General features: G+C 35.0%; 3 protein-coding genes across 3 annotated transcripts; 2 read left to right on the forward strand and 1 right to left on the reverse strand.

The window, feature by feature from the left end:
• The first annotated feature begins 21444 nt into the window (after positions 1 to 21444).
• LOC110709912 (E3 ubiquitin-protein ligase RFWD3-like) lies at positions 21445 to 48722 on the forward strand. The gene is made up of 14 exons (XM_021888173.1): positions 21445 to 22384; positions 23932 to 24007; positions 24129 to 24218; positions 24307 to 24351; positions 34855 to 34956; positions 35305 to 35401; positions 35548 to 35603; positions 36930 to 37040; positions 37123 to 37253; positions 37481 to 37520; positions 38889 to 38951; positions 39772 to 39965; positions 47065 to 47550; positions 47944 to 48722. Exons 1-13 carry the CDS (start codon positions 21972 to 21974, stop codon positions 47534 to 47536), a joined length of 1890 nt encoding a protein of 629 aa, XP_021743865.1. The 5' UTR covers positions 21445 to 21971; the 3' UTR covers positions 47537 to 47550; positions 47944 to 48722.
• A 1821-nt stretch (positions 48723 to 50543) lies between these two features.
• Positions 50544 to 54667, reverse strand: LOC110709892. Its single transcript, XM_021888152.1, has 5 exons — positions 54076 to 54667; positions 53391 to 53974; positions 53018 to 53157; positions 51184 to 51318; positions 50544 to 50730 (listed from the first exon to the last, which is right to left on the reverse strand). Exons 1-5 carry the CDS (start codon positions 54665 to 54667, stop codon positions 50544 to 50546), a joined length of 1638 nt encoding a protein of 545 aa, XP_021743844.1.
• A 1265-nt stretch (positions 54668 to 55932) lies between these two features.
• LOC110709893 (protein FAR1-RELATED SEQUENCE 5-like) lies at positions 55933 to 58321 on the forward strand. The gene is made up of 4 exons (XM_021888153.1): positions 55933 to 56056; positions 56704 to 57811; positions 57938 to 58110; positions 58287 to 58321. Exons 1-4 carry the CDS (start codon positions 55933 to 55935, stop codon positions 58319 to 58321), a joined length of 1440 nt encoding a protein of 479 aa, XP_021743845.1.
• The last annotated feature ends 13768 nt before the right edge of the window (positions 58322 to 72089 follow it).

Below are 72089 nucleotides of genomic sequence, written 5' to 3' on the forward strand. Positions count from 1 at the left end.
CTCCCGAGGCCTCCACCTACATAGAAACAACAAAAACACTCTTCACATCACAAGAAAAATTAAAAAAAAAATAAATAAATAAACTACGAAAAGAAATGGGGAAGAGTTTTCGATCGGGTTGCCTCCCGATTAGCGCCTTTGTTTTACGTCGTTGGCTCGACGCGGCTCATCCCACTTCGCTACTCCATTGATGGCTCGTAGAGATCGATGCTCTCCACGTTCTCGGTTTTGAAACCCTCGAAGTAGGGTTTGAGCCTTTGTCCATTGACTTTGAAAACCTTATCGGTCTCGAAGCTTTGAATTTCAACTGCTCCATGCGGATATACGTTCACCACTTGAAAAGGGCCCTCCCAACGGGACCGAAGTTTTCCCGGAAATAATCTAAGTCGGGATTGATATAGGAGTACTTTGTCACCGACTTTGAACTCCTTCCGCGTGATCATTCGATCATGCCATAGCTTGGTCTTTGCTTTATAAGTATCGGCATTCTCATAGGACTCAAGCCGGATCTCCTCTAGTTCTTGGAGTTGCAATTTCCGATGTTCACCCGCTTCATCCAATTGCATGTTAAATGAATTAACCGCCCAATATGCTTTATGCTCAAGCTCAACCGGAAGATGGCACGGTTTTCCGAAGACAAGGCGGTAAGGGGACATCCCGATAGGTGTTTTGTATGCGGTGCGGTACGCCCATAGAGCATCCTCCAACCTCAAACTCCAATCCTTCCTATCCGGATTCACCGTTTTCTGCAGAATTGACTTCACCTCTCTATTGGACACCTCGGCTTGCCCATTGGTTTGTGGGTGATAAGCCGTGGAGATTTTGTGGTGAACGGAGTACTTCCTCAACATAGCACCCACTGTACGGTTGCAAAAGTGCGTTCCTTGGTCACTTATCAACGCCCTCGGGATTCCAAACCTAGAAAATATGTAAGATTTGATAAAACCTGAAACCACTTTAGAATCGTCAGTCCTAGTGGGTATTGCTTCCACCCACTTCGACACATAATCACAAGAAAGAAGTATATAAGTAAAACCGTGAGAAATAGGGAATGGTCCCATGAAATCTATACCCCAAACATAAAATATTTCACAATATAGTAAAGAGGATTGGGGCATTTCACTTTTCTGGGAAATGTTACCTACTCTCTGGCAATTATCACAAGATTTACAAAATCCATAGGAATCTCGAAACAAACTTGGCCAGTAAAAACCACAGTCGAGAACCTTCCTTGTTGTGCGTTTGGCTCCAAAGTGTCCGCCACAAGCATGAGAATGACAGAAGGTGAGAATAGGGATCACCTCATTTTCGGGAATGCATCTGCGAATGATTTGATCGGAGCAGAACTTCCACAAGTATGGATCATCCCATGCATAGTACTTCGCATCATTTCGAAGCTTGTCCTTTTGAGACTTTGTGAAACCTGGAGGAAACTGTTGAGAAACCAGAAAATTCACAATGTTAGAAAACCAAGGCCGCAAATCCTTAAGAGCAAATAAAGATTCATCCAGAAATTCTCCTAGGAATTGGTATGGAAATGATGGTTGATCAACAATATGGGACAAACGACTCAAAATGATCAGCAACTAGATTTTCCGCGCCTATCTTGTCCTTGATTTCCAACTCAAACTCACATAAGAGCAGAATCCATCTTATTAGTCTTGGTTTGGCTTCTTTCTTCGTCATCAAAGTGGCGAAGAGCTGCATGATCAGTGAAAACAATTACTTTAGTACCAAACAAATAAGATCGAAACTTTTCTAGAGCAAATACTACAGCTAACTTCTGTGGTAGTGTAGTTTCGTTGGGCTGAATTAAGGGTCATTGAGGCATAATAGATCACATGAGATGCCCTCCCTACTTTCTGGCCTAACACAGCTCCAACTGCATAATCACTCGCATCACACATTATCTCAAATGGTAGAGACCAATCTGGGGCTTGAATGATAGGGGCAGAAATGAGCTTAGCCTTCAATTCGTCGAAAGCCTTCTTGCAATCATCATCAAAGTGGAATTTCACATCTTTCTGCAGCAATTTGCACATAGTATTCGCAAGCTTTGAGAATCCCTCAATGAACCTACGATAGAAACCTGCATGGCCAAGAAAAGAACGCACTTTACGCACATTAGTAGGATAAGGAAGAGACTGAATAGTATCAATCTTAGCCTTATCAACCTCAATACCTCTAGAAGAGACTACATGACCTAACACAATGCCCTGTTGGACCATAAAATGACATTTCTCAGAATTTAGGACGAGGTTAGAGTCAATACATCTTTTAAGGACCATAGATAAGTGATGCAAGCATTTATCAAAAGAATCACCATAAACAGTGAAATCATCCATAAATACTTCCATAAAATGCTCAACGAACTCAGAAAAGATGTTCATCATGCATCGCTGAAAGGTTACAGGTGCATTACATAGTCCAAAAGGCATACGTCGATACGCAAATGTGCCAAAAGGACATGTAAAAGTTGTCTTCTCTTGATCTTCAGGTGCAATGGGCACTTGAAAGTACCCAGAATACCCATCAAGGAAACAGTAATAAGATTTCCGTGCAAGTCTTTCGATCATTTGGTCAATAAAAGGTAAAGGGAAATGGTCTTTCCTAGTTACTGCATTCAACCTACGATAATCAATGCAAACTCGCCAACCATTTTGAACTCTAGTAGGAACCATTTCACCCTGTTGATTTTCTACCACAGTCACACCACTTTTCTTGGGAACCACCTGCGTAGGACTGACCCATTTACTATCAGATATAGGAAATATCATTCCTACTTGCAATAATTTTATGATCTCCTTCTTTACCACTTCCATCATGGGAGAATTCAGGCGACGCTGAGGTTGCCTCACAGGTTTGGCATCATGTTCTAGCAGAATACGATGTATGCAAGTGGATGGACTTATTCCCTTAATGTCTGCAATGGTCCATCCAATAGCTAACTTGTGCTCTTTCAGCACTGTCACCAACTTGTCCTCTTGCTCCTTGTTCAATTTGCTTGAAATTATAACAGGTAAAGTATCGTTCTGACCAAGGAACACATATTTCAAATGATCAGGAAGTGGTTTTAGCTCCACCTGGGGTGCCTGCAAAACAGAAGGTAAGAGTTTATCAGTAGGCACTGTCAATGGGGTAGGTGTCGAACCTGGTGGTCTAAGTGGGACCTTGGAATGGCTATTCAACTCTGCTACCATCATCTGCACACTATTAGGCAAAGGGATATCCAAACAATCAGCAGATAAATCATTAAAAATGGAAGTGAGGAGCGCATCCTCGCCCTCAACATCGAAGACATCCTGCACTATAGGATCAATGATATCAATGGAACACAAAGAATGAGTGTCAACAGGATATTTCATGGAATTATAGATGTTATACACAATTTCTTGCCCATCAAACTCCATAGTTAAAGAACCAGTAAAAACATCAATTTTAGTCCTAGCAGTTTTCAAGAAGGGTCTTCCTAACAAGATGGGAACTGCTTGTCTATCATGTTCCATATCAAGCACATAAAAATCAGCAGGAAAAATTAGTTCATCAACTTTCACAAGCACATCTTCCACCACTCCCTTAGGGTAAACATTTGACCTATTAGCTAATTGAATCACTACCCCGGTTTCATGTAAAGGTCCAAGTTCCAAAGATTTGAACAGGGAATATGGAATAACATTAATTGATGCACCCAAATCCAACATAGCTCTATGAAAAGTGGTGTCCCCTATTGTAAATGGAACAGTAAACATACCAGGATCACTGCATTTTTCAGGAAGTTTCTTTTGGAAAACTGCAGAAACATGAGCACTCACTTTCACTTTTTCCTTCCCTCCTAACCTGTGCTTCCTCTTTATAGTACACCGTTCTTTCAAAAATTTAGCAAATCGAGGAACACTTTTTATTAAATTCAAAAGGGGAATGTTTACCTCACACTTGCTGAATGTTTCATAGATGTCTTTGTCTTTCTCATACCTCTTTGTTTCTTTCAAAGCTTCAGGAAAAGGTGGTGTGGGTTCATAAGATGGAAAAGTGGGAGGATTTGCTACAGCTTCATGTTCCACTTCCTTCTCTTCAGCTCCAATCAACTCTTCAGCCCTCTTGGTTGCAATTTCAGTCTCTTTCAGCTCCTTGCCACTCCTCAATGTAATAGCGTTGGCTTGTTGCTTAGGATTCAACTCCGTTTGAGATGGAAGTTTTCCTGAATCTTTAGCTTCAAGTCTGCTCACTGCACTTGAAATTTGGCTCACTTGACTTTCCAAATTCTGAATACTGGATTTGGTTTTCTTGCTGGAATTGCACCATGTTTTGCTGCATAGTAGAAACATTAGAAGTTAGTGATCTAATCATTTCTTCAGTTGACATATTACTCGAATTTGAGCTTTGGCCTTGAGGTTTGGCTAATGGTGCCCTATATTGCTGATATTGCTGCTGGCCTTGAGCATTTTGCTGTTGTTGTTGGTTCCCCTGGGAATTCCCATATCTCAAATTTGGATGATCCCTCCATCCTGGATTGTATGTATTTGAATATGGATCATATCTTCTCTGAGGACCTTGCCCTTGGAAACCCATTGCATTGGCCTGCTCACTCTGCTCCTCTTGTAATTGAGGACATGCATCAGTGGGATGTCCCATGGAGGTGCATAAACCACAAGCATTCAGTTGCTGTGGATTCCTTGAGTTCACCATGAACTCACGCATCATAGAAGTCAAATCAGCTACTTGACTCTCTAACTCAGTTGTATTCGAATTTGCTAAATTCACCCGGCGCGTGGGAGTTCTCTGACTGAATTGCCTAGAATTTTCTGCTAGCTCTGCAATCAACCTAGTTGCATCTCCTGGAGTCTTATTCACTAGCCCTCCACCACTTGCTGCATTCACCATCCTCAAGTCATCATCAGTTAGACCTCCATAGAAGTATAGGATGAGGTCTTGATCGGAATACCCATGGTAAGGACAACTAGCACACAATCTCTTAAATCTCTCCCAATACTCATACAAGGATTCATCTTCCTTCTGATCCACATTGCTGATAGCTTTCTTAAGGCTTGTAGAAATAGTGGCTGGGTAGTACTTCTCAAGGAAACACTTCTTTAAATCTGCCCAAGTTGTTATGCTACCTGGGGGAAGATAGTAAAACCAATCCTTTGCTGCATCTTTGAGAGAAAAAGGAAATGCTCTCAACTGAATTTGTTCATCAGTCATCCCAATCGGTTTCATGCTAGTGCAAACCACATGAAATTCTGCCAGATGTTTATTCGGATCTTCGCCTTTCATGCCATGGAATGCCGACAATAGATGAATTAGACCGGATTTGATCTCAACATTAGTACCTTCCTCCAACTGCTGATATGCAATGCACAACGGTTGTTGGTTCAAGTTGGGAGCTGTGAGTTCCCTTAGAGTTCGATTGTCAGCCATCTCCTCTTCTTCTTGAATATTGAAGGAGTACGTTGATTCACTGGGGGTTGTTCTTGCCTCTTTTCGCAACCTGGAAATATTCCTTTCAATTTCTGGATCAAACTGCAAAACTTCTTTGTTAGCAGAACGGGTACTTATCATACCCTAGCGAACAAACAAAGAAAGATAGCTAAGAATAGTCCTAAAATAAATTCTACTAAGATAAACAATTAAAAAGTAACGCCTTAATTCCCCGGCAACGGCGCCAAAATTTGGTGTGCCTCAGTCGTATGCAACCAAAAATATCACAACTAAGCTAACTGCAAATAAAAGTAGTTAGGGGAGTCGAGTTCGAATCCACAGGGAAAAAGGGACTAATAACTGCAAACCTAAGTGGAATTACTCTAGGAACGTAGTAATCTAAGTAACAAGGGGGTTTTGACAAGCAATGGTGACAATTAAACTAAATCAGAACAATGAACGTAAATAGTATGCAATCAATGAGAATAACGGTCTTGGTTATGCGAAATCCACAATTGAACATACAAATTGATCATAGAAGCCTCTTCAATCAAACACTATTGAACACCTTGTTGTAGAATTCTAAATTCTAAATTCTCATAAGCTAATTAGAAATAGCAAAGCGCTACTTTCTAACCCTTTCTAATGTATAATTTAAGACAAGCGCTCTAAATCATCCACAAGAAGAACATAAACGGAGAAATCAACAAGGATTGAATAAATTAACACAAGCGGTCTAATTTCTTCAATAATATTATTCCCTCTTTAAGTTATCAATCAAAAGCATGCATTCATAACCCAAAGTTGCTACTTTGGAAAGATTAATTAGATGCAAGCGAATCTAACAATTCTAACCTAGCAATTTATTAAAGCAAATCATGAAATAATTCAAAGGAATAATAAACATTCAATAGATAATAAAGAGAAGAGAAGTCTCACAATTCGTAGCCAAAAGCTTCAATCTTTAACCAAGAATCCGGAAGATTAAGCTTCCATGGATTCTAATTCAAAAACAAAGATTTCTGAAATTTGCCAAGAACCCTAGAAAACTTTTACTTCTCTCTAACTTAATTCTCACTAATTTTCTTCTTCTAACTCTTCATAAAAATAGACTATATATATGTTTCCATACTTAAGATAACATAAAACAATAATAAAAATAATAAATAAATACAAAACACGAGCCAAGACAAAGCAAACTACTGAAAAATAACCAAAACAGGCCCCGAAATCTGGAAGACCCGCTGCCAGCTGCTCGGGACCCGCTGGCAGCGGCTAAAGCAGCAAAACACTTCGTCCTCTCTGGCTGACCCGCTGCCAGCGGCTCTGGCCAGCTGCCAGCTGCCAGCGGCCCTGGCAGCGGTTTTGCTGTCTTCTGCTGTCTTCTTTGCTCTTTCTTCTAGCTTTGCTTCACCTTTACTCAAGATTTCTCCCTTGCTCTTCCAAGCTCCATCACGCTTCTCAAATCACGGGCTAAGGTCCATACTCTATAATCCTCCTCATTAGTTCCCGAACTCACTCACTAACACCTATAAATCCCGGCTTTTGCACACAAGTGAGATCACCGCCCGAAACTCACAAAAGCTATTAAAAACTCATGCACAACATCAAAACACACCCTAAAACTCTTCTCTCAACCCTTGATAAGACGGCTTATCAGCTATGATAGAATCAATTTGAGCATCTCTACTCTCCATGTGCTTTTGCATACTAGCTAGCATCGCTCTAATTTCTGTCAAAGCGGGGTCAGAAGATGAGGAGGGTTGTTGTGGTTGGTTCATCTGGCCAGCGTTGGGATGCTAATATTTCTGTTGTGGTTGTTGTGGTTCCTGTGATTGTTGTGGAGGTGGCGGGTTTTGAACATTGGTGCTCCGGTATGAAAGATGTGGATGGTTCCGGAACCCAGGATTGTAGGTGTTGGAGTATGGGTAATTCTTCCTATAAGCTTGAAAGGCATTAACTTGCTCCACGGAACTCCTACAATCTTGTTCCCAATGACCTACAATTCCACAATTTTCACAGAAAGCCTCATTAGAATTATTATTAATTGCAGAAACATTAGCTATATTTGCAGTGCTAAGATTATCTAATTTCTGACAAATAGAGGTTAATTAAGCTTGCAAAAAGGATACAGAGTCAACACTATGTTTCCCCTTGTTAGCAAAGCCTCTAGGATTCCCATATTGGGAATTTTGGATTGCCATATCTTCGATAACTTGACCTGCATCATCAACATTAAGATTCATAAACCTCCTACTAGCTGCAGAATCTAATATTGTTCTAGATGAATTTCCAATCCCATTATAAAAGGCTTGGATCAACTGCCACTGTGCTAAATTATGGTGGGGACACTCTCTCTGCAGATCCTTGAATCTTTCCCAAGCCTCATATAAAGTTTCATCTGGCTCTTGGGAAAGTTCTGAATTGCGCTCCTTAGCAAAGTTGTCCTCTTTGCAGGGTAATATTTATTATAGAAATTCAAAACAAGAGTCTCCCAATTAGTTATACCAAGTGCAGTTCTATTCAATCCATTATACCATAATTTAGTTTTTCCACATAAAGAAAAAGGAAAAAGAATCTCCCTGATTTAGTCCTGCGTGACCTTGACTTGCCTGATGGTATTACAATATTGACAATAATCTATAACATGACGATTTGGGTCTTCACCCTCAGCTCCACTGAATTGCTTCCTTTCTATCATCGTGATAAATTGGGGTTTAATCTCGAATTTCACTCCATCAAGAGCCGGAGTGGGAGTGAATGTGGAAAATTGGTCTACGACGGTTGCAAATAATCGTTGAGCTTCTTAGGTGTTGTCATCTCTGATTCTGAATCTGAAGGGACTTTAATTCTGAATCACTATAATCAATTAGGGGTCTCTGTGATTATCGTTATCCTCATAACCCGTCAGGATTTTCTTGTAAAGATTCTTTTGTCTATGGAAAGAGCGCTCGATCTCAGGATCGAATGGAATATAACCTGATCTGGACCACCTGGGCATAAACAAAGAGCTAAAAGACAAATATGAGACTTACCTCAAAGAACTAACGTTCTCTGAGACAAGAGGAAATAATCTAGACTACATAAAACAATCAAAAATAAAAATAACACCGTTTCCCCGATAACGGCGCCAAATTTTGACAGGCTAAAGTCGTATCACCCAATCAAAAGTAATTCCTAAATCCTCTAACTAATGCTGATAGGGGAGTAGGGTCGAATCCACAGGGAAACGAGTATTTTTATTCCTAATTAATGTAAACAATCTAAATTATTAAGTAACAAAATAATATAATCAAAGGGAAACTAAACTACTAAGACTAAGGGTAGAGAAAATCAAGGAATAGAGGCCTAGGGCATAGGTTCACCAATAAATAACATTCCAGGTCAAAACATAATAATCAATCATTAATGCATCAACTAATCAGATCATAAAGGGCTTTCGCTACGTATTATAATCACAGAATTAATCTACCGGTATTAAATCTCATCTCTCGAATCTCGACTTAACTATTTATAAATTAACCTGCCTATTGAAACTAAGCCTAAATATCAATTTTCATCTCTTGAATCTCGAATCAATATTTCTAACTCATACATAAAAGATCTGCGCAAATCTAGTTGCATAGCATTAAATCAATCAATAGGAAATTAATTAAGCATTGACTATCAATAACAATAAATTATCCCTTCATCTTATTTATGGATCCCCATAAACCCTAGAAAGAAAACTACTCACGCATAATTAAATCTAAACTAATCAAAGCAATTAAATAAGTCATGATGAAATAAAGAAATAAAATTACTAAAATTAATAGAGAATAAATCGTTACCAAAATTAACGGAAATAATGAGTTGAATCAAGAACAAGGTATAAAGTTGTAGAGAGAGAAAATAAAACTAAGTAGAGAGAGAAAATCTAAAAGAAGAGTTAAAAAGAGATAAAAGAGATGCTCAACTTTCTTAATGAAAACGCATTTATATTAAGCAAGAAAATCCTAAACTTAAACAAACTAAACGATGCCTAAACCCTCTTCAGAGACAGGCGCCCGGTCGGGCCCACACCGCCCGATCGGGCCCGCCTTTTTTCCTCATTGATCTTCTCTCGTGCCCGGCCAGGCGCGCCTTCGGGTGGGACCATACTTGGCCGGGAAAGGCCACTTAGGCTATCTTGGACTTTGATTGGGCTAGTAACTTGGCCCAATCTTGATTTCCTCTTCGGGTCTTGAATACTCGGTCTAAATGCCTTGGTGTAGACACCCAGTTGTGTCTCCCAAATACCAAACCCAGTGATGAGTACCTTTCACGTCAAATCATAATCGAATGAAGTGAAAGTGTGGAAAGTTTAGTGTTGCGGATAGTTTTAATTTCTTTTCTCTTCTCTCTGTTTTTGAAAACTTATTTTAAGAAAACAGCCAATCCAGTTCGGTTGGTCCATGATATGGGTCCAATAGTAGTGCAGTTGGATGGGGCTTGACAAGAGCTTTCCAACGATATATTATAAGCCCCAATTCCGATGAATATCGAGGAAGTTATGGCCAATTTACTAAATTGGGCCCGGTTTGAGCCTTATGTGTGGCCCAATGATCTAGGGGAGGGCCTAATATGATTTATCATTCCTAAGTCTTCTAGATTTTTCTAGAAGGTTCTTTTCATTCCTAATTCAATTAGCATTGATAAATTGACTTTTGTTGACTTTTCAGAGTTTTAATTAAAATCAAAGAGCATTTTGAGGAAAAATACGATTTTATCCTCCTGTACGGCAATTTTTATCTGATTTTAAGAAAACGCGTAATTTTCCATATGAGCGCCAAACGCCAGCTGTAACGCCTGGCGCTAACGTTGGCGCATGGCGCTAACGTTGGCGCCTGGCGCCAACAGCCATCATTGGCGCTGGATCTGTTATCTGTGCGCCGAACTCTGTTTTAGTAATTTTATCTTTTTGGCTGATTTTCTCTATAAATAACATCGTAAAAACTCTGTTTTCGATAACCTGCTTTCACCTACAACCAGTTTTCAATTCTCTTTCATTCTCTTCAATCATTCACCAATTTTCATCAAGTTTCTCTTGATTACTCTCTCTTTCTTTTTCTAAACTCGCTTTTTACATACAAAATTCCGCATTCATTAGATCTAGAAACACATAGCCATATTCGAAGTTACCTTCGCCCTAGATGTGAAAGGTTTAATTTCTGAGGGTTTGGTCCCAAATCTCTCTTTCAATTATTTAATTTAATTGTTTTGTTTATTATTTTCCTTGAAGTTACTAACGTGCGTATTTTTTATTAGAAAGAGGTACGAGGCATCAAAGTAAGTAATTTAATGGTTTATTGATGTTATGATATAGAGTTCATGCTTAGGTTGTTATTTTGATTCCTAGTATCATGTCTAGGGTAACTTTAATATCAATTATGATTAAAAGTATGATGCTTCCTATGTTCTTCCTAATATTTATGATTGTTAGTATCATGTTAGGGTTAAAGCTTTGATTTTTATTGTTTAGTGACATGCTAGGTTTTGTTATTAATCTTGTTAGTATCATGCCTAGGATCTTGCTATTATTATGCCTTAACATGATTATTATGATTATTATTTTGATGATTATTATTATGATGATTATAATTATTGTTATAATTTTTATCGTGGTTATTATTATGTTGCTTGAAATTTATTGTTATTGCTTCATCACGCCTTTTATGCATGTTTAAAGGGAATTGGTACTTGTAATCACGCTTAATAAGATAATTAATAATCTTGTTTAGGATTAATATGATTATAATTTCAAGTGATCGCCAATAATAGATTTATTTGTGCATTTATATTCAACCAACATAGATAAACAGGTTTAGGGTTAATCCTATTGATTACATGTTAGTCAAGAAGCGCACATGAATACGATCAGAACAAAGTAGAGGCCTATTATTAGGGCAGGTTCAATCTCTTTTAGGTTGGATTTGTACCTTCATCCCCGAACCCTTATTTGGTTCAAGAGCTTATGGAGTTGACGATCTCTTGGATCGTTAAGGGGTGTAACCTTCACCCTGTGAACGGTTTACAAGTTCCTAAAACTTGTTGGCGACTCTTTTGCTCTATCTTCTTCCCTTTTGGACGCCACCATACTTTAGTGTATGATCACAGTGGGGTTCAAGCTAGGGGGTTAACGCTTGAAATTATTCCCTACACTTGGCATCTCAAATGTCGAGCCCTTAATCACCAGTTTGATGACTCTAACCGGCCCTGGGCTACGAAATCTGATCATGCTCCTCCAATGCTCGTAGTCGCTCCATAAAATACCAGGAAAATGCTTCAAAAGTGCAATTCCCTACAAAACTCAACCAAAACTATGAAAACACAAATTAGTAATAAAAGTGGCTTTAAAGAGCCAAAAACACTACCAATATGACCAAGGGACAGGGGTAAAATACTATATAAAATAGACATATCAAATACATTATTATATATGAAATTATAGCAAGTTTAAAGTTCAATAAAAATATGAAAATTTATTTTATACATGAAACCTCAAAATTATAGTAATCTTTGAAACTACTTACGTTATATGTTAACTTAGTAGGCTTTAAACCCAAAAATTCACCAATTCAATGCATTTAGAGGCTTCATAAACAATAACCTAAAATCTGAAAATTTGATTAATTAATAGAATGTATAAATACAACAATCTAAACTTGAAATATATAATTGGAATTCAATTAGTTTCATAAGAACTTAATCAAACCTTCAAACTTCACAATTTAAACCCTAAAATATACACAATTAAAATCTGAAAATTTATAACATAAATAAAATCTGAAATTATAAGTCTAAGCTATCAAAAACATGAATTTGATACTAAAAATATAATCTTTATACTATAAAATCAAAACCCAAAACTAATTATATGAACATTAAGCAAAAATTTAAAAAAAAAAACAAAGGAGGAGGTAAGGGGGCAGCCATGGTAGGCCGCATGGTGGGCCACTGGCGAGCAGAGGGGCGGCGGCAGGGGGTGGGTGTGCGCCGGAGGTGGCTGGGCGGTAGTGAGCGCCACTGTGAGGAATTCTCACGTAAGAAGAAGGAAAAAATAAAGAAGAAAAAAAATGAAAAAGAAGAGAAAGAAAATAAAGGGAAAAAGAAAATAAAGAGAAGGAAAAATAAGACTAACCTTTTGTGTGGGGAAAATTTTGGAGATTTATGGGGTATTTATAGGAGAGAGAAAGTTGTAGGGTAAATAGGAAGATTGGTTCTCATAAAAATAATGGTTCAATTAAGTAAACAAATGGTTTGGACATAACTTGTAGAATGAAGGTGCATAAAATAATTTGTTTAAATAATTTTCGACCCAAATTAATAATTTGAAACTTTTGAAATTAAATTCCGGAAAATAACAAATAAATACTACCTCCGTTAACAGTTATTTGCAACGAAAGGGACATGCGCGGACTCCTAGGCGAAAGTTTTAAAACGTGATTATTGAAATATAAGGGTAGTACTTAAGTATTAATCTAATTTTTAAAAAACCACAATTAACCAAAATCAATAAACCACCAAACTCAGAACCCAGATTCACCACCACCACTGAAACCCAGAACCCACCAAAAACCACCACCACCGAAACCCAAAACCCGCCGAAAACCACCACCACCACCACTGTAACACCCTAGAAATTCCTTTCTTTTAAAATAATTGTTTTGCCCTGTATAAAACTTTAAATAGGAATATCTAAGACATTACTGCCACTGTGAAAACGGTTAAGGCAAATATCAAAGATACACAGCGGAAGACTAATTTTAAAAACCTTTCCAAAACAAACCAACTTGAAAAGCTAACCAAACGAAAGTAAAGTTAAAACCAAAATGAGCGAAGTAAAATGAAAATCAACCTACAACTTGGAAACATTAAAGGCCCTTATTAAAAACCAAACCAAATCCAAACTTGATGTTAGCTCCACATATAAATATTAGCATAAATAATTAAAGCAGAAACACATTGTAACTAATATAAACTAGCATGATTCGCTCTTCACTCGTGCCCCATCATGAATATGCCTCAATACCTGAAAAGCTTATCTCTACTTGTCTCCACTCCTCTCCATTAAAAATGGGTCATCATAGGGCCAAGATAAAGACATGGCCAAAACACACAAACACCCACAATCAGCAAAGCTGAGCACATAAGCGTAATTAAACACACTAACATGCTTTCACCTATCAACACACACTTACCTCATTGCACCTGTTCACAAGCACACACACCAATCAACAAGACACAATGACTAGACACTAATTAATTCATTTTGCATTGATTACGCATCGAACGGGTTTCCACCTCCTAACCTCCCCCAAATAAATTTGAGGTTAACTGACACGGGAGCTAACCGTGCCAGCGACAAAACCACTCAAAGGTGGCGGAATTCCTGCGCATAATAATAAATAAAAAAAAAGGAATATACAGCGTCCTGTAATCCATTAGAAGTTATGGTTGAATATAAAACCCCATAACTCCCCCCATTGTTCATACTCAAGGTATATACGTTCCAAGAGTTTTGGTGCTTAATCTCTTTCACTTTACGTTATTTACATATTATTAGACTTGGTGATGACTCTCAAAGCATAATAAGTCAATCAACAATAATTATTTAATCAAACAAACATACCAATTTAATTCTTGAATAATTAGTGACCACATATTATTTATTGTTGAACCCTTTTTTAATTCTACCTCAGTGTCAAAGACACCTTAAACGCATAATGCGCCAAAAATCCTATCCCTCAGTGTTAAAAACACCTTAAGTGCACAAAGGCACCAACATACAATTTATTCCTTGGTACATAGACACTTATATAGCTCCTTCATGCTTAAGGCATCAATAAAAATTATTTGAACCATAATAAAATTCCTTTTCAATATTCCAAACATAATTAAACATGTAGTTTAATTAATCATGTCTTCTAACATGCCATAAATAAAAATGTGTTTCAAACACAACATGCCAAAAATATAATTTTCCAATCCATAAACCATCACAAATAATTCATGCTTCACCATTCAATCACCAACACCATTAATTCACAATTCCATACATAAACCTTAGCATGATACTACTTGTAATTGATTGAAATCAAGCCTAGCATGATTATACATCATCAAAATATGCTAAGTACGCGAACGTACCTCAATTAAGCTCTTAAAATGGTCAATTACACTACAACACCTCTCGAAGCAAGTCTCCTACATAAAGGGACAATAAACCTATATTAATTACCTTAGTATACACAAATTTCCAGCAACTTTTAAATATTTTAAAACCTCACTAACAAGCTGAAATTTTGGTTTAAAACCTTTAAAACTCTCTCTTTAAGAGAGAATTAAAACCACAAAGTGAAAACTCAATTATAGTGTTCATATAAAAATTTCAGCATACTTTTTAAGGCTTAAACCCTTTTAAAAAAAATTTGAAAATTATATTAAAACCACTTAAAATATTCTGCACTTATGGGTAATCAACTCCCTTTAATTAATACCCAAAAGTAGTATGTAAATAAAAATTCCAGCATTATTCTATTAACAAAAACCCATTAAAATTTCATTAAAACTCCATAAAGATACAATCTTTAAGCTTTATTACCACTTACAATCAATGGGTATATAAAACCCCAAAATTGATTGTAAGTTAGAACCCTAAAAATCAATACTTTACTAATTTCAAAACCCTAACTTTAATACCTTATAAAATCATAATCTAAAACAATACAAAATCTGAAATTTATACTCTTTAATCATCAAAAACACAATTTTAAAACTTACTAATCATAATTTAACCATCAAGAATCAATACCCAAAAATATATTATAGGAATAATTATTAAAACAAAATAAAAGAGGAGAGAGAAGGGAAGAACCACCGTGGGTGGTGGCCGACCAGCTGGGCGGCTGCTGGCCGGCGACGGCGGCGTGGCATGGTGGCAGACCGGCGGTGGGGTTGGCGGCAGCAATGGCAGCCGGTGTTGTTGGGAGTGGTAGCAAATTCCCACGTGAAAGAACAAGAAAAAGAAAGGAAAAATAAATAAGAAAAGAAAGAAGAGAAAAGGAAAAAGAATAAGAAAAGGGAAATAAGAGGAGAAATAATTACCTTGACCAATTGACTTTTTGTGTGGGAAATTTTAGGGATAAATGGAGTATTTATAGTGTAGAGTAGGTTAGGGTAGGTTTGGGCTTCATAAAAATAATGGACTTAAATGATGAAGTAGGTGGCCCGAAAGTAAAAATAAGATGATTGGGTTCAATTAAGATGGGCTACGTTTGGATTAAATACTTATTGACCCAAATATAAATACTTGTTTTATTTATAATTCAATAATTAAAATAGTTTGACCCAAAATATATTTTATAATTAAATAAATAATTTATAAAATACATTAAAAATACGGGGTATTACAACCACCGACACCCAGAACCCACCGAAAACCACCACCAACAAACCTACCGAAACCACCGCCGAATACCACCAACACCGAGAAAACCACCATCAAAACCCATTGAAAACCACCAAAATCCATTAAATACCACCACTGAAAACCACCACTATAACCTATCGAAAACAACCACCAAACCCACTGAAAACAACCACCAAAACCACGAAATCCCCAATCAAACCACCCCCTTCCCCCCACGAATTGAATTAATCCCAACCACCACCACCACGAATTGAATTAATCCCAACTACCACCATAAAACCCAACACCACCTAGACCACCCACAACACCTACGAAACCTTGAACACCACCTAGACCCCCAACACTTAGATCCACCCACAAAACCTTGACCACCATATCCACAATACTCGTGCCGCACAAAACCACCTCCAATTTTAGATCTCCATGGAAGATGGGGATGATGAAGGAGGAGTGAGATTTTGATGGTGGAGGAGAGAGATTTTGATGATGAAGGAGGAAAGAGAAATTTTGTTGATGAACCACGAAGGGGGAGTGAGATTTTGATGAATATGATGATGAATGAGGAGTGAGAAATGTGATGAACTAGATGAATGTTGAGAAGTTTGGTTTTTTTACAGATTTGATTTTTTTTCTTTAGAAGATTAGATGAGTTAAGTTAGGGTTATAAAAGAGTATAGTTAGTGAAATAATTAAAGGAGTAAGTTGGTTAAGTGAGGGCAGTTTGGTCATTTCAAACAAAAAACTTACCAAAAGAGGAAAAAAATCAGTTTGTTGCACATAATATATAGCACCTGTTTTTGGCAAATGTTGCAAATAACCGTTAACGGAGGTAGTATTATAAATAAAATAAAATTTCATTTATAAAATATTTACAAAAATACAGGGGATTACACATTGGTATTGGGTTAAGCAAGTTAGAGACCCATTTATGGGCCTCATGAGCAAGTATCTAATCATGAATTGGATTGGGCTAGCATAGTTAGATTGGAGTTAGATTTTCGGCTTTGTCATGGACTCTTATTTAGAGATGAGATCTATAAATAAGATCCATGCCTAGGGTTGATTAATTAAGTCATAATCAACTTACAGTAGATTGTGAATCAAGGCAACCAAATCCCAAAACCCTCATTTTGTCTCTCTAATTCACGGCTCTCTCTCTACCCCCCTTGGACTCACGGCCGACCACCCCTAGTGGCGCGTGTGGTGGTTTGTGGTGGTTCGTGGTTGGTTCGTTGCTCGTTATTCTCCATAGAAGGTCAATTGAAGGGTTCAATTGCAACTAACTAGCATTAATGGAGGTATTAATCCGTGCCCGTAGACCAAGTAGAGGAATCACATTTGAGGTTCTTTGTCTCCCTTGTTCTTGCTCGATCATTCATGGAATCACGCTACAAAGGTATTAATTCTTATTCTTTATGTGTTATGCATGATCTTGGGATTAGGTGCTTTATGAATGTGATTCATGTTTTCCGCAATTGTACCTTTAAACTCCTACAAGCACCACCACGATCGGGCGGTAAACTGGGCAGTGTAGCGTCGACATCTCTAGCTTTTCCAAGATGCTGCTATATATTCACCATTGTTCGTTCTATTATCCTTTTACCAAGGTTATTGCTTTAATATTCTTACTTAATTAATTTACAACACCATGCATATTCTAAGTAAATTAATTAATTAACATGTATATTGTCTAAATTCTCAAAATTATTCAACAATCCTCCCCCATTTTGAGAATTAAACTAGACACATTGCAAAAACATCATCATCATAAAAACAATCTCATGCATAAATGAAAGTGTACAAAGACTTGAACTCTCACTTAGTGAAATACACATTTCAAGAATCCGTATCCATTCGGTGTCATATAACGATTGAACAAAAAGAAATACATATTGAATTCATGAAGATATTACATGCACAAGATAAATTACTTGATTACATTTATACTTGACACGTAAAGCCATGTGTCCCTACCTTTTCATAAGTACTTCAATATGCCCAAATAGCTTCTTGAAGCGGCTAAACTTCATACTTATATAGGTAGACTTCCAACATGCTCATGTGACAAAGCACTTAATCAGAAATTCTATTAAGTTTAAAACAACCTCTTTTCATCACAGTAAACCGTAACTTTACCTTGGATGATTAAACAAGTTCCCAATTACCAAGTAAGAAAGTTAATCTTATTGAACTTAAGACCTAACGTCTTATTGGGCGTTAAGTTAAGACTCCCTCATTGGTAATTAACTAGGGCTCCAATCCCATCCTTTTATTCTTATCTCTAGCCAATTCCGCCTTGGTGAAACAATCGGCTAGATTGAAATTTGTTCGAACATAATCAATAGTGATCACATTATTCTTGATAAGCCCTTGGATGTAGCTATGCCGCACTCCAATTTGCCTTGACTTACCATTATACACTTGGCTATATGCCTTAGCCAAAGTAGCATTATTATCGCAATGTATCACAATTGGCGATATTGGCTTTTGCAACAAAGGTATCTCATGCATTAAATCCCTTAACCATTCTGCTTCTTTACCAGCGGAATGTAATGCAATAAATTCTGATGTCATTGTAGAATCAGCAATGCAAGTTTGCTTCTTAGATACCCATGAAATGGCACCTCCCCAATATTCGACCCTGATAAACACACCGGGTATCACGAAATTACCAAGAGATACAACTAAGACAACCACAATAGTGTGTAGTCTATTTGTGGTCAAATGTAAAACAAAATGATGATGACAATTTTATTCTTGCAATTCAAGTTTTTCTTTCTTAAAAAGTTACTGACAACTATGTTCCCAAGAACATATTTATATTAAAAGCAAAGTAACCAACAGTCACGAGAAAACTGCTCAACAACGAAGAATACAACCGTCACAAATTTGAACAACCCAGACTCGCGCCCGATCGAGCGGTATGGAGTGATGATCTTCCAACACTCTCGCGCCCGATCGGGTGGTGGAGGCCCAATCGGGCATAAACCTAGCGAAATTCTAACTTAATCTCGCGCCCGATAAGGCGGAGGCTGCCCGATCGGGCGGCAGAACACATCACTGATTATACCCTCGCGCCCGATCGGGTGAGCACCACCACGATCGGGCGGTAAACTGGGCAGTGTAGCGTCGGCATATCTAGCTTCTCCAAACCAAGATGCTGCTATTTATTCACCATTGTTCTATTATCCTTTTACCAAGGTTATTGCTTTAATATTCTTACTTAATTAATTTACAACACCATATCCTAAGTAAATTAATTAATTAACATGTATATTGTCTAAATTCTCAAAATTATTCAACACTTTATTGTTTATATATTATTATCTATTGTATCTATGATAATCCTCTATTGATCTATGATATCCTCTATTGGTTCCATGATATATGATATCATCTCGCCTATAGATAATATCATTTGTTTGTTTAATGATATCCTATATTGATTTCATGATATCATGTACAGGTTTGATGATATCCTCTATTGGTTATATGATATCATCTACAAACTGGAATTGTTGTTTCAAGGCTTGACTCACCAAACTATTAGTGAGGCAAGTCTCGCGTAATACCTTCTTTTAAAGTAATGCCACATCACACTAATTTATGGATTATTTAGGAATATTTTAGGGAATAAATTTGGAAAATAATGATAATTTGATAAAAATTCAATTACTAAAAAACATAAATATGAATCTTATTTTAAATTCTCAAAAAAGTAAAAATATAATTTATGAACCGAGGGAACTAGTTTAACTCCCGTGCAATGCACGATTATTATTAAATCTTACAAAGAGTTATTATATTGAATTTTATAAAAAATTCAACTCATAATACTAATTCAAAAATAAATATAACTTTAAAATCATACCTAGGTATACCAATGTTGAGAATAGTAACACTTAGACTTGATTTTTTTTTTTAAAGGGGTCTATGAGGTTTTATTTTAAAAATTAAAGAACTAAGGATAGTATCCACGCATGTGCTTTATTATTGATACAACTTTAAGAGTAAAAAATAAAGTGTATATGTGTATGTTAACAAAATATTTTTATTTTTTTATTGAATAGAATATTATTGCAAAAGTAACAAAAATAGAAAAACTGAATAAATAAATAAAAAGTTGATAGTATTAACGATAACTAAGATAATATAGAGTAATATTGGTGTGTCTTTTTTTTTTTATTTTTTTTATTTTTACATATATAGAGGCGATAGAGTAGTATTGTTTAATAATATTATCATTCATTTTTTTTTACAAAAAAAAAAAAAAAGAAAAAAAACACCTTATATTATTTTTGGAAAAAAAAACCTTATATTAAATACTACATTTATGTAAAGAATATATTAGTTGGGTTTATATGGAGAATTATTATTGTTAATAATTTTAATGGGAAAAAAGATGTTTTGAGAATTATTATTATTTAAATCTTACAAAGAGTTGTTATATTGAATTTTATGAAAAATTATACTCATAATACTAATTCAAAAATAAAATATAACTTTAAAATCATACCTGGGTATACCAATGTTGAGAATAGTAACACTTAGACTTGATTTTATTTTTTTTAAAGGGGTCTATGAGGTTTTATTTTAAAAATTAAAGAACTCATGTGCTTTATTATTGATACGACTTTAAGAGTAAAAAATAAAGTGTATATGTGTGTGTTAACAAAATGTTTTTATTTTTTTTATTGAATTGAATATTATTTCAAAAGTAACAAAATTAGAAAAAATGAATAAATAAATAAAAAGTTGATAGTATTAACGATAATTAAGATAATATAGAGTAATATTGGTGTGTCTTTTTTTTTTTTTTTTTTTTTTACATATATAGAGGCGATAGAGTAGTATTGTTTAATAATATTATCATTCATTTTTTTTTACATAAAAAAAAGAAAAAAAAACCTTATATTATTTTTGAAAAAAAAACCTTATATTAAATACTACATTTATGTAAAGAATATATTAGTTGGGTTTATATGGAGAATTATTATTGTTAAGAATTTTAATGGGAAAAAAGATGTTTTGAGAATTATTATTATTAAATCTTACAAAGAGTTGTTATATTGAATTTTATAAAAAATTATACTCATAATACTAATTCAAAAATAAATATAACTTTAAAATCATATCTAGGTACACCAATGTTGAGAATAGTAACACTTAGACTTGATTTTTTTTTTTAAAGGGGTCTATGAGGTTTTATTTTAAAAAGTAAAGAACTAAGGATAGTATCCACGCATGTGCTTTATTATTGATACGACTTTAAGAGTAAAAAATAAAGTGTATATTTGTGTGTTAACAAAATGTTTTTATTTTTTTTATTGAATTGAATATTATTGCAAAAGTAACAAAATTAGAAAAAATGAATAAATAAATAAAAAGTTGATAGTATTAACGATAACTAAGATAATATAGAGTAATATTGGTGTGTCTTTTTTTTTAAACATATATAGAGGCGATAGAGTAGTATTGTTTAATAATATTATCATTCATTTTTTTTACAAAAAAAAAAAAATAAAAAGAAAAAAAAACCTTATATTATTTTTGAAAAAAAACCTTATATAAAATACTACATTTATGTAAAGAATATATTAGTTGGGTTTATATGGAGAATTATTATTGTTAAGAATTTTAATGGGAAAAAAGATGTTTTGGATTATTATAATTTACTTTCCTTAAAAAATCTGTGGGAAAACGAAAAGCAAAATGGGCGGGAAAATTACTAATAATATCGTGACAAGTGTTATTTTAGATTTGCTTTTAGTATAGGTTAATTGATTGATTGATTGATGATTGATTGATTGTTTGTTGATGATTGATGATATTGACTACTACTAATTTAAAACCTTGGCTGGGGAAGTGAGGTGATAAACCAAAATAATCGGTTACAACCGCCAAAAGTTCAAATATAAAGCGCCGTGTTATACCTCCTTCAACTGTTTCAAAACCATAAACCCTTATTTAAGTGTTACCAAACCAGAAACTCCTCATTTCCCTTGAATTTATCTATCTAGTCATCTAAAACCCAGACACCCTTGTTTCAATTCTCAATCAATCAATCAATCAATCACTTCATCTAAAACCTAATTTATCTACAATGCCAAGACGCATCTATACTTATGACTCCTACACAGACGACATGGAAGACGACGATGACGACGTTCACGAGGCTGATTTCTTCGTGACAGAGGACGAAGACGAAGACGAGGACGAGGATGAGGATGAGGATGATGGCGAAGCGGCAGCGGTGGAGGAGGAGGAAGTGGGAATGATTACTTGGCCGCCTCTTTCTGAAGCTTCGGCAGTGGGGTCTACGGTTTCAAGAATTGAGGAGAGGGAGAAGGAGATGGTGAGATTGGTTCCGGATTCGGAAGGTACGACGTCTACGAGTGGAGGATGTGGTGAAGGAGAGGATAGTCAGAAATTGGAGTGGAATAGAGAGGATGTTGAGGGTTTGTTTTGTCCTATTTGTATGGAGCCTTGGACTGCTACCGGCGAACATCAACCTAGGTCTTTCTCTTTCTTTCTCTTGGTTTTAATTGTTTTACAATTTGGGTTTTGTAATTTGATTGTGTTGAATTGTCTGGGTTTGTTGAATTTGATGTTTGATTGTTTATTTATTTATTTTTATTGTCCTGGTGTCATTGTTGGTATGATCTTTCGGCTTTTTCGTTCAATGAAGTGTGTGTAAATTTGAAGAGTTGTAGATAATGTTGTTTGCCATACATTAATAATTTGGTATTTAGGCCCTTTAGAATAGTTGATTATTGACAATTTTGTACATTAGAGATAGCTTCCTAGTTCTAAGGTTGTACTTATTAGACCGCTTAACATCGTCCATTGGAGAGCTTCTTTTAGAGGTATTGGATAATTGTTGATGATGTACATTATTGATGAACTAATTAGGATTCGTTAAATTGTTAAATTTTGTGTTGAATTATCTCTACATTAGGAATAGCCTAAAGTTTATACAGATGTGGAAAGTAAAAATTTTATGCTATGATGATCCAATAATAGTTTGGCTTCATTAAAGTGTTGATTTTCACATGTCCAAAATTTAAATTTCTACTACTTAATTATATGGGAAAATTACAATTTGGATAGTGACAATAGTGATATATGGAATTTGTTTTTGGCACCTTTTGGATATGTTGCCTTGCCTGTAAGTAATTTAGATTGTTAGTGTCTGTTCAACAATACAATTATTTATTAAATCAACGATGTGATTAATTTTGTATTGTTGTAACTAATATGTATATGGAACACGAGTTGTTTATAATTGGGGAGGTAGGGAAACCCCGATTGCCCTTCTATCTTGTAAAATCTAGGGTAGTCAGTGCCCAATTGTAGGAAAACTAACCTTGGTTGTGAATTATGATGGCGGAACTCATGGAGGGTGATAATGTTGCCAGCTCAATTGGCTTGGTCTGGCTAATCGTCTTATCTGCGTTTAACTGTGTTCAGACTATGTTTACTGTCCACGTTTTCTTTGGTAAGCTATTTATAACTACTAAAAGGTAAAATTGATATCATGATTTACACTGAGAATGTAGCTTAAATATTTTACATTCATGTGCAACTTCATGCTTGGAATGACGGGTTTGACTTGCCACAAGCCCTCTGCTTCAGAATGATCATTGAGTTTTAGGAGTTATCCTCCTCAGGGAACCTGTAAAGTATTATGAGCCCTCGAGTTGGCAGGAAGAATTGTTTCAACTTTCAAGAGGAATCCTGTATAATTATTGCTTCCAGAAGCAATGATCGACCCTTGTGACTGTGCATTTTACTAAACTACTAAGCAAGAGTAATTAAGTTTATGTGAAAGGATCTCTTCAAGTTTTTTCCCGTTCTTTTTGTGACAGTTATGAATACCCTTGTTTGAAGTCAGACAACTTTATGGCTAGTCTATAAAGAATTCATCATCCATCATACACTAGGGTGTCTCTCCAATTCTATACGAATGTTATGTAAATGTGTGTGCGTGCTTGCCTTTTGGTATGATGTAGCATCACCTGCTTGGTTGTAACTGATGGTTCATATGGATATAAGGAATGCAGTTGTCTTACTTGTGGCCATTTATTCGGAATGTCTTGCATCAAAAAGTGGCTTGGACAACGGAAAAACTCTGGAAAGGTACGTAGTTGATAAAGATGGGATATTCTAAAACTTAAACACAAGTCTTATAAATTAGCAAAAAGATAAAATAACGATGGTGCTTCCTTTTTGAACTTTGTTATCTTCCTTGTCTTTATAGTGTCCACAATGCAACAAGAAGTGTACATTGAAGGATGTTCGGAGGATTTATGGATCACGGGTTGTTGTAGTTGACGAAGAATCACAAAAGGTATTTTAAGACAATTTGTTATGTACTATTATTGGATCTTCTTAAGAAGTTTCCTGAAACACTGTGCCTTTTTTGTTTTTCCCTATAGTGTATACGATATCTTGAGGCTAAATGCGATTCTCTTAAGAAAAAGGTATGGATTTTCACTTTGGGTTTACTGATTGCATGGCATGTCTCATGTGTCTCTTTATCACTAGCTTTTCATTACCATGTATGACTTGGTGTTCATTGTTTTGTTGTCATATTTTTGACCTATTTCTTTCTTACTTGCATCTCAAAAATGCAGTAGCTTGTTCCTTCGGTTTGGTCAAGGCAAGTTTAAAGATGATATTATTGCTGTTTTTTGTCTGTTAGACTTAGAGATTGTTACCCTAATTTATGAATAAAATTCAATACCCCAACCTCTCGTGTATGAATATAGCATAGTTAGCAAATATGGGTCTAACCCACAAGGATGATGATGGTAAGTTGATTTCCATGTAGGCCTTGTTCTCTCACCTTTTTTTTTTTTTTTTTTTGGTTGTTTTTGTTGAAATTATACTGAACTGAAATCAATACAATTGAGAAATTGACTATTAAAATAAAACAAGCAAGTTAATTAAAGTAGAGTAATAGCAGGATTAAGATAAATTCTAATACTATGCTGAAATGCATGATCTTAGATACTAAGATGAGATAAGCTTACTAGCATGATAAGCATTAAAACATGACATAGAGTCATAGACAAAATCGTACCTAACAATCTTAAAACAATAGAAAGAAAACCATTGCATACCTAATGTACTATTAGATTCGTATAAAAAATGTAAGAAAATGAGAGCATAAAAGTAAGAATTCATCATATAGTACCTGGAGCATCTAACAACAATAGCAAGTATTTTAGATCCACTTAGATTGATATAAATTACTCCCTCTTTCCCTTAATGATAGTCCCTTATACGCAATTTTCATGGGAATTAATAAACATAAATAAGTAAAAGGAAAATTTTCCATAAATAATACAACCTTAGGCCCGTTTTTTTTAATAATACACCTTTGGATTATACCTGAATAGTACAACCTTTAAGAGGTGTTAATTTTGAATAAGACAAAAAACTTGTAAGCTGTTAAATCGGTTGCACATGACACGTGTCGTCAGTTAATTGATCTAAATTTCTATTTTTTTTTTTAAATTTAGATTTTTAATTTTTGAAAAAAATTGTATAACATTTAATTAATTAATTCCTATTTAAAACAGTAATCATGATTTAGTATTGTTTAGCAAATTATAAAAAAAAAACACCCATCCCCCTCCCTACCTCCCAGCCACCACTACTTCCACCACCAAGCCACGTCCTATCCCCCCTCCCTCACACGCAACAACTCCCCAGCAACGCTATTGCCGGCGCCCAGCTTCCCCACCGCCGGCCGACCCACCCTCTCCTCTTTCCCCCTTACTTCGACCTCCCTCTTCCCCTGTCGCACCACCATACCAGGGCAAACCTTAACCATAGCAGGCGCAAAATCGTTTTTTGGCGTAAGTTGTTGCTACCCTGAGTCAACTTAGGCGTCAAAAGCAGTAGGGAAGCTCAAACATGTGCGCCGACCCTAAGGGGATAGGGTTGTCGGGGTAAGGGGAAAAGACAGTCGGGGTAACGGGAAAGAGAGAGTGTTGGGTCGGTTGGCGGTAAGGGAGCTGGGCGCCGGCCGCACGGTCGCCGGAGAAATTGCTTTGCGTGGGGGAGAGGTGAGTGGAGGTGGGTGGCTTGGTTGTGGTGGATTAGGGGGGGAGACGAGGAGGGACGATTGAGGGTTGGGGAAAGGCAGCCAAAGTAAGCGGGAGGGGCAGCGGGAGCGGCGCCGCCGGAAGTAGAGGGGGAGAGGGGACTACGGGAGGGAAGTGGCTGGGCTCGTGGTTGGGTAGAGGAGGGATGTTTTATAATTAAAATTAATTTTTATTTTTTATGAAACATAAAAAATATTAATTGAATTAAAAATAATTCATTTAAATTTAACACCCACTTGATGGTTTATAGTAATTAAGGTTACGGAAATGAAAATGTTAAGAGTATGAGGCTACCAAAGATAATTCATATACGAAGTGGCTACCATTGGAAATACGCAAAAGTACGAGGTTACCAATGAGAATTTCCCAAAAAAATATTAATTAATTGACCAAACCAATTAAATGACGACACATGTCACGACAATCTGTATCTGTAGAAACAGGTTACCAAACGGTTATATTTTGTTTAAAATTAACACCCCCTAAAGGTTGTAATATTCAGGTATAATTCAAAGGTTGAATTATTTAAAAAAAAAAGGCCAAAGGTTATATTATTTATGGCAATTTTTCCTTAAGTAAATTTACATGGGAAAGTTAAATTTGCACAAATATTGTTGCAAAATGGAATAGAACTATTATTTTGGGACTTAAAATTTGCCATAAGGAACTATCAATAAGCGACGGAGGGAGTATAAAATTTGAAGTCTAAATTATAAAATTATAGTGTGATTGTGTTGCAAGAGTTGTCCGTGTTTGCCTCATAGATAGGGGTGATTTTATATCCTGAAAATAGTAGGGTAGAATGGACAAAGGATTAAAAAAGATACTTAAGATTAGTTTAATCTCTTGGATCTTCAGAGATTCTGATATTATTGGAATGAAAAATCTGGTTAGAGATTCTGATATTATTGGAATGAAAATCTCGTTTGATTTTCTATGAGGCAGTAGAAGGAGTTGATGTGAAGAGATAAGGTTGAATCAATGAATTCTTTTGCTTGGTTAATCTTTTTGACTTGTGTATGTTGTGTGGAATTGAAATTTTATTATTTTTGTTAACCTTTGTAGTACTGGTTTTAAAAGAATAGGTGGCCGAGGTGAGTAGTACACTTGGACTTTAGGGTATGTATCCCCAGGCGTGAGATCTCCATATATCACAAACCAAACTCATAAATAAAGATCTAACTATTGTGTACCCCGGGCGATGCACCAGGTTTTACTTTGAATATCAACAAATATTATTTAACCTATAAAATATAAACTACATAATAAGAATAAAATGAAAAATAATAACTACGAAACTAAATAAGTGCTCTCAAATTGGTGCTTAATACAAAGTATTTAGTATATTTAATTGCATATGAAAAACAATTAAACGATCGCAAAGATGGTTAGAACATTAGATTAATTCGTATTGGTCTTGTGTTCAAACCTTGTAATAAGCATTTTTATTGTTGTGGCATATATCTAATACATGTGAAGGGTTTCATGTGGCACATATTTCGTTTTAGGAACGTGATGGGCGTTAGAACGGTCGCACATTCCACACTCAATCAAATAAATTTATAAATCCTAAAACTAACCCCTAAACAAGTCTAGTGGTAAGTTCGGAGTCGAACCACAAGGAACGGTAATGCTAGATTGTTCTTAATCTAATGCCTAAACTATGCCGAAGTCGATTTACGGATAAAGGACACTACAACTACACTAAAACACATATAAAGAACAAGGTATGATAAAGTCTACTAGGGGAAAAGATCCACTTAGAACAATTAATAAGCTAATGAGAATCCATTTGATAATCAATCATGCAAAGAAAGAATTATAATGAGAATTAACTACACTCAAAAGTAATCTCTCAAATTCCTAGCCTAGATCCCTCATTGACTAGGTGCATAGAAGAAAATTACCAAAATGCAATCAAATATATCAATTCTAATTCACAATCCCTTGTCAAACTAAAACCAATATGCAATTAAGTGTGCTATCATTGGAGATCAATCCAATCTAAAACAAACAACATGCCAACATCAATTCAATCAATTTAATCACACAATTATCATCAAATTTATCTCAAATAACTCAAATAATCATTACAAAGCCTCACTCAACACCTAGTAGAAGGGAAACTACTCAAGCATAATGAAAGCAACTAAATAAAGCAATAAGAGAAGAGAAAGTAAGAAATGCTCATTGATATAAGGTGGAGATCTTCAAATTCCTCATTTGATTATCCAAAATCCATGAAAACCATTGTGCTCCTCACTTTCTCTCTCTAAAATTTTGAGAGTTTCTCTCTCTAAAACCTAAAACTAACCTAAAATCTATTCTAAACTGAAAAAAAATCTCTTTCTTTAATGAGCAAAAAAAATCTATTTATACCCCTTACAAAATTGCTTAGGAAGCTCCGCAAAAAGTCAGCTGAAACGGGAAAAGGTCCGACCGAACTCTGTGTAGGTTCGGTCGGACTCAGGGTAGGTTCGGCCGAACTCAGGGTAGGTTTGGTCGAACCTCCCTGATCCTTGTTTGGTCGAACTTTCCTGGTTCGACCCCTCCTGTAAACATGCTGAAAACTTGGTTGAAACTGCCTTGGAGGTTCGGTCGAACTTTTCAAAAGTTTGACCACACCTTGGTTCGACCGAACCTCTTAGAGGTTCGGCCACACCTCCTCTTGAACTTCCTCTTCTTGCTTCCTCTCCTTCCCTTTTGCTCCTCTTGTCTTTGTCCATGCCTCCATACTTGGCCAAGGGGCCTCCTACCGTGCTTAGGACCGCCATGGAACCTGCAAAAGGTAGCAAAGATCACGAGAGCATGGGGATGATAAAATTATGCATAAAGATTATCAAAACAAGCGCAAATAAGCATACTTTTCATCCATAAAAAAAAGGAAGCCATAAGAGGAGAAAAGAGGTAGAAAAACCTAAGAAAAACAGGAGAAAAAAGACCAATACACTACCCCTAAGGGTAACATAAATGTCACTCATCAAACACCCCAAGCTTAACTTTTGCTCATCCTCGAGCAAAACAAAACAAACACAACGGAAAACGATGTATATTTTTTTTTAAAAAAACAATAAAATAAAATAAAACTAGAAGAGAAAGAATATACACTAACTCACTTTCGTAGGAATCACGAATGCATTTAGCGCATGCATCAAGCACTTTAAACCCCATAGATCGCTCTAGAAGACGAGTATGCTCTCGTAAGGGTATCCTAAGAGTTTAACCCATAACTCTTGACAAAAATCAAGGCAAAGCAATAAACAAATAGATAAAATAAATTGAAGTAAAAGAGAGGTTACAAGCGTTCTTAAGTGGATTTTTACAATGGAACAAGCACTAAAGAATGTTAATCTTTCTAAAAAAAATAAAGGTATGCACGTTCTAAGATGTCCAAGGTTGATTGAAACATAACATATGCTAAGCATAGAGAACTAAAGGAAACACATTCCACCTTTTGTTTCAACCAATCAAACCACGTTCTCTCTACTAGTTTCAAATCCACTTTCAAGTTAGCTTCTCATGATTCCACGAAGAAACCGGAAAATAAATAAGAAATTAAAAACATTGAGAAGGTTACCCGACATCTTGGCTATGCAAACTCGCTCTATAGGCTTGATTCCTATTTCCCGCCATCATTGAATGACTTAACCCTCTAGGATCAAAAGGACTTTCAAGGTATTAACATATAAGCTAGGAGAGTAAAGGTGTGGAGAACTCTTGAAATTGGTGGTAAACCTATGTGAAGCACGGGTGGAACTTCTTCCACAAGATCCAAACGATTCCAAAACAAAAGTGCCAAGTATGCTTATTAAATAACTTTCCCCCAAGCTTATTTAACACAAAATAACAAAAACAGGGAGAACAACAATAAAAAAAAAACCCCCCCTTTTTTTTTTTTGCTTTACATTCTTCTTTACTTTTTTTTTTTTCAATAATTCCTTTTTCCAAGCTTTTTTTTTTTTTTTTTTTTTTTTTAAATGTCCTTGCCTCTTTTAACTTTGGACGGCTTTTTCTCAAAATGCATTTGCTTTTATGCACAAACTTATATACAACACATACTTGCTTTGCAAATAAACTCATAATTCTAAACTTGCACCATAAACAATAAAACAAGCTCGAAAACTAAATTGCTTCACAAAACTAAAGGTAGAAAGTGAAACCAAGGCTTCAAGGCTTGTATTGTGGCTAGAGAAAAGAAGGTATATGGCTCAAAAGGGCTAGCAAGAGGGGCAAAAATAAACTAAACTCAAAAATAGAAAATCTATCCTATAAAAAGAGAAATTCCTTTGTCATCCCCTAAAGTGGCACGGTCGCGATCTTGGGAGCTAAAAGTCAAGTTCTAGATACGAGAATGCAATAGCCAAGGATCCAAATATGCCGCTCAACAAAGTATGATGAAGGCTTGAACAATTTACCTCACTAGGGATAGCAATAACTAACTCTTGATTTCATATCCACCATAGAGAGCAACTCCATCTTACCACAAGCAAGTGAACTAGAGCTTCATGGTCCCAAAGTTCTTAGCCAACTACCTTAGCATACCATATCCTAGAGTCAACCTAACACATTCTCAAACCGTGCACACCTTTATAATTTAGGAATAAAGACATTCAAGAATACAAGTCCAAGCGTATTATGTCAAAAGTAAGAACAAAACAAAACACATTGCAAATTTGCCTTGATAGAAACAAAATCTTTTTGGAATTTTCAAAATAAAGAAAATGGAAATGCATATACAAATGTGCATGGCATATATGAATCAAAATTCCACCAAACATGATAGAATACCCTCCCCCAAGCTTGAATGAGGCAACATGCTCAAACTTTAAACCAAAGAATCCATGGGAGGAGAAAAGAAAGAAAGTCATCCAACCAACCAACATATGTCTAACAAGTCACAAATCATTAGAGGAAGAGCAAGGAAGGATATTACCGGATATTAGGTGGGTATAGTACCCGCAAATGACCCAATTAAACCTTCTTGAAGCCGACTACCTCTAAAATTGAATCTTGTTTTCCATGTGCTAGCAAAAGTGGAGTCAAACTTCCTTGATTCTTGATCCAAACCAATGCATAAGAGTATATTAAGTTATGTACCTAGCACCAAGCACACAAACATTTCCATGAGGCCAAAAACTATTCTAAAAAGAAAAGAAAATGAAAGCAATAAAACACGGGTTACTTCCCGAGAAAGGCTTGCTTAAGGTCCAAGCTTGACCGCTCTAGTAAATAATATTGCAACGATCGCAAGAGCTTGCCAAATGCACTACTACACATCTCATAAGATAACAAGTAAGCAAATGATATAAGAAGGGCATGCACCCAGATTAGTGCACGCAAAAGAAGGTGAAGAGGGAGTTTCCAAGAAGAAGAAGAATCAAAAGAAAATTCAAGAAAATAAGAAGAATAGAAAGGCAAACTCTTTTCACAAAAATCTTTTTGGGTGGCAAAATCACCCTTTTCCTCAATTGAAGACGAATGAGGGGCATAAAAATCTTCATAGGCAAGGGGGTCCCCAATAGGCTCATTAACAAAGGAAGGAAGGGATATAGGAGTGTAGGGGATATGGTTGAAATTCCTTGAAAAAGGGACATGAGAGAAGGGGATAGGAGCAATGGTCTTACAAATGGTCTCCTCTTCACCACCATTCCTCAAATCACCAATTTGAGCATGAAAATCAATCATAGAATCCTCAAAAGAAGAACACTCATGATCATGATCTCCCTCAAACATCCAACTTCCAAGAGGAACTACATAATCCCCTTCACTACAATCATGAACAACAACTCCCTTAACTTCCTTAAAGCCTAAAATCTCAAAGCCATGCATGAATGGATGCAAATTCATTTCAAAATGGTCTCTCTCCCATGAAGCATTCTTAATGAACACACTCAAAAGGCTATGGGTTTTCATTTGACACTCAATAAACACATTAGACATAACCTTAAATGAATCCAAATACTCATGGATAAAAGGATCACAATCATGCACTTGAGACTCATCAAGATGGGAAAAAGGGTTAGGATTTTCAAAATCAACACTCTCTTCATTCTCAACTCCTTCACCATCACTCATATGCTCACCAATGGGATCCTCACACTCTCTTGGTTGCTCAAAATCATCATCATCATCCTCAACACACACATTAAATTGGGATTTTTCACAAACAAGCATCAAGGGTGACAATTGGCTTTCTAACTCTTCTTTTCTTCTCCTTCCCTCCTCAAGACGCTCCTCATTCTTTTTCATTATCTCTAATTGACCTCTCATAGAATTAAGAATCATTTCCTTACTAGGCCCAAGCTCATTATCAAGCTCAATGCACCTAATTTGAGATTCAAAAGTAGCAATAAGGGATTCAAAAGGTGTTGAAGGTTGAGGCTCAACAAGAGAAGAAGTACAACCAAGATTGGAAAAATCAACATTAAGATCATGAGCATATACATCACATTGGGGAGTGGGGGCACAATCAAACACATGAGATTCATCATTAAGGGAACGAAGCACATCACAAGAAGGCATGGTAAATAATGAAGAATATTGAAACACACCATTAGCATCAACTTGAGCATGTACCTCATCATCATGAACAAAAGAGGAAATAGAGTTGAAATCATGTGTTTTAGGTTCACTTAATGGATCATGTAACAAATCATGGGAATTCATGTTAATATTAGAAGTATCAACACATTGCATATCAATATTAGAAACATGATTACCCTTATTGTAAACATCCCTAGCAAACCATACATAAAAATCCCAAGCATCATCGGTTGATAATGCTTTAAATTCACCATTATACATGCTTTCAACAATATCCCTAGTTTGCTTATTCAAACCAAAATAACAAATCTCAGAAGCCTCCCAAAGTCTATAACAATTACGATCTACAAGTCCCTCAAGTCTATTGAAATAATCACAAAAAGGCTCATTATCATATTGAGGAAATGAGAAACATGCCATTTTTTAATTTTTTTTTAACAAAAACAATCAAACAAACAAAAAATAAATAAACAAATAAAAAAAAGTATACACAAAGACCTAGACTCAAGCAATCAAAAACAATCAAGCATTGACATCGTTCCCCGGCAACGGCGCCATTTTGATGGGCGTTAGAACGGTCGCACATTCCACACTCAATCAAATAAATTTATAAATCCTAAAACTAACCCCTAAACAAGTCTAGTGGTAAGTTCGGAGTCGAACCACAAGGAACGGTAATGCTAGATTGTTCTTAATCTAATGCCTAAGCTATGCCGAAGTCGATTTACGGATAAAGGACACTACAACTACACTAAAACACATATAAAGAACAAGGTATGATAAAGTCTACTAGGGGAAAAGATCCACTTAGAACAATTAATAAGCTAATGAGAATCCATTTGATAATCAATCATGCAAAGAAAGAATTATAATGAGAATTAACTACACTCAAAAGTAATCTCTCAAATTCCTAGCCTAGATCCCTCATTGACTAGGTGCATAGAAGAAAATTACCAAAATGCAATCAAATATATCAATTCTAATTCACAATCCCTTGTCAAACTAAAACCAATATGCAATTAAGTGTGCTATCATGGGAGATCAATCCAATCTAAAACAAACAACATGCCAACATCAATTCAATCAATTTAATCACACAATTATCATCAAATTTATCTCAAATAACTCAAATAATCATTACAAAGCCTCACTCAACACCTAGTAGAAGGGAAACTACTCAAGCATAATGAAAGCAACTAAATAAAGCAATAAGAGAAGAGAAAGTAAGAAATGCTCATTGATATAAGGTGGAGATCTTCAAATTCCTCATTTGATTATCCAAAATCCATGAAAACCATTGTGCTCCTCACTTTCTCTCTCTAAAATTTTGAGAGTTTCTCTCTCTAAAACCTAAAACTAACCTAAAATCTATTCTAAACTGAAAAAAAATCTCTTTCTTTAATGAGCAAAAAAAATCTATTTATACCCCTTACAAAATTGCTTAGGAAGCTCCGTAAAAAATCAGCTGAAACGGGAAAAGGTCCGACCGAACTCTGTGTAGGTTCGGTCGGACTCAGGGTAGGTTCGGCCGAACTCAGGGTAGGTTTGGTCGAACCTCCCTGATCCTTGTTTGGTCGAACTTTCCTGGTTCGACCCCTCCTGTAAACATGCTGAAAACTTGGTTGAAACTGCCTTGGAGGTTCGGTCGAACTTTTCAAAAGTTTGACCACACCTTGGTTCGACCGAACCTCGGCCACACCTCCTCTTGAACTTCCTCTTCTTGCTTCCTCTCCTTCCCTTTTGCTCCTCTTGTCTTTGTCCATGCCTCCATACTTGGCCAAGGGGCCTCCTACCGTGCTTAGGACCGCCATGGAACCTGCAAAAGATAGCAAAGATCACGAGAGCATGGGGATGATAAAATTATGCATAAAGATTATCAAAACAAGCGCAAATAAGCATACTTTTCATCCATAAAAAAAGGAAGCCATAAGAGGAGAAAAGAGGTAGAAAAACCTAAGAAAAACAGGAGAAAAGAGACCAATACACTACCCCTAAGGGTAACATAAATGTCACTCATCAGAACGCTTTTTATTATATAAGTATAGATTATATAAGTATAGATTAAGCCCAGTGACTAATGAGAATTTTATTTACAGAGATGGACCTTAATAAGTACTCCAAAAACCTAAATAAAGAACATGAAAGTTATTCAAATTTGAAATGACTAAAATAAGGGATAATAGTGTATCTGTTGCATTACAGTGGATTTTGTATCCTATATTCCCTCTTTGTAATGTAGTTTATTTTGATCTTGCTGGGAAGACAATGTATTTGTTAAAAGAATAAATTGTTTTCATAAAATGATGGTTTTTTTTTTGTTTGGTTCAGGACGAAGAATGGCGTAAAAAGGAAGCTGAGTGGCATAGGAAAGTGTTAGTATTGCAGAAGAAAGATGTAGAGATTAGTCAGAAATTACAGGAACTTCAGGAGGTATAGGTGTTGATTGAGTTTTGACTTCATGGTCTATTGGTTCATGCCATGAATCGAGTTTCTACTATATGCTTAATCAGAATTAGTGGTCGACTGTTTTGGATACTGGAATGCTGCTGTATCTATAATATATCATTTGATTCATTTCAATGGCTGTAAATAGGCTGATACAAAGAAGTCCAGAAATTATTTCTAGCTCTAATAATTCGTGCTTAAAAGTGCAATAAACTGTTTTTCCATGGAGAAAGCTCTCTTTTTTCTGCATTACTCATATGAATATTTTTCCTTGGCTGATGTGTGTTTAATTTAATTGGGACCCTCATATCAATCTAATATATGTACTTCCAGAGGGAGGATATTCTTCAACGTACAGTGGCTGAGTTAGGAAATAAATCATTGGTTTTGGATGCTGCTACTGATGGGTTTCAACTGCAATCATCTACAGGTAATCATACTTTGCAGTGATGAGTTTTCTTTTCTGAGCCATCAGTTGGTAGTTTTATGTGCTGCAGAAGTAATTTTTTTTACTGAGTAATGCTTTATGTACAATAAGTTCCTAATTTTCTTATTATTAATTGTGGTGTTCTTCAGGTGTCAACGTTGGATTAACTCAAAGTCAAGTATCTTCTTATACATTTAAATTACAGGTTTGCTGCAATACATTTACCAATAAAGTAGTTTTTCTGTCTATGTTGTTTTGCAATATCAAGGCATTGATCCCATGTAAAAGAAGACAAGGTGCATCTACAATATTCTATGTCTAGATCTAACTCTTCCTTTGTAATGAGATATAAGGTGCATTGTCAAAGTATCGGGAGACATTCCTTGGAGAAGTCAGATCTATTTTGTGATATAAGAAGTGTTTATTCTCTTTATAGCACCTGAAATTTAGTGTTGTCTGCAGTAATCAGTTGTTACTAGTAACATCTTGCAGCTTTTGCTGGTGCTCACACAAAAATGTCATCCAACCAATATGCTGATTCAGTGGCTATTGTTCTTGCTACTTTGCTTGTATGCAGTGTTTGCTTACTTTTAATGGAATTTAGGAATGGTGTTTTGAATCAATACTTAATTACTTATGGTATACTATTCTGTCATGTACATGTCATATTGAAAGTTTTCTTATCAGGACTTCAGGCTGGCCTTAGGATTCAAATTTGTGATTTAGTTTGTCCTCGAGAATGACTGAAATTTTGTTTGTCCTTAACAATAGACTTGTGATCACATCATGCCACTTTGTTGTAAGCAATGGTTCATTTATTTTCTAGTAGGTGCTATTTTTGTCATGTTCGTTTGTTAACTGCTGGATAGCATGCTCTTACAATTTTCTTTTAAATAATTTTTTTAACAAGATGCTATTTTTACATTAGAAAGAACCTTTTTCCGCCTTTTGTGTTGTATCATTCCAATAAGCTTATTCGATAGAATCTGGTATGGGACACTGAAGACTTTGGTCAACTATAGTGGGATCAAATTTACTAGTCAGAATACTGATATGAACATTGGGGATTGCATATAACCTATACCTGTCCATTCTGTTTTTTTTAGGAGTGGGATCAAGACTGGATTTATTTGAAGTGCTCCTGCCTTAAAATATTGAGTTTAAATGAGATGACACATAAGATCAGGTGATTTATTTGAAGTGCTCCTGCCTTAAAAAATTGACTTTAATGAGATATATAACACTAGTTCTTTTTAAAATCTATTAACATTGTTTGCATAAGTTTTAGCATGGAAGGAGAAGTAAGGGGAAAGGAGAGGTGGGGGAAATTTAGTGAGAGGGAGGTTTTGGGATAAAAGGAGTTGAAGGATTGGGAGGAGAGGGAGAGGAGGGATTTTTTCTTCCCTGTTTTTCTTTAATATAACCATAAACCATAACAGTAATATATTGTGCCCTTTTGCACTGCAAAATTGTGCAATAGCTATTTAGCTATGTTGCTCAATTATTTATCAGCACATTTTAATGTTTGCAGCAAGAGTGGCCAGTAGATGGAGCACGACACTTTGATGTGGATGATACTGGTCAGATTTTGATTATTGCACGAAGACCGAATAGGATTGGTGATCCCCATATTCTCACTAAAGTATGTTTTTGCCCTTCTTTCTTGCAATTTGCTTGAGGTGAATAAAGTTTTGCCAAACTAACTTTACTCTTTTGTTCTGCAGATGAGTTTAGTTTCTCCTCGTGAGCAAGATAACATTCTACTTCCTTCATCGGTCAACGCAGTCAGAGACTTGCGTGTATCTTCATTTGCTAGACTTGCACTATTGGCTTCAAAGAAACTGTCTGTTTTAAGGTGGGGATGAACTTATAGTGCAAAATTTTTTCCCAATTGACTATACTCTGGAAACATGCTATTTTCTTGTTAGAGCATGTTGACCTTTTTATAAATGGAAAATGGTTTGTTGCATGAAAGACGTAAATTTTGTTATTCTTAGTATGTAGCAATTCTGAAAAGATAGAGTAATGGAAGTCCCTCTCTCACTAATGTCTTATTAATTTCTTGTTTTTTATCCCCTTCAGCATGGAAAGCAACAATGTTGTCCTCAACTATGATTTACCGGTACACTTTCTTTACTTTATATGTTTTAATGATCACGTGAACACCTTCTTATTTTCCTCATCTCTCACAGTCACTGTAGTATATGGTGGTCAGTCAAACTTGGGTTTTTGTGGCCATAGTAGAATTACAAGATCATTTTCTATATTGCCCTCCCCCTAGGATTCTATTACACCTATGCTTTTATAAATTGTATTTTTGGACTTTAATTTAAGTATAACCTATATTTTGCTTCTTCATCTATGAATTATTCACATTGTTAAATAGTTATGTCCCTATATTAAAATGACTTTCATGGAATATTGGAAAGGGATTCAATCCTAATCTTCCAGCGTAATTGTCATGTCTTGGCTAGTTACTCTAGATTCTAGATCATTTTGATTTTTAGACTGGAAATTTTGGATCATTCTAGTGATTGTTAATTTGTTTTTTTCTGGTTTTGAGCATGTAATGGTTCCTGTGGATTGTATCAATAAAAGCTTGAACAAGGTATTAAACTTAAGGGATGGTAGAAAATGAATTCTCTGTTTTACCTTCTATGTTTCTGAATGGACTGAAATCTGAATTTTTTTAATTTTAATTATTATATTTTTTTTTGGTAATTGAAGGTTCTTAAAAAATGGGTCCAAATATTTAATGTTGGTCTCTTAAAACTGCTCGTTTTGTCTACGCACTAAAATATAAAACAATCATTTTGGTGACATGAAAACTATTTCATTACTAGAAGTACCGTTAGAAAGAATAAACTTTATAAAGCTGCTGTCATTGTTGGCTTGTTGCCTTTTTATTGATAATATGTCAATAATAAGACTGTCAAAACAAGAGAGCAGAATAATTTAAAATCCAATAGCTGTCTTTTTCTTTGAATCTTAAGAGAGTAAGTCAGGATTTAAGCATGTACTAGATTAGTTTAGATGCTATCTATTTCCATAGTTGTCAACTGCAAGGTAGGGGTGTGGCTAGAATGTTAGATTTTTAATTTGTTTCTCTTTTATCACAGTAGTCAAATTATTCATTTGTTTTTCTTTTAAAAAGTTGGCCTAAGATTAATGGACATATGTTGCAGTTCCTTCCCCGTGGTCCACATTTTTACGGTCCTAAATTATGGTGTTCCTTGAACATATATAGGGGGACTTTTCTTTTGTATAAGATTGGCTGCCATCTCTTATAATTTAAGATGCTGGTCTTTTATGCATCTCTAGTTAGTGTCTTCACTGTCTTGCACTCTTGCACGGGGTCATAGTCAATTGATTATTGGTAATGATTGGCAATTGTGTTTATTATTTTTGTTTCAATATATTTTCTTGCTTTCTTTATTAATTTATTTATTTATTCTGGCGCTGATATATATATTCTTGATTGATTTTTTAGGCTGCTGCTTGGTCTTGCTCATGGGATAGTAACAGTTCACATTATGTTTATGCTGGATTACAGGTTTTACCTCTTACCAATGATTGTTCATTTTTATACTCATACTTTTATTGTTTCTGTGCCATTCAATGCCTATATGCTCCTTGCTAGAGCGGTGCTCTTTCCTCCTTTGTTGCCTTGTTGGCTGTCTTTCATGCTTTTTTTTTTTCTAGGAAAGGTGGATTGATGACGATGAACAAAGGCTGTGATTTTTTTTAAAGATAAATGAACTATGTTTCTTTGCTTTAGCTTATGTAATCTCAGGGCTTATTTTTTTTTATCAAGAATTTATGGACTTTGGAATGCTATTTCTTCACTTTCCCTTCACTCACTTAGAAGTTGTCCCCCCTATCACCCCCCCCCCCCCCCAAAAAAAAAAAAAAAAAAAATCTATCTCATTCTATCTACAAATCTTTTATTTGAGCTAACATGTTTTCTGTTTTTTATTTGTATGCTGTTCTTATTGAGCACAGTTTCCTCCAGTTTCAAAATCATCCTCTAGGAATCAAACTCTTGAGAATTATGCATGCAATTAATCAATAAACAGTGTAAACCCAGGAAGGAAAGCATTAAACTATTAAAGGGAATAGTATAAATATTGTTTATCAAGTAGAACTAGCCAAATTTCTCTAAAGCAACACCAGACCCAGTTTAATCTAATACCAATAATATCTAGCTCAAAATTTGATTTGTAAAATTTGTACCGTGAATGGATATCAATCCAACTGTAAATCCTCATTTGATCTGTAATATGAACCATATCCACTTCAGCATCCTTGCCAAACATTATATTATGTCTTTCTTATTTTATTTGTTTATTATTTTTGTGTATTAATTTGTGCAGAATGGCATGCTTTTAGTGTTCGATTTGAGACAAACTGGAAAGCCTATGGAATCTAGGAATGGGCTTACCTGCAAGCCCATTCATTCCATATGCTCTCTATTAGAGGATGCTCCAGATTACTTAGGAGCTAAGAAACTCCTTACTGGTTCTTCGATTGGCTTGTGTGAGTGGAGTATTGGTGGTGAATATAAAGAGTATGTTTTCTTGTTCTGCTTAGCTGTTGAGGCTCTAGCCATACTTGTTTGTCATACTTCGATTATTTTTATTAAATTCCCATCAATCCATCCAAATTGTGAATCATTACATATTTAAATACTGTCTTGTTTCTTAGAAAGAAATGGATTTAAAGGATTTTAATTGTGAAACTTATTTTATACTTTGATCATATTGGCAGATTTATTAAAATTTAGTTTCCTTGACAAATAAAAGTACCTAAGAAATAATTATTTTGTGTGAATTCTGAATTCCATGAGTAAGCAATTCTCTCTATTCTTGTAGTTGTTCAGTGGATCAGAGTGATCTACCTTCTTGCCGCTAATTATGTGGTTTTCATGACTATTTGTCCAAGGCCTATTGATGTAAAACCTCTTTAAACATATGGTTTCAAAACTTCCTGTGGCAAAGTAGAGTGCATATGATTGTAAATCTATTGCTTATGGTTACTTAGAAATAGGCAATTAGTCTATGAACCTATGATTTTAAATTCTTGTTCACCACTTTATAAATACAACAGATGATATTTTACATATTGTCATTTCTTGCCAGGCTCTTGTTTTGGGCATATCCTAAATGCATTTATCTGATGTACAAGTGTGGTTGGTGAGATCATATATACTGTTTTTCTGTGACCTTGATTAATATTAATGTAAGAATATGTCTATGTGTATTGGTGTGTTGTTGAAGTGCACACAAAATTAAACCTTATTCACCTTAACAAATAGCTAGGGCAAGTAAGAGTCGATCCCACGAGGAAAGCAAGTCTAAAGTAACAAGTAACCAGGTCTAAGTTCCAAAAAAGTAACACGATTTGGGGGGGGGGGGTTGATATGAGAAAGCTAATCTAAAACAACTAAAGAAATAATATATAAAAGGAATTATAATTAAAGAACAAACAATCAATGGAGAAAACCGGCCATGGAACTTCGTAAAATCATTGACACATTAACTAATATTCAAGGAACAACTTGACTTATGGAACAAGTTCCCTTATTAATAGTTAGTTCCAGTACGACCTTCCCTAACCCTAACCAACAAATAACCCCCATATTACGAGCAAGGAATTTAACCTGATGATAGCATTAAGAACTAGGAAAACATCAAGCCTAGACAACCACAACACTTTGGAACTTGCGTGATTAAGCCTCGATCCAGGATTACTTTTCAATTAATAGAGTGGAACGTCCTCCTCTACAATTGGTTGCTACTTCATTAACATTCCCAAGAAATTACGGACTTAGTAGTATTAATTAGCAATAGAAATCAAACCCAAACAAATAGTTGCACACTTACTTATAAGAATCATTATTCATGTTAACAAAACAGTAATTCAAGAATATTCCAAAACATTAATTATTAATCATTAAAACCAAACTAACTTGTCTCAATTATTGATTACATGTCCTCCTCTAACTACTACCGAGCATAAAGAACTACCCACTCATGTTACAAAGCAAAGATTTAAGGTTCTTAGAGGAAAACATACCGAATTCCTCTAGGTGGTTTCTTCTAAACGGGAGCACAAGTGAGAGATGAATGAAGAATTGATGATGAATAGACGAATAACTATGGGGTTTTATAGAATTATGATAGAATTATTCCCCAAGTAAAGTCCCTAAAAATATGAAAGATGAATCTAAGATAAGGGAAGTAGTTAGATAGAATCTATGAAATTCTATATATTGCCAAATCTTTTCCTAAATGATAGGATCTTCTTCTTATCAAATATATCTTCCTTCCAGCTATAAACTATGTTACATTGACACGGGTACGGATATCCGATATTGGTACGGATCTTAGTGTCCGATACGTCATTTTTAAAAATTTAGGACACGTGGACACCGTCTTAACTTTGGACTCAGGTACGGATATGACAATAAATTCTTTAAGGAAAAAAAACATCAATAAGAAAAACATAAAAAATTATTTGAGGCTTTTGAGTCAATATTTATTCAATATAAATTTTGATACATACAAAGTACTATCTTTTAAGGAAGTTTTGTGTAGAACTTCTAAAGATAGGGTCATTTGTGAACAACTACCCATTTTTTTTATTTGTTTAGAACTACCCATAAGTTTGAAAACATTTTGGTAGCACTACCCATTAACATTTTTCGTCCAATTAAGACGTTATCGAAGGTCACTTTTTCACTTTTTCCACCTAATGAACTCTCCCAATTTGTATAAAGGTTTTAATTTACCTTAATTAACCTAATTAAGGTTTTAATTATAATTTATTTTAGGGTTCATGAGTGTAGTATTATTTGGGGATTTTAATTTCTAAGGTTTGGGGGTTTAATTGAATTGGGGTTTTTGCTTATTTTAGCATTAATTGACCATTGTAATTGAAAAAAAGTAAAAAAAATTGGGCCAAAATTACGTTTTAATGGGACGAAAAACGTTAGTGAATAGTGCTACCCAAACTTTTCCAAACTAGCGATTAGTTCTAAACAAATTAAAAAAAAAAAGGGTAGTTGTTCACAAATGACCCTATCTTTAGGGTAGTTCTACACAAAATTCCCATCTTTTAAATAACTAAGAAAGATTTGTTATTAAAAAAATGAGTACCACAGCTTTTCTGTACCAATTTCTTGGGAAACCCCAAAGCCTTTTTTAAAAAATAAATGTACATCTCTTTCTTGGGAAATCAGAAAGCCTTTTTAAATAAAGTTAATCCTCAAAAAAAAAAAAAATAAAGGTAAAGAAATACTTAAAACCCTTCATCTTTCTTTAGTGGCTGCTTTCTTCGTTCTTCCCTCTCTGTTCTCTCTCTTGAAGCTTCTTTTCTTCAATGGCTACTGTGAATAGCCGTACCCGAGAGCTAGATGGCGAGTCCGGAACGGATTTCATACCCGGATTCGTGGGTATGACGGAAAAATGCCGTGTCCGAGTAACAGAGGCTGTAAATACTCAAGAATTATTTTCCAAGTAAACAAATATCACGTTGCAATGAATCTGGACACTTCTTGGACTGCCACTAAGTTCCTTTGCGACTGCGTCAGTCTTCCAGTTCCTCCGATGGAATTCAACGTCTTTTCATTTGCATTTGACATTGGCTCTTTTATTCGGTTCATCTTTTTACCATCCAAAATGGCTCAATAACCTATCAAAACACACAATGAGGAAATAAATCACAAAATACCAAAAACATAGATAAAAGCACTAAAATGCTAAAGGAACTAACCCAAAATCTCAGGAACATGACTGTAAAATAGTGTCATAAATGGCACTCATCAAAAAGCTCAATAAATGTCCTTTTCTAAATACTAAAAGTAATAAATCACTGCATTATGTTAAGCAAAGAAATTTTAGAGCTAAAGTATGCTTTTAAAAGAAATTTATAATCCTATGCCTGTTGTCTTCCTTGTCATCAAATTTGTGTGGTTGAATTTGTAATTTTGTATTATCAATGATGATACTGTAACTGATTAACTACTTAACAGGGAGAGAGAGAGAGAGTATGGGAATAGGGTTGTATATTGTGTTGATTTTAAGATATTTCTAAGGGGAATAGGGCTGTATATTGTATTGATTTTAAGATATTTCTTAGAACGAATATGATTACACCTGCAATTTAAGACTTATTTAGTTATCTCCTGAACAAATGATGATTTACTTTTTTTCAATGAATTTCTCTCTCTAACATCTGCTCTATTTAACCCTACAACCACCGGTTCACCACCCCCAATTTCTCTTGCCTCCCTTGTCGCCAATCTTCTCTCACCTCCCTCTTCTTCGGTTGTCGTTCTCTTTCCTTTTTCTCCTTCCTGGTGCCTGCAACCTCCCTCGAGGCCAACCCAACAATTGCTCCTCTTCTCCCTTGCCGCCGCCAATTATTACTCATTCTCTTCCCTCGGCGTTCTGTCTCTTTCCTCACTGCCAACAATTCCTTGTTTGACTCGTCCATGTCGAAGATGATGGGTGGGATGGAGATCTATTAGCCAATATGTTGTAATTTGTATGAGTCGACGATTTCGGTGAGTCGTGGTTGACTAAGCAATAGGAGAAAGAGGCGACCTTTATTTGAGATGGTAACCAATCAACGGGGCTCATGAAAACCATAGTTCATTACTTAGTTTGTGGGAGAAAGTGATGAGCAGTAGACAAATTTGCAGTGGCGGTGGTGGACTAAACAAAGGTGGGGTGGGGTGGGGTTGCTGGTTGGAGATGAAGGTAGAAAAGGGCAAGAATAGGATTAGGTGGGTTAGGGCATTTTCTATCTGACCTCTCCTTAATATGCGCGCAAAAATGAAGTGTGTCAATTAATATGAATTGGAGAAAGTATATATTTTTCAACATGGTTAGTCAACAAGTACATGTTTAAATTCCTGGCATTTATTTATAGGAAACTTAGAACTCAGTTTGTGTAACTCTTGATGTAATTGTGATAACTGTTCCCTTGAATCAAACACCTTTTGAATTTCATTTTTTTTGAACATCATCTATCTACAACAGGAGTTTGAATTATGGTAGAGCTGCATCGACTAGCCGCTTTGTCACACTAGTTTGTATTTGGTTTGTGTAGCTCCTTGAACGGGATGCATTCTTTTCTTGAAACCATGTGATTATGTGATATGCAATAATGAATATGACAAGGCATGAAATATTGATGGTCTGAAGCTCATTATATCTTTCCAAGTGAGCTTTGCTACCATTCATTGGCCTTTAAGGGCTCTGTTTGAGTGATAACAATATTATAGATGCATAGTGGGGTTCAGTATAATTACTGTAATAGGATGCACTTGGGAAAAAATTAGTTGAAAAATCATGATCTTTGAAAGAAAAATGGTGCAGTTTAGAGGCCTTTAGAAAATGTAGAATTGGTTATATTTGGATGAGAATTGATAAAATAAAAATAAAAAAATCTTGATGATTTTCCTGGTATCATTTTTCGCTGTACCAGTACACTTCCATCAGTAAGATGGGTCACACTAGATTTATGTATGCAATCAATCATACAAAGACTGAAAATACATGAGCCAACGACTTATATAAGCCTAGCCAGATTTACAAATGTATGTTTTATGTGTGCATCTTAAATTATTTATTACATGAAGTATTTGAAAAAAATTATATCATTACACCAACTTTTTCCACCGACATCATCTCCATTCCCGATGACTCATAATTTAGGCCTAGATGACTCTTAGATATAACCATTGATCTGTCAAACAATTGCCTCTACCTAACTAAGGTGCCATTTGCCATTATTGTGAATTTGTTAGTTACCTTTTTCTTTTCTTTCTTTCTTTGTTTTAATTTTTATAAATTTTTTTGAGATTGAACTCTAATTAGAAAATTTATTGATATAAACAAAGTCTAAGCGGTTTTGTGAATGTGGAAGTGGAAACATTGAAACTACTTAATGTGGTCTTGTACTATCTGCTAACTAACTATTTCTCCTTATTACTCTCATTCGCCTTTACTATATGCTAAGTATTTTTAGCTATACTGAAGTCTACTTCCATTTCCCATGTATACCAGGGCTAAGTTAGATTTGCATGCTTTTGTAATCTACCTGGCATAAATCATGAATGTATTTTAAAATTCATGCATCTAAAGTATTTTGTACACTAATTGTTTTAGCCTCATTTCTAAGACTCTAAGAGGAGCCCATTCTAGGTTAGGCTCCAAGTTCAACCTAAATACATTTGTAAAATGGCTCAGCTTTTGGTACTTTCATGTCCAGGGCATGTACTGCAATGTTAACGTCTCGCTGTACTTGTTGACAGACAACTTTCAACCCTTTAGTCAATGCAATCGCTGATTATGAACTGTGGACCGGTTTGAGTTTCTGACTTTTGTCTTATCCCATTTGCTGAGTTACATGAAATATCTCATATCAATGTTCTTACAATGCATCCTCTATGACTGTTGGAAGGAGTTAGGAAGGATATGAAGTTTTTGGATTTGCACGAGGATGAGGCATTGGATCATAAGGGAGGGAGGAGGAGGATCTTTGTCGATGATTACACGAAATAATCAAATTTGGTTCATGTAGCTGACCCCACTTATAGGATTAAGGCTTTGATTGATTAATTCCTCTGTAGATTGTAATAATGGGTTGTGAATTATATTGTGATAAACAATCTTGAGGATGGATTGCAATGTCATGGATCGTGAGAAATTACATTAGGCGAGTAGAATCTACAAAATATTGTCATTGTTCCTTTACAACCTTTACATAGCAATCCATTTCCATTAGTACATTTCACAATGCTTCCTAATTTCTCCTGTCTTGTATTTGCTTTATTTGTATGAAATTGTGTTGGGGCTTTGGGGAAGATGTGATAGTAATGTAGCATTGTAGCATGCATAATAGTTTTGAAGCAAACCTCATATAAGTTGGTGTTTCTGTTTGCCGAGGAATTGGTTGCTTTGATGTGTAATTTGTCCTTAAGTTTGTCTTGTCACTTTAACGCTTTGTTTGGATAGCAACGAAGGAAAGGAAGGGGAGGGTAAAAGGAGGAAGGGAAGGGAAAAGAAAGGGAGGGGGAGGTGAGCTCCATTTTCCCTCCAAATCTCTCCTATTTTGGAGGGATTATGCTTATTAAAGAGGGGGAAAATGGATCCCTCCCTCTCCTTTCCCTTCCTTCCCCCAATCCTTTACCCAAACAAGAGAATTTGTCCCCCTCCCCCTCCCCCTCCCTTTTTCTTCTTTTCTTTTCCTTCCATTTCTTTCTATCCAAACAAAGTGTAAAATTTGTTTTATACCTGTAATGATGTAATTGGGTATGTCCTTGCTCTATGTGTGAAATCAAGTGCAAGTTTTAGTTTTAATTCATATGTAGTATGTTTTATCATGTATTCGTGTGTAATGTTATTGTGTTTGGTTCTTCCCTGGGTTATGAGCTTATGACCACAACCAAGATGAATCTTGTAGATACTTATGAGTCATTAAATTGACAGTAATTATCACTATTATCAGTATTGAATGTGTGTGCCAAGACTGCCAAACTGTCTGGGTGGTTATTGTTTAAATTTTTGCCATTCCTGTTCTTTTTATCTTTTGCTGAGATCTGCCGTATATTTAGTTGCTGATATTTGTTAACTGGTATCTTGTTCTGTTTTCTTCAGGCCGTCCTTAGTTGCAGAAACAGCAAATCAAGGAGTTTGTATATCAGTTGCTCACTGCCCCAGCAGTGATAATATTGTGGCAACATTTCGACCAAAAGTGGAGATGCCTGATAATTATAGCATTTCTCAAGTCACACAAGGTCCTTCACCTACCTTGGGGCACCATCTGCATGGTTCTCATGTCTTTTTGCAGAGGGTAAATTCTAGATATCAAAGGTTTGGAACAACACTTGCGTATGTACCCAGCATTCGACTTCCAAAATCTACCATTATAGGATTGGGAGATGGCACCCCTGTGTTCGCATGTGGCAATGAAGCAACGTCAAATTTGGTCTTGCAAGAATTGCCCTCATTAAAAATTGTTCAGTCTCTCCAATCCCACGATCCTATCCGTGATGTGAAGTACACCACCTGCACAAAACCAAATCTACTTTGCTTGAGTCAAGACAGGATACAGTTCTTCTCTAGATAACTATCTTGAGAAAGGTAAGTAGGAATCCCTGATTTTTCATTGCCTAGCGCTCTTCTGCCACCATCCCATAAATAATAAACCTATTGAATTCTTATTTTACTCATAATTTGTTGCTTGACCACGTTTTTATAGCTTACTCCTCCCTTCTTAAACATGTTTAATGATACCATCTGTCATTTTGTATATTATGATATTGCAATTCTAAAAACAAATCATTTGTTTTGATAACAATTTGTTGTGTACAATTGAGGCAAATATCCGGTCTTAACTTGCAAGGTAAATTTATTGGTGATTAAAGTCTAGATATAAAAATGTGGTCAAGCTTTATGATGCCTGCTGTCATTGTGCCCCATGATGAACTTGAAGATGTGATTAGTGCAACATTAATCTTGATTTCACTAATGCAGGCATTTATTCAGAGATTCAAGTGGTATTTTGAAGCAAATTTTTTGAAGAGCAGAGGATAGTTAGGCCGGGCTTCTTAGAGCTTTAGCTTATTTATGTAGGGTTAGGTTATCATAATGTAAATTATTGCATGTACCAAAGCACCGCTGTTTTAGCAGGTATGCATAGGCCTGATTATCGGGCAAATTAGGAAATTTTGCGTAAATAGGTTGTAGATTATATATGAGAAGTTTATTACTTCGTATTATAAACTGATCAGGCAGGTGACAACAATGATCGACAAGTTTAGATATCATACTATCTGGTTGTAGCACTGCGCTTCAAGTCTTGGGTATAAGCTGCCACAAGGACATTCATAAGCTACACAACTACGAAGCACTGACTCATAAGTTGATAAAGTAATGGCGGACTTAGGTGGGTTCAAAATATAGTGCAACATAAGGGGGCATTTGCCATTTTGGTGTAACAAAGGGTAAGGGAAAGAGTTTAAGAAAGAGTTATATTACTTATGTATCACAAGATACTGAACTTTAAATTGTATCAGGTTTTGGTCCGATATTTGCGAGTTTGACCCTTTGAGAGCGAAGGGGAAGGGTAAGGGATTCTCACCCTCAAAGTGTCTCTAGTGGCGATTGAACCTTGAACCTCAAAGTGACAATCTTATCACTAGACTAAGCTTAGTTTGGTGGTAGATTACTTTCAGTAGAGTACTAAACTTTGTTAAAGAGGAAAATTAAAATTTTGACTTATTTAATGGCAAAACTTGTGAGCTGTTAAATGTTGCTTTCATTTTACAAGGGAATACTCCCTTTTTTACATGAATGGACATTTGCCCTTTTTGCAAGTTGTAGTATAAAAACCTTCTTTGTTGGTCATGACCAAAATTGTACCACGTGAATCCTGAGCCTACGGCATCGGTACCCACGACATCAAACTCCACTTTTTTCGATCCACTACCTTAAAAATCGTTTAAAAAAATTATCAAGTTTTTACGACGAATTTTGGACAATGATCGACGGGAACATTCGTACTCCGCAGATGTTGTCGGATGAATCTGTAAGTACTTTTTTTTTTTTTTTTTTTTTTTGGAAAAAGGACAATTCACCCAAAAAATCCGAATTTACCTAGGTAGATCCTCTTGAGATTTCCAGGTCCACCAAGACATATCCGAAAATTTTCGGCAGATGTCCACATCCGCATGAAATTTCCGGATCTGCCTAGGTGGATCCGGAATTGTCAGGCAGATCCACCTAGGTGGATGCAAAAGTTTTGGGCGGATGTCCTTTTTCTATTTTTTTTAATTAATCAATTATTAACGTGGTTATTAAATTAGTTTTTTTTTTATTTTTTTATTGTGGTTGTTATTATGTTTTTGATAATTTGCGTAATTAGTAATAATGTTATTATTGTTTTGTAATTTTTTTTTTTTTTGAAAGACGGAGCAGGATAAAATTAGCATAAATCAAGTTCGCTCAAAGCTAAGAAACTTTGGGGGAACAAATACATACACACACGCTCATCACTCATGCCCGTATCCCACCTAGCAGCTAAACGAGCAACTGTATTACCCGCCCGTCTAACATGGCTACAACTGAAATCAACAAAATCATTACTCAATCTAATAATATCCTCATAAAATAGAAATATGGGAGTAGCCCCCTCTTGCTTTAGTCTGACAGATCGAACCACATCCATCGCATCACATTCGAGAATCACTCTACTAAAACCCATCCTTCTTCCAACCTCCACCCCATACCTTGCTGCGGCAACTTCGGCGATCTTTGCACCCCAATTGCATTGAGTTTTCTTCGCTGCCACAAGTAAGAGCTAACCCTGATTGTCCCTTATAGCAGCACCTAGGCACGCCCTTGCAGCCCCTAGCACATAGGCATCCACATTAACTTTTACCCACGCATGAGGCTGTGGCTTCCACCCAGCCTGAGATGGTACGATAGAAGCGGGAATGCACCTACTGACCTTCGCATTATATTTCTCATACTCCCTGCAAAAATTGACAAAGCCCACATCCACACTCACACCATTAATATGAGAATAGCCATTAAAAATAAACGAGTTTCTAGTATACCACGCAGCCCAAGCAAAACTAGCAAAAATCAAAAGTTAGGGTTTGTCAATCCTCTAAACCAACCAGCAGAAAAGATCAGCAAATGACTCATGTGGTGCATCCCTCAACAGATTTGTAAAAGGACTATTCTGCTAAATAGGTTCAGAAAAGCGTGCAAAATTGACTCTCTAGCAGCTCCGCGTATGGGACAAGTTCCAGAAGGTCTGATATGTCTGGTAAACAGGACATCCATCACCCCAAGCGTACCCTTACAAGCTCTCCAGATGAAGTGTTGAAGCTTCGGAGGACCACTCATACTCCAAACGTCTTTCCAGACCTCCCGTTCATTTCCATAAAACAACTTTCAGGTACGAAGGTGACCCATTCTTCCCAACCAATAAGCAGAACGAACACTAAACATACCTGAAGCACCTCACATTTGGCAGGGGAGTTTCCAGCACTTTCTTTCCCTCCTCTTGATTTAAAGTTGCGGCCACTAATTCAGCATTCCATCCCATACGATCAAAGTCAATCAGATCACACGCGCATATTCAAGTCACTATTAGACTGCGGAGATAACACTAAATGAGCTCCATCACCCAAGGTCCAAGCGTCATCCCACAACTTAATCAAAGAGCCATTACCCACTCTCCACTTCAATCCCTCAAGCAGCAACGATTTTGCACCCCAAATGCTACGCCAAGAATAACTTGGATCAAAACCCCTCGTTGCATCACAAAAACCAGAATTTTTAAAGTATTTTGCCTTCAAAATTCGAGAGAGAAGAGAGTTGGTATCATTGCAAAGCCTCCACCCTTGCTTAGCAAGGAGAGCTTGATTAAATCACTTGAGATCTCGGAAACCCATGCCCCCCATTGATTTGGGAAGACAAAGAACCTCCCACCAATTCCAATGGATCTTCCGGCCCGAGCCATTAGACCCCCACCAAAATCGATCCAACAACGAGTAAATCTCATCAATAAGACTGTCGGGGATTTTTAAAATACTCATCATATACGTCGGGATAGCTTGAGTCACAGCCTTAATAAGAACCTCTTTCCCCGGGCGAGATAACAATTTTTCCTTCCATCCTTGCAACTTCTTCTAAATGCAATCCTTAAGGCAAGAGAAAACCGTTTTCTTAGACCTCCCAATGATTGTCGGCTATCCCAAATACTTTTCATGTCTATCAACTTCACGGACACCAAGAGTCTCAACAATCTTATGTTTTCTTTCCGAATTAACATTCTTGCTAAAAGCCACTTCGGTTTTGCTTAGATTGACTTTCTGACCGGAAGCTCTCTCATAAGTACTGATAATGTCAGCAGTTTTAGAGCATTCAAGCAAATTAGCTCTAGTAAAAAATATACTGTCATCCGCAAAGAAAAGATGTGACACCCTCGGAGCACCTCTACACACCCGAGCCCCGTGAATTAATTTGTCCGAAGCCGCCTTCAAAATTAGAGTTGAGAATCCTTCAGCACAAATTAAAAATAAATATGGAGAAATGGGATCACCCTGTCTAAGTCCATGACAGGGTAAAGTCGTATCCCCTAATCAAAAGTAAATACCTAAGTCCTCTAACTAAAGTAGATAGGGAAGTAGGGTGGAACTCCACAGGGAAACAAGTCTTTTTACTCCTAATTAATTATTATAATCTAAATTATCTAAGTAACCAATATTTTTGGGAATAAATTCTATACTACGAAGAATAAGTTTAGGGAGAAAAAAAAAAATAAGAAGGCCTAGGGTCACAGGTTCACCAATAATTAATATTCCGGGATAAAACATAATAGTTAATAATTAACATTGCACAAGTAACATGATCAACAAGCTCTCGCAATTTATTAATCAACATAGATCTAACAGGCTCTCGTAATTTACTAGATCTAAGTTCCTATTAAAAATAGCCTTTAATATTAAATTAACATCTGCTCGATTCATCAATTCAATATTGCTAAACATTCACAATCAAATTACATCTGCTCGATTCATAATCTAATTGCAAAGAATTAAAACAATTCAATAAGAAATTATCATGCAATACCAATAATCAACAATAACAAATTATCCCTTCATATTAATTATGGATCCCCATAAACCCTAGAATTAAACTACTCAGACATAATCATAACTAAACTAATCAAATAAATAAAACAAAACATAATCAAAGAAGTAAATGAAATAGCTGAAATTAAAGGAGAAGAAATTGTTACCAAAGGAAATCTGGATTAATGGAAGTAATTAAGAACAAAAGTTGAGAGAGAATTTAAGAGAGAGAAATATCCTAAGTAGAGAGAGAAAATCTAAAAAAAGAAGGTAAATCACAATTACGTACATAATTCGTACTTAAACATTCCTCAAAACAAAAATTAAAACTAATCTAATCAGGTCTGAGAAAAACACGCGCCCGATCGGGCTGATCGGGCGGCCTTTTTCCTTGCGCCTCTTCTCAGCAGCGATGCCCGATCGAGCTAAATGCTCGCACGATCGGGCGCGCCTTAGGCCATGCACCAGCACCAAAGTTGCATGTCGCGCCCGATTGTGCTAATGCTTGCCCGATCGGGCCCTTGCTTCTCTTCAAGGCTTGGACTTCGATTGGGCTTGATTCCTCGGCCCAATCTGGATTTCCTCTTCGGGTCTTGAATACTCGGTCCAAATACCTCGGTATCCCGATTACCGAGCCCTTAATCACCGACTCGATGACTCTAACCGGCCTTGGGCTTCAAAGATGGTCGTGCTCTTCTAATTTCCGTAGTCGCTCCATGAAAAACCCGAGAAAATGCTCCAAAGGCGCAATTTCCTACAAAACTCAATAAAGACTACGAAAACACTAGAAAACACCAATTAGTAATAAAAGTGGCTCGAAAGAGCCAAAAACACTACTAATTATGACCAAGGGACGAGGGTAAATTACTATATAAAATGGACATATTAGTCCACGAGTGGGGGTCAACGCACCCGAAATAGAACCATTGTACTTAAACGAGAAAAAGACACTCGTTAAGCACCTCATAATCCGATCAATCCATGCTATTCGAAAACCCATATACGTCATAATTTTTTCAATAAAAACCCATTCCACTCTATCGTATGCTTTACTCATATCCAATTTAAGGGTCACAGTTCCATCATTACCCTCCCCACCTCTCTTCATAGAGTGAAAAATCTCAAACGCAATAAGGGCATTATCAATAATTAACCTCTTCGGCACAAAAGCACTCTAATTTTCTGAAATGATTGAACTAAGCATAGGAATTAATTTATTTGCAAGAGTTTTAGAGATTATTTTGTAAAGCACATTACATAAACTAATATGCCTATATTCAAACTTTGCTTAGGATCATCACATTTCGGAATCGAAACAATACAAGTGCGATTTACCTTTGACAAATCAATTTCACCTCGCCACCAAGACTGCACAAAGTTAACCATATCATGACCGAGAGTCCCCCAAAATTTTTGGAAGAATAATGCGTGCATCCCATCCGGACCCGTAGCTTTGTTCGGATGCATTTGAAATAGTGCGTCTTTAATCTCATCTGCCTTTGGCTCCATGTCAAGAATGTCATTCATGTCATCTGTTACCTTCGGCTTAACACCCATGAGGGCCTCATCAAAATTATTCGACATAGTTGAAGCGAAAAGGCCACTAAAATAGTCTGCAATCACCTTGTTGGTCCCCTCCTTCGAAGTCTGCCACATACCTTGATCATCATAAAGACCACAAATTCTATTTTGACCTCTCCTTTGACTTGCTTTGTGATGAAAATATTTGGTATTTTTATCCCCATCACGAAGCTCATTTGCTCTGGATTGAGCATACCAATAAGATTCCTCAAGTCTACGAAGCTCATTCAATTCATTTGAGATCTCATTACACATTTGGAGTCGACGCCCATCAAGTCTCTTCCCTTCAACTTCCTTTAAACGAGTCTCTGGCTTAGCAATATTTTTTTTTGATATCCCTAAAAGTCATTGCAGCCCATGAAGATAGACCATTTGCCACTCTCTCAATTCTCTTATGAATTGGTTCGCCAACACCCACAAGCCAAGAGTCCGACACAACCTGCTTGCATTCTTCCTTTGATAACCATAGAGGCCTCAAACCTGAACATCTTGCCATCTTTTTTCTCATCTGCTTTGTCCCCGAACTTCAGTAATATTGGAGCGTAGTCAGAATGACATAATGGAAGATGTATAACTTCCGAGTATGGAAAAAGAGAGTACCACTCACAAGTAGCTAAGTATCGGTCAAGCCTTTCACAAACTACTGTCTCCATAGAAATGCCTCGTTGCCATGTATACACACTCCCCTTATACCCAAGATTACGACACTCACAATCATCGATTGCTTCTCTAAAAGCATCAATTTGTCTTTCACCTCTCACAGCCCCTCCTTCTTTCTCATGCATACCAAGAATCTCATTAAAATCCCCGAACATCAATAACGGAAGAGGAGACAAAGCAAAAATCGACCTCATGAGATCCCATGTTAAATGTTTGTTTTCCGCCTCCGGCCACCCATACACCCTAGTAAACCTCCACTTTGCTATATTTCCACTATCGAGCACCTCACCATACACATGATGAATCGAGTAACCCACAACCCTAACATTCAAATCTCTCCACCAAAATCCCAATCCCCCTGACCTTCCCATACTACTAATACAAAGGCCATTAACAAAACCACACCGATTCCTAATTAATTCAAGTCTTTGTGTAACACCCCGTATTTTCTAACCACCATTTTATGTGCATTTAAATCTATTAAACCTAATTTCTTATTTAAATCCAATTTTGAAAGTGAAATCTTTATTTAATTATTAAATTCGTTATTTTGATTTAAGGGTCATTATAAACTTTTGAAACCTTAATTATAATATTTTGATAAAGCAATTGAAATTATTATTTAAAAAGGTTTTATACTTGAATTTTAATCATTTCAATTATATTAAACATGTCTGAATTGATATTAGCTTCAAAGGGTAATTCCTTAAGCTTAAGCATCAATTCAGTATGTGTTTCTAAATTATATGTAATTTTAATATTTAACTTATCACAACTGATACGGGTCATCATGGGTGATTCCTTGACTGAAGTGCCAATTTGATAGGTACAAAATGATTCTATGATTTTTTTAAAGATGTTTTACGTTCAATCGTTTCAATATCGATGTATAAACTATTCCGTCGACTTGATTATCGAATTGATATTGTTTACAAACTATTCTTTAATTTATATTTATAAAACTCATTATAATGTCCTTTTATTAATTAGGTCATTATAAATGAATAATATTATTGGTTTCGCATATCGCCTCTTTATATTGCTTTTCTGTAAAATATGAACTTTATATATATTTTTGTTTCTTGATTTAAATTATTGTTTTCATTATTATTATTGTAATTACTATTTATATTATTATTGAGTTATCAATAATATAATCTATATTATTGTTTTTTTAAACATACTTTTAAATCGCCTCTCGTTACGTCCCTTTCCTAGTCTAGTTTCGGGCCAACTAGACTTTGTTTATTAGTCGAGTTTAGCCTTAACACTTTCATGACTAAATAGTTTAATATAGACTTGTTTATTAGCTTTCCTTATCCCATTCTTAAGCCTCAACTAATTATTCAATCAAGCCCAAAAGAGAAGCCTTGAATCCTACAAATTTTTTCCTAGACTCTAGGGTAGCTAGCTTCTCCTACACCCCCATGCTACTACGTCGTTTTATATTGAATCATTCTGCAATTTTGTTTTTTTTTCTTCATCTTTTTTCATTTTTGTTAACTTTCTATTCAAACAAATATATAATGATTTTCTTAACCTAATTTCTATTTTATTTCTCTCTTTTTTTTTACTTATTTCATTTTCTCTCTCCTGCATTTTTTATTTTTCCCCCAATTTTTCTCTCTCTTCTTCCATGGAAATTTCTAGCTCAATTGTGTTTGATCGTGACTGTGATTCTAGCTTAATTGCTTTTGATCGTGATTGTGATTCTATTTTTCCTGCTGGAGTTGGTTTAGTCGACTTGTTTTCGAAACAATGTGAGTAATTTTTCCCTCAATCATTCGATTTTGATTATGCTCTGTTTTTCGCCTGTAATAGTTCAATTTTGATTTTTGATTTCATAGTTTTGCTAATTGTATGAACTATAGTTTATATAATGCTCAATTATAATTTTTGATTTTATTGTTTAGCTAATTGTTATTGCTTATTGTATGAATTAAAATCAAAATTATGGTCGATTATAATTTTTGATTTCATTTTTATTTATGATATTTTTAATTTATAGTTTGTGGTGTTTTGTTGTGATTTTATTGTTTTTATTTGTAATGTTGTTATTCGATTGATGTTTTTTCCAGTTTTCTGCATTTTAATGATTGGCTATAGTTTTATAAAATTTGACATTCAATTAATTTCTTTAGAGTATTAAACTAATGCTCATGTATGTTAGATTATATGTACATTTACGTTTACACAGGTGTAATTACTGTAATTTATATTTATCTATGTAATCATAAATGTTCATTTATATGTTTTATTATCATTTTGATATATGTTCATTTATGTAATGATAAATGATCATTAACAGTTTACATGTGGTTATTGTACTGTAATTTATTAAAATCAATACTGTAATTTTACATTATTGCTATTATTTGTGTTCATTTGTTACATTTTAATATTGCAGTGGAAAAAAAGAATGTTATTGTATTTGAGGAAGCAGCTAGTTCTGAATTTTATGGGAAACAATTTCCTTCTGAAGATGTGGCTTATGAAATGTTTAATGAATATGCATTTAGAAAGGGCTTTGGAATTAGAATTGGAAAAACTAAGAGGAGAAGAGATGATTCATTCTCTATGAAAAGATTTGTTTGTACAAATGAGGGTTTTAAAGATGATAAGTGCAGGAATAATAGGCTTTATGAGAGACTTAACATAAGGACTGGTTGCTTAGCTTTTGTGCAATTTAGTATTGACCGTTCAGGTGTATATACATGTACAAGACATGAGATGGTCCATAATCATGAAATGATTCCTGTTGACAAGAGACATTTAATAAGGTCTCAAAGGGATATTTCTAAGGAACATATTAATTTTATTTCTACACTTAGATTGAGTGGAGTTAAAGTTTCTGATTCTTTGAGGGCTTTGAAGAAGGAGGTTGGAGGGTCTCCTAACCTTTGTTTTACAGCTCCCGATGCTTATAATGCTATTTATGCTGAAAAGAGAGCTAAATTTGAGGGAGGTGACAGCAATCAACTAATCAAATTTTTTGCTAAGAGACAAATTGATAAAGCAGATTTCTATTATGATTTTGAACAAGATGAAAATGGTGCATTGGTTAATTTCTTTTGGAGAGATGGAAGGATGATGAGAGATTATCATTACTTTGGTGATTTGTTAGTTTTTGATACTACTTATAGGACTAACAAATATGGTATGATTTGTGCTCCATTTGTGGGTATGAATCATCATGCAAATAATGTGATGTTTGGCATGGGATTTATACTTAATGAAAGAATAGAAACATTTGAGTGGTTATTTGATACTTTTCTAACTTCTATGGGAAGGAGAAGTCCTATTACTATTATGACTGATCAAGCTCAAGCAATTGCAGCTGGGATAAGAAATATTTTCCCCAAAGGTGTTCATCATAGATTATGTGTGTGGCATATTGAACAAAATTCTAAGAAACACATTGGGGCGTTGAGAGCTTTGGATGGTTTCACTGATTTATTTGGTTATTTGCTGAAGTATTGTGAAACTCCACCAGAATTTGAGCATTATTGGAAAAGGTACTTCTGCTATATACTTGTTTAGCTTCTTAAATAATTTTTACAGAAATGAACATTTAGTTTTTTATAAATGTTTATTTCTAATGATCATAAATGTTATGCTTAATGATCATGTTTCATTTACAGAATGTTGCTGAAATATGACTGTGCAAATGTTGATTGGTTGAATGATTTGTATAAAATCAAAGAGATGTGGTGTCCAGCTTTTTCAAAGAAATATTGGTCAGGAGGTGTGCTTTCATCTCAACGTAGTGAGACAACTAACAAATCAGTTTCTCAAAGGCTTAACAAGACACAAGGTCATTTATACAGAAAAAAAAATTCAAAGGATCATATTAATATTGATCATTTTAATTTTCAATATTGATCATTTTGTATAAACAAATTGATCATTTATATATCTATTAAACAATATACTTACCACCAATTGGGGTTGGTTTTCATACTTTGTTGCAATTGTTTGATGTTTTGGCAGTTTCCTGTTGTCAATTATATGCATTGTCTCATTGACATGATCAATGCATAAAAGATAGAAATGTGCATATATGGCCACTGGAAAAAAAATCTGTACATAGTACACAATATTATTATATATACACATCAATGTAAATAAACATATTATAATTCCATATTGTTCATTAATACCTGTTGATATCCAACTGCACTCTTGATTTTGAATAACCTCAATTCATTTGTTATTCTTTCTCTGAAGTATTCAATTCTAAGCTCCATTGATGATCCTTCAGGACACACTGTATTTGCATACATAATTTGCTGCAAATAATGCACAGGATCATATTAATATTCATAATGATCATCTAGTATAAGTGAATCGATCATTTTAGTACACCAATGTATACATGTGTAATTTCAATAAAGACTTACATGTGGAAATGTTGAAAAGTATAACTTGTTCTTTGACCTTTTTTGATTCAGAAGTACTGCCCCTGAATCGATCACATTGTTAACTACTAATGTATCCCCTTCAAGAGTTTTCATCTCTGCCCTATTGATCAAATTCACTCCATCATAGTATAGTAGCTCACTGCAAAATATCAATTTTTAAAGTTTTATGAGTTTACAACAAACATAATGTTAAAGTTTTGATGAAGTAAGTGATGTATACCTTTGATCTTTTCCACTATAAGCATAGTCTGTTACAAGTTTGTTCATTGTGTCTTCATCTTTGAACAAATCCTTGTACTTGACCATGTATGGAGATCGGAAAGCAAGAGGAACATTTGGGATTTCCCTTTGTGGCCTAGTTAATGTGACCATATATTAATACAAATATGAATTTTTTAATAATGAAAAAATACTTTATATAAAGAACAAATAGTAATACCTTATCTCTTTTTTCCTTTGCAATCTCAGTTTTTGCCTTCTCAGCTTCTCTTGATTTTTTTCTTTCCAAAGTCTTCTCTCTGTCACTGAATAAATATTTAATTATGAATGATCATTTAGTATATTGATAATGAACGTTATAAATCTATACACATGTAAAAACCATTTACCTTTGCCCTGTTGTGTTTTTGGAAATTTGAATCTTCTCTGCTTCAATTTCTTTTGAATCCTTTTTTGTCTCACTGAATATAAATATAGTATAAATGATTATTCAGTTTAATGAAAAATAACATGTATATGTGGAATTATCATTTACCTTTCCTTCACATTTGAAGCATATAACTGTTTCTTCTTGTCTTCTCTGAAATATTAATCATGGTTAGTAATGAAGAGTAATTAAAATAAAAAAAAACATTATTCTCATTTTTTGAACCATGAACACTTAAAATATTACTAAGACATTTAAATTAAAATACATAATTTACATATCTTAAATTGTGCATTCCTACCCTAAAGCAAAATATTCCCTTCTGATTTTATAATACATATCCATTACTAACTTCATAACCAAAAACTGTCCAAAATAATTACACTTTATAACCAAATTTATTCTACATGTCCATTCAAAATTCTATATTTTCTAACAAGATAGGTCTTCCATGTTTACCCCATGCTTCCTCCTTTCTTGTTTGATTTAGCAAGGACATCTTCCATACTTGGACATGCTGGAGATTTCAAGAATGTAGAAATATCTTCAGCAGCTTCCCTATTTTCAGTTGGTGTCTTGGGATCACCAACTTTTGAATCAGATGCTGTAAACAAAATACATGAAAGAAATTTTATATAACTAGAAATGAACATTATACTTAATAATTTGATCATTTATTTGTAATATGTGAACATTGTACCACTCTTTGAATTTCCTTCAACATTTTCTTCTAATGCTTCAGATTTTGAACCTTCACCTTTGTTTAATGCTTTTTGTATTAATTTGCATTCACACATATATAGACTTAGTATCATTAAAGAAGAATATTTTACAATCACAAATGTTCATTTATTACTATATAAGTGAACATTTTACCTTTTTTGAATTTCCTCCATATTGTGGTTCTTCAGAATTTGAACCTCCAACTCTTTCTATTGATTTAAAATATATGAAATTGTTAATGTAAATGAACATTTGTTATTCTGAATATATACTTTTTGAATATTTAGACTAAACAAACTTATTATTTTATAAATGAACATTATACTTTTCATAATTATACATAGATATTAAAGCTTTACCCTTTCCTGGCTTAGAAGAAACATTTGCATCAGTTGTTGTTGAAGTTGTGGCTGCAAGATTAATCTGTGCTTCTGTGTTCAAATAAATTAAAATTTAATTCTTTAATTATATTATACTCTTTAAGTAAGGATATTCAAATTAATGATAGTTTTTAAGTAAGCATATTTACCAGTTGTTGGAGTTGGGGGAGTTAAGTTGCAACCCAAACTGAATGCCTTCCTTATATCATATTCCTTCTCATTTCCTGTTTTCTTTTTTTTGCTTCACTTGCCTCCATCAGTTTCTTCTCAATTTGTGCAATGGCATTCAAAAAATCCTCTGATCCAAATATTTCTTCATCTTTGCTGAGAATTGATGGTTCTCTTGCCATCTTTCATAACACTTCATCTACCTTCTTCACCAACTGATTCCCAGGGAAGAGTTCTTTTGCCTTAACCAATTTGGTAGAAAGTCTTGTCAAAGATGCACCAACTTCTTGTACCATTGATGCAAATTCATTCATAAAGACCTGTCATTTATAGAACATATAAAAAAAATCATATAAGACATTATGTGTTTTGATATTGAACATTTCATAATTTATAAATGATCATTTTGTACCTTAGGATTGTCTTCAGGCTTTTCTTCTATTCTTGGAAGGACTTTTCCATATCCATAGTTCAAATCATTTTTTTGTTTTTATCCTTTCAAGTGACATATCCCTTGTCCAACAAGAAATTATTGGAATTGTTCTTGGTTGTTTTTTATTCAATCTTTGAACTCTGTCAAAGTAGAACAGCTGCACCAAAACCCATTATTATAAATGAACATATAATATAATACAAATGAACAATTAATATAAAAGATTAAAATTTTAGACAAAATAGATATTTAACATTTTGTTAATGAACATTCATTGTTACTGAAATGAACATTTTATAATTTACTATTGTGTTTTGTAAACTTACCATCAGAAATTGCAGTGGTCCATTGTAGAATCCTTTTCCTCCACTCTTTCTCCATGTCACATGGCAACTGATGAGAGAGTCAAACACGTACTGACACCAATTCAAGTTTTTTATTTTTTCTTTCTCCATCATAGAAAACAGAAACTTGAAATGGCATTGGTTGTTTGAAATACACTTCATCAAACAATTCACAGCAACTACCAAAAAGTTGGTGAGAAAATCTTCTTCTGCTGGCCTTTGGTTTTTGAATTTATCACTCGTATATTGAGCAATAATTTTGTTTACAGAAGGTGTTTTGCCTTGCCATTTTGACCTCCAATTTTTCATAAATACACCAAAATCTTCACTTGGTCTGTCAGATTTGGCTTCAACAATGGGAATGTCTCCCATTGGCAAACCATAAACAATTCTCACATCTTCCACCTCAATTTCAATTTTCTCACCTTTAGGCAGCTCAAAACTACAACTACTGACTTCAAAGCTATCTAAAACCCAATGGCTGAATTGTTTGTCAAGCTGAGGAAGTCCTATATCCAACAACGGCCCCAGTCCTATTTCATGCACTAATTTCTTCTGTGTCTCACTCATTTTCTTAACCCAATGCATGAATTTGACATGGCCTCCTCTTGTCGAACTTTCAACTTCCTCTTCATTCTTTTCTTCCTCCTGTTCTTTCTTTTTAGCCACTAAAAGTTCAGTTTTCCTCTTCACAATATTTTTTTATTGGTTCCCTCTCATACAGAACCATTCTTTTTTCTTTAGCTTTTGGTTTTTTCAATGTTATTTTGTTTTCCTGAACTACTTCCACCTCCTCACTTTCTTCATCTTCTTCTTTTTCAGCATCAAAAGTTGGATCCTCACTGTCTGATCCACTATCAGTATCACTTTTCTCATCTTCTTCATTTTCCTCCTCTGATTGTTCTTCAATGATTTTTGTTTTTCTTTAAAGGGCCTTTAGGTGATGCAACAGGCCTCTTCTGACCACCTAAACATTTGATCAATTATAATATGTAAAATGAACATATATATGAAAGTGTAATTTGCTAGTTTGTATTTGAACATTTAACTTTATTAATATGTACATTACCTTTTTGTTCTCCTTTTTTAAGAATTTTCTTTTCTGCAGGAGCAGAACTTGTTGCAGGGACTTCTTCTTGTTCTTCATCCTCTGATGGTTCATCATAAGGCACTTGATCTATGACTTTTCTTTTTTTTGCAGGACCTTTGGCTGATGCAGCAGGTCTTTTCTGACCACCTAATTATTTGATCAATTATATTAAGTAAAATAAACATTTTCAAACTGTAAGATTGTAATTGAACATTTATTGTTTTAGATATGTTCTTTTACCTTTTTGGCCTGCTTTCCCTTTTGAAGGAGCAGAACTTGCAGCAGGTTTCTCAATAACTGCAGCCCTTGTACGCCCTGTTTTCTTAGCAGGTTTCTCTGCAACTGCAGTTGCAGCCCTTGGACGCCCAAGTTTTTTGGGTGTTGTTGCTGCTGGTAGGTTTTCAACAATTGCTGCAGCAGCTGTTGCTATAGCTGATATGCTAGGCAACTTAACATCTGCAAATAAACATTATTATATAAATATTAATATAGTTGTAATATTTTATTTAATATGATCATTGTTATATTAGAAATTGTACATTTTATTTACCTTGTGATTTACTTCTTGTTCTTCTTGCTGGTGATTGTTCATCTTCCTGTTTTTTCTGATTTTCTTCCAATTCTTTTTTCTTCTGATTTTTCCTTGCAACCATTTTCCTTCTTGGTTGCTTTGAATTTTGTGAAGATTCTTCACTCTTTTGAGACAAATTTAACTCTTCAACAGGTTTTATACCTCTCAATATTCTTGCCAACTCCTCATCCCTTTGCAATTCTTCTTGTCTTTGTCTTTCCAATTCTTCTTCTGTTTCATCCTCAATCTCATTTTCTTCACCACCTATACATTTTGATCATTTACAAATTGGTAAATGAACATTTTCAGTATAAGTGTTATTGATAAAAAAAATTTAATATTTAATTTAACAATTATGTACATTACCTAATAGGATTTTTTTAATTTCAGCAAGGGCCTTCTGTTGTGCATTGGCAGAACTTGCTGCATGGGATTTTTCTGCAGCAGAGGACTTTTCAGTAGTTGTAGCTGGGGCCATTTCAGCAGCAGTGGCTTTTCCAGCAGTATCAACAGTTGTAGCAGGGGCCTTTTTAGCAGCAATGACCTTGCTAACAGGAGCAATTTTCCAGTTTTTGGTCAGTTTTTAGTATTCCCTGAGTTGACACTTTTATTTTTTTCCTGGCAACAGATAATTTATGATCAATAATATTGTAAAAGTGGAATAGAAACATTTAATAAGTTATATATGTTCATACTTTTGCATTATGTATGAATGTGTTTCTTCAACTGCTGCTGGAGGCTCATCCTCTTTTGGAGGCTCATCCTCTGCTGGAGGCTCATCCTCTGCTATAGCCTTCACTTGTGGTGCAGGCTGATCCTTTGCCGTAGCCTCTTTTGGAGGCTCATCTTCAGTTGATTCATTTCTGAAAATTAAAAATTGAAAATGATTAAAAATGTTTATTAACTAATATGAAAATGAACATTAGTTGATCAAATACCCTGCTGCATCCTTTTTTGGTTGTAGTTTTTCAACCTCTCTTGTGTCTTTCTTAGGTGATTGATTTCTGAAAATTAATTAATTTCAAATGATTAAAAATGTTTATTAAGTAATATGAAAATGAACATTATGGGAATCAAATACCATGTATTCACTAATTCTAATCCAGCCTTTTCTTGTTGTAGGTGATCAGTTTCTGCTTCCTCTTCAGTTGTTTTTTTTTTTTTTCTGAGAATGCAAATCATTAGATTATGTATGACAACTAAGAAATAAATGAACATTAAACACATTGAGGTAGAATATACCCTTGATTTGTTGATGCATCATCTATTTTTGAAGTTTCCTTCTCTTGTTCACTGAAAATTTTTTGAATGTTAATACATAAAAGTATGATTATGTAACTGTATAAAAATAAATTATTGAATTTTTATTAAGTATTTATACCTCATTGATTGATTTTTCTCTGGCCTTGATCTTGACATTATAAATTTCACTTTCAACTTTTTTGGTTCACTAAAATTTTACAAATTATTTCAATTATGAGATTAGGTATTGAAGTAAATGATTGTACATTAAATATTACATATATGAATATTTTTAAGTACATCAACATACTTGGGATGTAGGTTGTCTCCTAATAAATAGGGTTCCCACTTTTTTATAACTTCATTTCTATCCAATTTGTTGTCTATTTCAGAACATTCTTTTCTCTCATGAATTATAGGATAAGGATTGAACATTCCATTGCCAAATTGCATCAAGTGTATCACTTTAAATGGTATATCACTACAATGTAAATTTATATTGTAAATCATAAAAATTGACATGATGTTTCTATGTTAGACAAATGTACAGAATAGTTCATATAAATGATCAGTATAGTTGTAGCAATGAACATTTGTATACACATATATGGATATATATAACATAATATGAATTTTGTCCATATAGTGTTTTGTAAATGTTCATTTTACTACAAAGATGAATAAAGTATATGTTTTCTACTTGTACAAAATGAAATTTAGAAATGAACAATTAATATGTCAGTAAATGTATACACATAAATTTAGAAATGAACAATTTAGAAACAAACATAAATTGCATGTTGTACACATACTATACAAATTTGAACATATGTATACATATATATGCACACAATCCAATTTGAACATACACTGTTTTTGTATTTGTTCATTATATTTCACAATACTAGACGTTATATTTTTTTTCCACATTTCGTTTTTCTTTGTATATTTTATATATTTTTTGGTTGATCATTTAATCAAAATTATGCATACATTCCAATATTAACAGTAACTTGTTTAAATTTTTATTATCATTTCAGAAATAGAGGAAAATTATGTTTATATTCAAATTAAACAGGTTTAAATATGAGCAAATTTAAATAAAATTATGCTTATAATTCCAAAAAAATCAGTAATACTTACTTTGATTGTTCTGGAACTCTAGGATTTTCAATTTTTTTTCCTGAAACATCATCAAAAAGAAAAAATACCAAAAAATTAGGGTTTTGTTGCGCAATTTTCAATTAATTTTACACTAAACATGTAAAACTAACATACTTACTCATTAGATTTTTGGTTTGTTCTTGTTGAAATTTGTCAAGATTGTGCAATTTCGTCTCTAATGTCGGATATTTTAGACAATTTTATTTGCTAATTGGATGTACGAAAATGGAGTAGAGAGAGAAAATGGAGGTTGAGTGAGAAATTGGAGAAAGAGGATGAGAGAGAAAATGCAGAGTAAATGTGATCATTTGAAAAGTTTTTTTTTTTTTTTTTAATTATATATATATATATGGGTGGGGTAGTGGGAAGTTACTGGCGGTTTTAGAGGGAAGTTACTGTAGGGTAGGTTGGGATGTGTGGGGGTAGTGGTACGGGTCATTTTAGGGGGGGGGGGTGCAGGGATAAATGGCTAGACTAGAGTCTAGCCATAAATAATTATTGAATCCTAGCTTTGTATGGCCTTTTCGTAAGCTCAATTTGAGCCCATTCCTAATGATTCTCACGGCAGCAATCAAAGGGCAAGAGGCTGATATTTTTCACCCTAGTAACCCCCTCTTAAGTTTGTCTTAATGGCCAATCAAAGCTCTAATGAAGGCTGCCCAAAAGACTCCTCATTCCCCATCACTTCTACGTTCAAATATTTGTTTTCCCCATCACAAAAGAACGCAGCACAACTCCTCCTTTTCTCTTCAATATTTTCTTGCATTCAAGGGGTAAGTCAAGGGTGATTTGAACCCTAGTTGCTGCTACCAATGGTTCCTAATTCGTGCCATATTCATCCCCTTTTGAAGGATCAAAATTGGAAGAATAACAAGGGTTTTTAGATGGTTGTTTTGGGCGTGATCTTACGCGTGGGTGGTCTGTCTCGTGGCTCTTCTCTTTGCTCTTCTTAATCTGATTTTTCATGCTCTCCATTCAAGGTAACTAGCCTTTCTTCCCTTATATTAGAAATGCTAGGTTTTAGGGTTGAATTGATAGGTAGAAATCATGTTAGGGTTAGATTGATTTGTTGATTTTCGTTCTTGATATGTATGTCAGAATTTTGTGTACAATTAAGGTGATTTTGGGTGTTTGAATCATGTTTTTCATGCTTGAATTATCTTACAATCAATCCCTAATAGGTGTATGATATTTGGTTATGATTATATTAGGTTTTGTGATGATTTTTGGGTACTTAAAAATCTGATTATGTTATCTGATTGTGTGCGTATAAGACTGTAGTTTCTGCAGTGGTTATTGGTTGTGAATGAGCCATGAATTCAATGATTTTATTTTATATTATTGTAGATGATTGTTTTACGATCAATTTGATATATTATGGGTAAAATTCGGAGGTGTTTAAGGCCTCCAAATGACTGGTTTTGTGAGACAAGTTGTGCTGCCAACGTGAATGAGGACGTGATATTTGATAGAGTTTATGAGCATGTAAATATCTTATTTTTGTGACCAATTGAATATATCTTCTAGATTATCATGTAAGGATTATATAGGAATTTGTATCTAAGTCAAAATATGTGTGTTTGAGGCAAAATTCTCTCTTTTATATGCAAGTACTTTCGAATTAGTGTGCTGTAATGACAGCTTGTGTTTTACCTGTTCCTAGGCTTTGAGTTAATTATTTGTGTTGATTTTATTGCCTAAATTCAATTAGTATAATGTTAGGCTATCAGCTAATTAATTTTGGCATGATTCTAAGCAAGTTTGATTTGTTTTAATGGCCTATAACTAAGTATAGGAACTGCTGCCATCCATAGTGAAAGGAGTGTGATTAGAGAGTTTTCAAGATGTGTTTTGCCAAATTTCTAAGCCTAAATGCGTAATTAACATGACATTTTGTGTTTTTAGAGTGTGTACTAAAATGGGCTAAGCTTAGTTTCATGTTTAAGGTTGGTTTTGGGGGTGTTTTGTTTGTATGGTACTGCTGGAACCCAAATTGGTGCTGCTGTGTTTATGATTTTATTTAAGCATGTTAACTCTAGAATTTTAAGGCCAAAATAGTTTTATATGATGCTTATTGAGTATAAGTATGTGCCCTATTTTTAATTTTGCATTTGAAGTATGTTTGATTGGGTTTTTATGATGATTTTTGGACTCGTATCTTGCTGCCCTGTTTTGGCTGTTTTATAAAATTGTAGTTTGGATTTTTGGTTTTATCAAATGAATTTATGGAATTTTTATAACTATTATATAGTAGCTGAAATTATATTTTAAATAAGTGATGCGTGAATTTTAAAGTATTATAAACCCCTGAAGTAAAATATTTTGATGTGTTTGATTATGTGTGGGTTGTAATTGTATTGTCGACGTCGTATTGCTTTAGAGAAGGACAACACTGTCTTTAGCATTACTTCGCCAAGAGTTGTGAATGCACTTAATTGTTGAACTCCGATAATTAATTATATTCTCAAACTCAGACGATACCCTTGTGATTTATTAAGTTGATGCGCGTTTTGAAATGGAGTTTCAATTGAATTTAAGAAATATGATTTTCTTATGCAGTTTGAATTGAGTGTAAGACCATTTTTGGCTTCTCTGCAGATTTTTGAGTGAAATATATTATATTAAGTATTTTAAGTTATTTTTGAATTGTGTGTGGGGCCATAGACGGGTGTGAGGCCGAGTTGCTTCCCGATGGTTAATGAACATGCTAACTACCTGGATTGCGAGTCTTAGGTAGCTCAACCTGGGTTAATTGTTGTCGTCCGGGGGTGTGTAAGACCTTATAGGCATCTACCCATAACCGGGAGTTGGCCAATCTTAGACACGGTCTCTGCGAGATGACAGAGGGTTCGTCCTGACAAACCTTAGGAAGTGGATTGCGAGGCCACTAGCGTTCCCTCCATGCCAGTTCTACTGTTTTGAAGGTTTTGAGTTTGAATTATTTAAACTATTAAATTATTACTTTTGAAGTTTATATATTATGATTGAAATTTAGTGATTTAATATCGATTTTCCTATTTTAAGTTTATTTTGAAATACTTCATTGTTTGTATGGTTTGATGGTTTTAAGTGGTATTATTTGAGTTTTCAAGTTGATTGTGGTTGTGGTTTCTTTCTATTAATTTAAGTCTAAAATCTTCTATTTATGATTTGAGGGAGAACTGCTAGTTGCTCCCCACTAATTGTGGACCGTTGTTATAATTTGCAGGTTTCATTTGTTTATTTGATCTCTGTGACGATGGGTTGGGGATTGATAGTTTAGAACCTAACTTTTAGGTCTGTATGCCTTTATTGTTAGTTTCTTATTTAATACCTTGAATTTGCATTGGTTTAGTTTGGCTGATAAGGGTTGTTCTGCCCTTGGCTTTTGAATGTAATTGATTTGCCTAAGTTTAAGTTCATTTGTTATTTTCTTTTGTTCACTTAGTTTGCGCTTAGCTTAAACAACTTAATTTGGATGTATGAATGAGTTAAACTTGACCTTTAGACCTAGGTTAATCTTGACTTTTCCAATCAAAGTTAAGTAGCCTCCCGTTCAGGCGTAATTCCGCTAACGCTTCCAGTTCTAAAAGAACGGGGTGTTACACTTTGAGCATCAATTTTTGTTTTCAAAACGAAAACAATCTCTGGCCTATCCCTCCAACACCAATCTTGGAGGGCTTTAACTGTCAATGGTTTGCCAAGCCCATTGCAGTTTCCATGCTATGGTTTTCATCGTTGTTCGCGGGGTGGACAACACCAACCTCCGCTACTTTCTCGTTAATTGCAGCACCTGTAAGCACAACATCATTCCTCTGCTTTTTAACTCCAACCCCATCTCCTCATCCTCATCGTCCCAAACACCCCCTCTTCCTTTTCTTTTCTGTCCCCCCCATCATCAATCAACATTGCATTCACATCAGGATTACTAGAACTAGGAATTTTGATTTTCCTTTTATTCTTTTTCATAGAGTTTTTTATGGTTTGGCCAACCCCAATATTAAAAGTCAACAGAGGGGACTCCACACCTTCACTCACCAACCCAGACACACCAGGACCTACTCCACCTTTCCCCCCAACATCCACTCCTTTATTTTCCAATCCTATGTAAGCTTTTGCCCCCCTATTTTTTCAGACCTCACCCTCAACCTCATCCCCTTCGTGCCCCAACTCATACCTCACCCCCATATCAACACCCTTCCCATCTCCAACTCTCTCCCTATCACATTCTAATCCCTTATTGACCATGCTGCTCAAGGATAAAACACCTTCCTTATTACACAATAATGGCGTTCCCCCACTCTTTTTGTCCTGCACCCCTACACTACCAGTTGCAACGCCTTCATTAGATTGTTGATTCGTAATAAATTGAAGCTTCCTTGCGGCATACAGGCCCTCAATCTCATCAGACTCTTATTTCTTCCCTCTTCTCGGAGATGCCTTTATCTACGTACCCTATCAAAACCCCTTATCATGCATACCCTTAGAAACATTGATACAATATTTCTCACTATGTCCCATAATCCCACACATGAAACAGAAAAACGACAGCCTTTCATCCTTCAACAAAATCTTAACAACAACCCCTTCCCTGTTCTTAACACTTTGAAACCTTCGTACAGGATTATTCACATCGAGCATCACTTTTATTCTGCGGTTTTTGCCAATACCAAGAGGATCAGCCTCAATTTCAATCAAATCTCCTGTACTTGCAGCAATTGCCTTCACATGGGCATCCGAACGACAATTGAAGGACAAATTTTCAAGCCTAACCCAAAACGGAGAATGAGTTAACTTAACCTCCTGCGGTTGTTCATCTCCAATAATGGTATTGAGAATTAGGAGGTTTTGTTCAAAACACCATGGACGGCCCCCAAGGACTTTCTCCATATCACACCAATGAAAGAATTGAAAAACAAATAAATTTGCACCAATTCCACGAATTACAACTTTACCTTTCATCCCCCATGATTGGGTAATTGTCCTCTTAAAAGCTTCAATGTTTACTCCTCTGTCAGTTAAAAATTTCCCCACGAGCATTAACGAGATCCTAGCGTTTTGTTTAGACGAATCCATTGCGCCCAGATCAACAATTTTGTTCTCTTCTTCATCTAAATTTAGATTAGAACACTTCTCAATCAATTCTTTGGCCATTACAGCCAGAGAAAAACCACGATATATAGCGGTAGGTTATCCTCTCTTTCAAGGTGGTTCGCCCTTTCTTTCGAGGGAGTTTTTATCCCCTAACGAATCTTCTTTATTGTTTTGTAATTAGTATTAATGTTTTTATTGTTGTTATTATAAATGTTATTATTATTATTAATGTTTTTTAATTAATTAAATTTATTAACTTAGTCTTTTTATTAGAATTAAAATTTTTAATGTGGTTATTATTAATATTTTGATAATTTGAATAATTAGTATTAATGTTATTATTGTTTTTGTAATTAGTATTTATGTTATTATTAGTATTAATGTTATTATTATTATTTCGTATTATTTTGTGAATAGTGATATTATTAGTTCTAATATTGATTTATAAATATTTTTATTAATAATATAAAAAAGAACGTAATGTCTTAGACCATTGTTTTGTTTATTTTATTTTTTTAGGATTTGGAATCTGAAGACGACGGTGATGGTGTGAATTATTACGTGAATTTCGTCATGGACACGTTATTTCCAACGTTTAATGATGCAGTCAAATGGGCGATGTTGTTTCCAGAAATCTGGGATTTATTTTAGTGAAATTGTCTTATAACAAAACCAAAGATGGTTGGCTATATCGATATTTAAAATATGATCGAGCACGGAGGAGCAAGCCGAGAGATTTGGAGAACGCAATACGGAAGGACACAAAAACCAAAGCTAATGCTTGTGCTTTCTACATCAAGATATATTATGAATTCACCACTGACTGTTGGAAGATCCATGCAAAAAATGATGAAATCGGGACCCATAACCATCCAATGATTGTGTATTAAGAGAGTCATTGTAAAGTTAGTGGATTGAGCCCCGGTGGAAAACAGGTTGTGCGTGACATGACAAAGTCCAAGGTTATGCCGCATAACATCATGACAACTATTGCAGAGCAATTTCCTAATGATCATCCAAACATTAGGCACATTTACAATTGGCGGAATGACTTGAGGACGGAGATGTCTAAAGAAAGAGGAGTTGAGAGGGTAGTATATTTACTAGGTCATGACCAATGATCTCGGCGTCCTGCAACATACATTTATGGTGCACCCAATCACGGACAACATGCTCCGCACATACCCACATGTAATAGGTATGGATTCGACTTACAAGACCAACCGATATGGGATGTCGTTCTTTGTGATAGTAGGTGTCACACCGACAAACCAGAATTTCCTAGTTGGTTATGCTTTCATGTGCAATGAGTGCACGACAAGCTATCAGTGGGTGTTGCAGAAATTAAGGGAGTTGATTGGGTTTGATAAAGAGCAAACAGTATTTTTGTCAGACCGTGAACTTGGCCTCTGTGCGGCTTTAAGAGAAGTGTTTCCAAGGACGTTGCATTTACTCTGTCGATGACATATTAACAAAGATGTGGAGGCTAGGGTGACTGATATGTTAAAAAACAAGAAGATTGGTAAGAGTTTTAAAAA

Source organism: Chenopodium quinoa, unplaced genomic scaffold (assembly GCF_001683475.1).
Source record: "Chenopodium quinoa cultivar QQ74 unplaced genomic scaffold, ASM168347v1, whole genome shotgun sequence".
In the NCBI taxonomy this organism is placed as follows: Eukaryota; Viridiplantae; Streptophyta; class Magnoliopsida; order Caryophyllales; family Amaranthaceae; genus Chenopodium; species Chenopodium quinoa.

What these genes read in the sequence shown, in the direction of transcription:
- LOC110709892 (XM_021888152.1), bottom strand. Translation starts at nt 54,667, where the DNA reads ATGGGAAGGTCAGGGGGATTGGGATTTTGGTGGAGAGATTTGAATGTT. An exon ending in CAAAGGAAGAATGCAAGCAG is followed by an intron (nt 53,975 to 54,075) that starts GTTGTGTCGGAC and finishes AATGACTTTTAG; the next exon opens with GGATATCAAAAAAAAATATT. An exon ending in GTGAAATTGATTTGTCAAAG is followed by an intron (nt 53,158 to 53,390) that starts GTAAATCGCACT and finishes CACTCTATGAAG; the next exon opens with AGAGGTGGGGAGGGTAATGA.
- LOC110709893 (XM_021888153.1), top strand. Translation starts at nt 55,933, where the DNA reads ATGGAAATTTCTAGCTCAATTGTGTTTGATCGTGACTGTGATTCTAGC. An exon ending in CGACTTGTTTTCGAAACAAT is followed by an intron (nt 56,057 to 56,703) that starts GTGAGTAATTTT and finishes TTAATATTGCAG; the next exon opens with TGGAAAAAAAGAATGTTATT. An exon ending in AAGGCTTAACAAGACACAAG is followed by an intron (nt 58,111 to 58,286) that starts GTCATTTATACA and finishes ATGTTTTGGCAG; the next exon opens with TTTCCTGTTGTCAATTATAT.
- LOC110709912 (XM_021888173.1), top strand. Translation starts at nt 21,972, where the DNA reads ATGCCAAGACGCATCTATACTTATGACTCCTACACAGACGACATGGAA. An exon ending in TTGACGAAGAATCACAAAAG is followed by an intron (nt 24,219 to 24,306) that starts GTATTTTAAGAC and finishes TTTTCCCTATAG; the next exon opens with TGTATACGATATCTTGAGGC. An exon ending in TCAACTGCAATCATCTACAG is followed by an intron (nt 35,402 to 35,547) that starts GTAATCATACTT and finishes GGTGTTCTTCAG; the next exon opens with GTGTCAACGTTGGATTAACT.